The following is a 72089-nucleotide window of genomic DNA, read 5'->3' as shown; positions in this document are numbered from 1 at the left end:
GATAAACAGATAAAATGTATGTGTGTACACACACACACACACACACACACACACACACACACAGAGAAATATTATACCACCACGAAAAAGGATGAGATCGTGCCATTTGAGACATGACGGACATAGAAGGTATTAGGTGAAATCAGTCAGACTGATAAAGACAAATACCATATGATCACTCATAAGTAGAATCTAATAAAATGACTAAACAAAAAAAAAGCAGAATCAGAACTATAAATACAGAGAGCAAACTGATGGTTGCCAGAGGGGAGAGAGGCGGAGGGATGGGGTAAAGTGGATGAAGGAGAGAAAGAGATACAGGGCTCTAGTTATGGAATGAGTAAGTCACAGGAATAAAAAGCAGAGCATAAGGGGAGCGCCTGGGTGGCTTAGTCGGTTAAGCGTCCGACTTTCGCTTGGGTCATGATCTCGCGGTTCGTGGGTTCGAGCCCCGTGTTGGGCTCTGTGCTGACTGCCAGCTCAGAGCCTGGAGCCTGTTTCAGAGTCTGTGTCTCCCTCTCTCTCTGACCCTCCCCTGCTCACGCTGTCTCTCTCTCCCCTAGAAATAAATAAAAAAATATAAAAAAGAAAAAAAGCAGAGCATAAGGACCACAGTCAATATTATAATTGTGATATTATAGGATAGATGGTAGCTGTACTTGAGGTGAACATAGCACAATGTATATACACTTGTCAAATCCCTAAGTTGAACACCTTAAACTAATGTAATATTCTATGCCAACTATACTAAAAAAATTTTTTTGTAGAGTGATTTTCTGGTCTCATTCTATCTCTGTCACTTAAAGACCATCTATAGATGGGGCGCTCAATATCTTGCCCACTTCACAGGACTGCTTTAAAAGTTCCTTGAGTTAGTTAACTTAAATATAAATTAATAAGCTAAAATGGTTACATGAATCTTTGCTTAGTTGAAGTGTAATATTATTGTTATTATCACCAAAATGTATTTTCCAAGTATAAAGGATCTACAATCATCTTTGCCCTTTACCTTGGATCTCTGGGTGCAAGGAGGGAACGAAGTTTAAATGAGGATGATGGTGAAACTAATACTAATAATTCTTTCTTGAAACTGAGGCATCACTGCCTTGAGAGAAAGGTAATCATTTTGGCTTTGTGTAGAAGTTTTCTTAAGCCCCCAAGATGATAACCCCTGAATAAGGCCAGCCCTGCCTGCATACCACCATTATTCTAAGAGAGCTCTGGCAGTCAGCTAACTCTCCCCATCTCTGATCTCCATTTTCTCTTCAGGTTCAGCAGGTTGAAGATTGAACTTGCCACAGGTACACTGTGGTTGGGTAAGATACTCTATTTCGTTTCCAGGACCTGTTTTGGGAACAATAATGAACCAGGTCCATTGAGCCTATCATACGCAAGATAGCATGAGCTTTCAGGTCATTTTTACTGGGTGACCATGAGCAAGCCATGTAGCCTTGTAGCCATGTCGCCATGTAACAGAGATCATTCCCTTTTTGCCATTCCAGATCCATTCTCCATCTTTCTCTGCCCTGCTTACCTCCACCAAATACGGCAGAGCGCTACGTTTCCCTCCGGTATCTAAATGATTTAACCAATGGTAGAAACTGACAGAGGTCTAAGGGCAGGGAATTGGTCCCCACTCCAAGGCAGGGCCTGATTTTGGCAATGGGCCTCTTCCACAACTCCAGCTCCTGCTAGTTCCCTTGTTGTTCCTTTTTGCCGCCCCCCCCCCACAATTATATAAAGGAGACCAAAGGGATTCTTTATTAAACACTTTATTTAAATGCTTGAAGGAGGCCATTTTCTTTTTTCTGCCAGAACTCTACTTGATATAAACCGCTATAACCCTCACTTTTCTCATCTGTTGTCATATGGGTATAATGAACTCGTTTCATTGGGCAGGAGTGAGGATTAGTCAAGATAATATTTATAAAGGGGCGCCTGGGTGGCTTAGTCGGTTAAGCGTCCGACTTTCGCTTAGGTCATGATCTCGCGATTCGTGGGTTCGAGCCCCGCGTCGGGCTCTGTGCTGACTGCCAGCTCAGAGCCTGGAGCCTGTTTCAGTCTGTGACTCCTTCTCTCTCTGACCCTCCCCTGCTCACGCTGTCTTTCTCTCTCTCTCCTAGAAAAAAAAAAAAAAAAGATAATATTTATAAAGTGTTTAATATGCTGTAGGCACTTAATACTGTATTTAAAATTCAGTAAGTATACACTTAATATAAAGTACTTTACTGAGTACTAATACAAATGTATTGATATTACAAAGTATTAATACTGAATATTAATGCAAAGTACTTTACTGAATATTAACTCAGGAAATATTAGCTATTGTTATTATTATTATTACTGGTTTGGGCCACTGCTGACTGAGAATTAATTTCAAATGGCAATCAGCAGATTACAAAGTCCAAACTCCTGTATTTCTCAACATAAATAATCTTTACTTGCCTTGTCCTCCTCTGCTTTCTCAGCAGCCTTCCATGAACTGACTCTGTTTCTTTTGGTGTGTGTTTGACTCTCTCAATGCTTCCATTGGTTGAGACTTTTTTTTTCAGTCCCTAAAGCAGAAGAAGGCTATTCCACAATTTCTCTTTAAAGAAAATAAAAAACAACAGATAGTGACAGATTCAGGGGCTTGGGGGTAAAGTTGACAACTGCAAGGATTTGAAGTTTCAGCAGGATGAGTGAAAATTCTAAACACTGATCCTGACACTCCCTCCCAGAAGCCTTGAGTAAGTTATTTTATTCTTTCTAACACATTTCAAGGAGTGGGTAAAATGAATAGGGAATGATGGGGAAGATGGATTATGCTCAGAAGAGGAGGAATTAGTGGGATTAAGTATTAACTGTTTTTTACTCTCCCACTCAGGATATAAAAATTGTTTAAAAAAAAAAAACCAGCTCTGCAGAAATGGAGCATGCTCTTAAATACCAAACTGTCATAAAAATGATCAAATAGAGTAGAGTGGCATTGGTTCAACAGGCATTTTAAAGACACTAATAATAAGCAGACTCCAAGAGATCCCCAGGATTCCAATCAATCACCACTATGGCTGTGACTTTGTTTCCACTTAGACATATTGTAGTTTGAAACTAAATTTAAAAACTATCCATATGGCAGCGTTTTAGAAGCCTTCTCTGACTATCTCACTGAGATCAGAACTCATAACATTAATTTGGCCTCTCACAAAATAATCCTTCATGACAACGGAAGGATTGTCATATCCTTTATGACAATAACAATTCTTTGTAACAACATAATCCTTCGTTAACACCTCCATGACAACTTTTGAATTTATGTAATGTTACTGGATTTTTCAGGTAAATTTAGATTCATTTATTTATCCTAAAAATACTTTTTTGAGGAAAGGGCAATGTGCCACATGTTTCTCATTCTTTGACTCCTCTTGACAACCCCATGGAATAGGTATTATTACCCCATTTTATAAGGAATGAAATGGTGACTTACAGAGTTTAAGTAACATAGCTACAGTCATAGAGTTGTTGAGTGGGAAAGCTGGCATCTGAGATCCAGTTTTTTGGGGGAAGCAAAGTGACCCCCAAACCTATGACATTCTGCCACATCAAACATGAGCAAGACAGTTACTTTCCTCAAGAGCTTTGTCTGCCCTTCAACTCGGGAACCAAGTGAAAATACTTGTAGGTTTGTAAATATGGTCATGATGGGTCTTTCCCTGCAGCAACCCTATCACACCCACCCATACTATCTTCCAGTGCTATCTCATATACTCCACACCAAAAATATATTATCACAAGGAATCATTAGATGTTTTTCCTTTTCATGGCCTCAAACTATACTACTTTATTCTAAGAGTCTTTTTGGGTCCATTTCTATTATTACGCACAAACGTAATTTAGTCTTTCCCCCCATCAATAGAAATAACCTATATGTCTCCATATGACCTCTGTTGCCAATGGTGGCAATGTTCCTCTTGTAATGTCTACACTGGTAGCAGTCCACTTTTAGGCTAATGACTTCTGAGAAGTTCTACCTGATGGTGTTCTCTAGTTGCAGGAGTTTCCTCAGCCTATATACAGAGCAGGAAGAAAGTGCCAAAGTGTAGACCCCCGGAATAATCCCAATGAAGTGTAGGGATTGGTGGATAAATACTCTGAACCCCTTATTTCTCAATGGAAAAATTCTGAGACATGTTTAACATAGTCTCTGAAGGGGACCCTCAGGAGACTGAACCCTAGTTGTCTATAGTAGTAATGTGCTGTCAGTGCAACTTCCTTCCCTGTTTATTGCAGGTTGGGATCTCCAGGAAACTGACTCAGAAGATTAGCGTCAAAGAGATTTACTAGGAAGTGCTCTCAGGATTAATCAGTGTAAAGAGAAGGAAAGGAGGGAGGGTAGGTTGGACCAAGAGAGAAATTGAACAGTAATGTAATTATATAAAAAGCATCAACTGACCCCACAGGGGGATCTGAAGCTGGGATGGCTCATCATAGTTATCTGAGCTGGGACAAGGGGCTAGGCTGTAATATCCTTGCACTGATAAGTTATTGTCAAATTCAGTCTGTCTTTGGGAAAAGGGGGCAATTTCATGAGGTAGATCTCTTCCTACACTGAAGGCAATAATTGGAGATGGCTAAGGGCAAAGTACATCAGGGGGTGCAAGGTTCAGCAGCACTCCTAGCACCTCCTTTAGGCGTGGAAAGGGATCTGAGCAGTGCATCACAGCATTCACTATACCTACCCTAGGGACTGTCCCCTTATAAGTTAGTGGCTTGCTCTGCCCTTGCTCCACTCATAGTCACTCTAAGTTATAGAGCAGCTCTTCTAGGATGCTGATGGACCTCTCTTCCTGGGGTAAACTTATCAGAGGAAAGTTATAGGGTTGAACCACAGCCCCTATAGTGCTAGTATCAAGGCCTTGAATGATGCCCATTATCTCTCTCCTCTCCTCTCCATTGTGGTTTATCTTATTATTGAGGGCTCTTAGCCTGGTTGCCATTCAGTTCTCAAGCTATGGCTATTGCAGTTGCTCATTTATAGGCAAAATTGGGCAAGGAAATACCAAGAAATGTCTAAGTAAATTGCTTGAGTGTGAAACATATTCCTAATATGCCTCTTTGCACATGTAAAGGAACTCTGACTTCTCTGACTCCCTTCACCCCTACCTCCCCAAAATAATGACTCTTCTTGATTGCTTGTCCTTTGAAATGAGTATTTCAAAGTTTCCAGAAGTTGTCATAGCTTAAATCTAATTCCATTCCTGCTTTATTCCCAGGTAGAAACATTTTTCTTTTGGGAGACCATTGTATCTAAACACACAGGGCACAGAGATGCAAGGATGGGAAACAAAACATCCCTCAGAGGGTCACAGGGAAGTAGCACCCTGCCTACTCCTACCCTTTGGTTTCTAGAACCAGATATACTTTTCATGCTGGAGACACAGCACCATATAGTGGTGATATATTTAGATCATATACTGAATCCTTGAGTGTACCTCATTCTTAGAGTCTGTTGTCTCTGAGTGCCCTCAAAGGCCTTTTATCACTGTACTAGGCTAGCAGCATCTATGTTGCATGATATGGGATGGTACTAATAGATCCAGAGGTCATGCATTCAATGCCACATCTTCTTTTTTGTAAAGGGGGCTCCTTGTTCTGATGCAATGTTATGTGGATCAAACACTCTATAATTCCTTGTTAGTGGTGCTGGCTAAGACCTCATGACCAGTAAAGGAGAAGCCTCACAAAATAAGTGTTGATTCCAGCCAAAATGAATTTCTGCCTCTTCTAGGATAGAAAGTGTCAAATGTTGTTAACTTTGGCACCATGCGGCTTCTCAAGGGATGGTATCAGGAGTTCAAGATTGGTTTTTGTTGCTGTTGGGATAGTCATTTGGTAGCAGCGATATTTAGATCAGCATTGTTGAATGGGAGGCCATGCCATTGATACCATGGAGATTATGCCAGTTCCTTCATGTACTCACCATTCTAGCACTCAGGTGGCCAGTGACAGAAGATGGCTGATATCATCTGACTAATCATTCTATGAACTTGGTTGTTTAGTGCCTCTCCTGTAGTGGATGTGCTTTGATGGGTATTGACATGTGATGCTGAGGTCTTCACTGTCTGTGCTCACTCTCATAGATCCACATGCTCCAAACTCAGACCTTCATGTTTCCTTTCTTCTACTTTTCTCCTTCCCGCGCTCTGACCAACTGTGAAACCAGTCATCATGAGTCCATGTCATAGTTTAGGCTGCTATAATAAAATGCCATAGCTTTGGTGGCTTAAACAACAAATATCTATTTCACTCAGTTCTAGAGGCTAGGAAATCCAAGATCAAGGTGCCAGAAGATTTATTGTCTGGTGAAGGCCCTCTGCCTGGTTTACAGATGTCTGTCTTGTAATATGGCCTTTCTTGATGTGTGCATGTAGAGGGGAATGGATGGGAAGGAGGGAGAGAGAGAGAGAGACCTTGTGTCTCTTCCTCCTTTTATAAGGGCATTCATCCCATCAAGAGGTCAAGAGGGCCCCACCCTAATGACCGTTTTGTGCTGGTCTCAGCCTATTGATAACCCTATTGGTAATCAATGTTATGGCTGCTCCAGCTCTTGTGGTTCTTATTGGGATTGCAAGACATCCTTCAGTAATTTGAAAAAATAAAGGGTTATTACGGGACTTGGAAACTACACAGCACACCTATGCAGTGAGATTGCAGGGAGAGAGAGAGAGAGAGAGTTGGTGTTTGCAGGGGCTTGGTATTGAAGTTGAGGGTGGGGGACCTAGGGTTTCTTGAGCTCACTCCTTTTTGGTCAATTTTAAGCAAAGAGTAGGAATTTAAAGCCTGGAAAGAGGAAGAACAAAGCCTGGTCTTTATCTAACAGTGTATTTATTGGGGATAATCAATCTTGAAAGGAATTCCTGGCCATCTAAACTTAAATCAGGCACTTGCAGTCCAAAAAGCAAAAAAACCCACAAAACAATTGTCAAGGTTTAAATGACAATGGCCAAATCTATTGTTTAGTACTTCCCAAAGGCCCATCTCCAAATATCATCACATTGGAGACTAGGGTCTCACCGTATTAATTGGGGATGGACATAATCAGTCTATATATATTCTAACTTTGGGCTACTTTTCTTTCCACACAAAGTGAGTGATCAAGGGCACCATTCAAAACTCAGTTCATGGGGACATTAGGAAGATTTCCCCTTATTCCTGTCTTTCAAGTCTACCTATGGATGGAGCTTTAGTGCAGCCCCTCTCAATTTTCGGCATATTGAGTTGACATATGTATGAATCAACTTCAGCTTTTATCCTCCTCTATAAACCGTTTATAAGGAATCTTCCCCAACACATACATAAATACCTAGATGAGGCGACAGGTGTGAGTTAAGGGAGAGGTACTGGTGCAATAGCAGTGGATAACAAGGGGGCTGAGACACCTGATCACGTAGCTCCTTTTTTCCCTCCAAGCTGTGCTCATGCCTGGTTTTGGATCCATCTTACAATGGATTTCTTCTGGGCTCCCTTGACCTTACAACCTATGTGTCTGACAAAACCTAACTCTGGCCACATGGTTACTTGTTTTACTCCATTGATAACAGGGCTCCAATGCATTTCAGGAAATTTTTTTTTCAAAAAGTATATAATTTTCCACTTCAGATAGCATGGCCTTGCTCCTGAACTTACCTAACGGTCTACATTATGATCACCTATTAAAGTTTGCCATAAACTCCATAAGGTATCTTTTCCCACTACAGATACCTTTAATACCATAAGCTCTGCTGGGTCATATGTTTTGCAGTGGGGGCCTGTTGTTGAATGTATTCATGCTTAGCTGACATCCATTCATTCAGCTAATATATTGGCTGGAGTGGTGTTCTCAGATATGGAATATTCTCCCTCCAGAAGCCTTAGAAGCCCATTTAGAAGCATTGCACTTCCTTCTTCATGGTGGGAAGTGCATGATGCAATAATTTATCCTTTACTTGGGAGAAGAACTGTTGGCATGCCCCAGACCACTGGATCACTAAACATTTTATTGGTAAGGTTGATTCCTAAATCTCCATGTTTTGTCTTACCCTTTATGGAGCACATATGTCTTAGTAAGGTTTTTTTTTAACATACTTGCCATTTGTCACTCATCTAGTCAGATTAGTGTGATGTCATTAGTATAGTGGGCCAGGGCAAAGTTCTAGGGAAATGTTGGAGTATATTATGACAGAGGATGGAAAATTAAACCTAGTATTGAGGCTACTTTATAAATATAGTATTTATAGTATGCTATAGTCTGTTCCAAGTGAATACTGTTTTTGAATCTCCTTCTGATGGGAATGGAAAAGAAACTATTCACCAGATTAATGACTGTATACCATGTGGCTGAGGCCTTGTTAATCTGCTGTCAGAGATACCACATCTGGCCCACTGCACAATTAGTGTAAATATTTGAGTAAACTTGCAGAAGTTATTTTCAGGATCCATCTGGCTTCTGTATAGGCCAGCTCGGTGATGGAATGAAGATATGATGGGGACTATAACTCCTGCATCCTTTAGATCTTTAAGATTGGTAGTAATCTTGCTTCCAATTCTGTGTCTCCCTCTCTCTGCCCTTCCACTGCTCATGCTCTGTCCTTCAAAAAATAAGCATTAAAAAAAAGAGTGGTACTAATCTTTGACATTTTCCCCATGATGCTGTACTTTTTGATTTACTGTATTGCTGGATTGTATTAGGTGGGGGTAGTGGGGGGAATTTCCACTTGATCTTTCATGCTATAATAGCTCCTATACCACAGGCCAAGGAACCAATGTGGGGATTTTGCCAACTTCCAAGCATGTCTGTTTCAATTATATATTTAGTAATTGGGAAAATAACTACTGGTTATTTCTATCTACTGGTAGGTCTGTAGAACTCAGTGAACTCTCTGAACTGGGTCTGAGCTGTGATGGTGTTTCACATGCCTTGGTATCAGTGCTACTCCTGGTACCTAAGAGTTCCCCAAATATGTGGGTGTTGTTCTTCCTCCTCCATACAGTTTTCTTAGTAAATGGTCTGTTTGGAGTCATCTTGGGAAAATCATTTCCATATGCACATCTTGTGATATTGCTGTGTCTTGTCTCCTAGGGAACTGACCTTCTTCAGCCAGCAGTTCATAGGGCAAAAATGGGCTCAGATCCAAAACTGGACAAGAGAGTATAACTCTTTATTGTGACATCTGACCTTAGCCCCCTGTCTGTCCACCTTGATTTTTTTTTTTTTGTAATATAGGTTGAACAATACCATTGCTGGCAGCCCATCTATCGTGCCCACATAAATGGCATGTTCTAGTAACTATTTCCTTAGCTCCTATAATTCAGCCCTGAGGGTACATTGTCCTTGCTGCACAGTATAACTATGCCCTCCTTGTTTCTGGTGGTTAAGTGCTTGCTACCACTTCACTTCTATTATTTCTGAAAGCTTTCAACCCTATTTATTTATTTATTTATTTTATCAGGGAGCCTAGTTCTGTCTCAGCCTCTGTTACAGGTGCCCTGACCTATAGTGCAGAGAATCTCAGGGATGCTAGAGATTTCAGCTGCATCTTTACTTCTTCTTCTCAGCAATATCCTTTACTATTTTAGTAAACCAAATACCCTCCAGCTCTCCCACCACACATAACTATCAGGTGGGTTTTCCTGTATTATAGTATATCCAGTCTAGCATGGTCACCTTTCCAAAACATTTGATCCCTTCTTGCACTGTCTGCTACAGCTTATTTAGCAGTTCTGCTTCATTTAGGAACTAGAGAAAGTGACAGCCCACACTCAAAACCATCCAGGAATGTGTCTGCTTGGGGTCTTTGCCATGGTGTTAAATACTTTATCTCAATAAAGCGTTCCCATATAGATAAACTCTGCCTTATTCCACTTTATGTCCTGTCAGCCCCTTGATTTGGCACTCTCAGAATTTGCTTTCATATATGCTCTCAAGTCTTAATGGCACATGTTAACTAGGTCCTACAGGCCCTCCAGGGTATAGACTCTTTCTCCTTTAGCAAGCCTCACATTTGTGTTGTGATCTACTCTACCTATTGATCTGGTACGAGAAGCAGAGATGGGGCAGAGATCACGGAGGCACACATTATCTTGCAAGGCCAGGAGAATGTGCTGATTCCAACAGTGCTGTCCATCGCTACAGGTTCAAGACCTCAGTGGATTTTGCGGATTTAATGTTTCAAGCACATCAGCTCTAAAGTTCTCATCTCAATTTTTAGGATCCTGTTATTGTAGGCTCCATGTTGCTAGGTTGAGAGTTCAACTTTCTCTGGAGTTCTGCTGTTATGAGTAAGTGCTGGACTGGATCTTCAGATTTCCCTGCTGTTTGCCAGCAGGGGAGGAGAATCTCTTAATGTGCTCCAAAGAGGCCTTCTGGTGTTCTTATCTTGACTTTAATTGCTGGTAATAATTTTGTGCCTTCTGTAAACTTTTTCCAAATCATCTAATGCTTCTAGCAATACGCATCCAATTCCATTTATCTTAGAGCGAGGAATCACCCTGTATTTCTTAAGTGCCTGGTATATTGCACTTCCTAGTACATGTTCTTTAACCATTTTGCCAGCTGTTGATGACCGGAAGTATTCACAGTTCCACTCTGCAGGAACTGGTGGGCTCCCTGCATGACCAGTAATGTGATTTTCATTGACAGCTGGCTGATACATGATACAGCTCTAGAATCCCTTTTTTAGCCTCAGCTTCTAACAACTTCTGGCACCTACCTTTGCAGGTCAGGCTCCCTGGCTAAGTATACTGATAGGGAAGTTAGTAAGCAGAACATTTATTTGGGATTGTTTTGGGATTTACACCTACATGGGAAGAGAAATGAGCAGGATTAGCAGAGGGAGAAGTTGAATGGGAGGCAGTTGCAGCAAAGGTGTCAGTGACCCCATAGGAAATTCTGAAGCTGGGATGACCATTCAGATTTGTTGGGAGCTGGAGAAGTAGGGGTGGTACATAGACTCTTTTGCATCAACCAGTCCTTGGTTAGAGGCTGCTCCCAGGAAGGGAGCAAGACAATGGTTAAAGGCAATTCTCAGATGCTGCCTGCTGCATACCCAACAGCTGGAGGAATAAATGCTTCAGTCCTGAAGGTGGATCTGGTGGCCCAGCACAGCCTCCACACTGTATCACTTCCCCAGTCCTAACCACGCTGCCTGGGTCACTGCTAGAATAAAATACTTTCACCCAAATCCTTGATCATGCTTAGTTTCTGGTGAACTCTTGAACTAAAATGACCTTTCATGAGTATATTTTACAGATCATGATTCACAATCCCACTTTCTTCATCTCTAATGTGAGGGTGTTTGACTAGATGATTATTAAGATATCTCCCACCTTCCTTTCAAATTTATTTTGGTTTTTGCTTTTTCTAGAGAAAGAGAGAAAGCATGAGCAGAGGAAAAGAGCAGAGGGAGAGAGGGAATCTTTTTTTTTTTTTTTTTTTTGAGAGTGAGAATCTTAAGCAGGCTCTGTGCTCAGTGCAGATCCCAACTTAGGGCTCAATCCCACAACCCTGGGATCATGACTTGAGTTGAAGTCAAGAGTCGGCAGCTCAACCTATTGAGCCACCAAGGCATGCCTACCATCTCCTTTTCTGTTCAAGCTCATATCACAACATAAACTCCTTCCTCCCTTTGCTCCTGGGCTCTGTGCCTAATGGCAGAAAGCTAGGGTAGGAATGTCTGTAAAGTTTGGCTTTGAGGCTTCATTTCTTTCTGAGATCACTCATTCTGTTAAAGCAGAGACATGGCAAAGAACTGTCCCCCTCACCACTTCCCCCTTCTTGCAGAGTTCAAGGGGTTAAAAACAGTGCTGGAAACTTCTCATAGATGGCTTTGATGATGTTTAAGTAGGTTCCTTCTATCCCAACTTTCTCTAGAGTCTTTATTAAGAAGGGATGCTGTATTTTGTCAAATGCTTTTTCTGCATCTATTGACAGGATCATATGATTTTTATCTTTTCTTTTATTGATATGATGTATCACATTGATTGTTTTGCGAATGTTGAACCAGCCCTGTAACCCAGGAATGAATCCCACTTGATCTTGGTGGATGATTCTTTTGATATGCTGCTGGATTCGATTTGCAAGGATCTTGTTGAGGATTTTTGCATCCGTATTCATCAAGGATATTGGCCTGTAGTTCTCTTTTTTTGCTGGATCTCTGTCTGGCTTGGGAGGAACTTGACGGAGGAACAAGGGGGAGAAGAAGGGCGGAAATGGTGGGGGAAAGGGAGAGAAGCAAACCATGAGAGACTCTTGAATGCTGACAAAAACTGAGGACTGATGGATGTGGGGGGAGGGGGGGATGGGCATGGAGGAGGACACTTGTGGGGATGAGCACTGAGTGTTATGTGGAAACTAATTTGACAATAAACTATTAAAAAAAAAAACAGTGCTGGAGAGTCTTCTCTGTTCTACTGAGGTCAGTGGTTCTTGGGATAGAGGTGACATATAGGTGGGATGTTGGTGACAAATAGGCTCCCACAAATTTCTAATGATTAGTGGTAGTTAGTGGCTTGGGGCTAGAGATGAGAAGCATCTCCTAATGTGTAGCAAGTACTCACCCCAGGAATAAGAATGCTAACAATGCTCCTGTTGAGAAACAGAGGAAAATAATCTGTACGTCTTTACCTTCTACCTTCTGTAAAGGAAAAGCATCTCAGATACGTATAATCAGCTGATAGGGAGGGCGTAGAGAGAAGGTGGCAGAGATGATTCACCTTATGGATTTCTATACACCTAGACTCATGTTTGATTTATTCATATTCAGTTCAGCATGAAGACATGGCTCTGGAATTCTCCCCATAAACTTTCTCCATTCTGTAAGGTTGTGCACAGCTATGAGTTAGAATGCAGCAAGCTGGGTTTCTTCCAAAACATTTTAAGGCAAAGGAAGAGATGATTTGTAAAGGAGAAGAGTCCTTCATTCAGTTCTCACCGCTTATTTGAGTTTAAAATAATAAAACATACTAATTGGAAGGGCACTAAACATTGATGGCATGGATGGAGATCTTAGTAAAGTGAATACAGAGACCCTTCTTTATTATGCTAGAGATTTGGTGAACTTCCTTCTTCTGCCTAACTTCATTTGCATTTACAGGTTTTATCAATCCATATCAGCTATGTTTTAAAAATATCACCCAGCTAATAACAAATCACAGCCAGATAAAGAAGGGGTCAACATGCTGCTCTAGTTATGTAGAATCAGTGACAAATTTTAGTAAAGCCTGGGTCACAATTTGGAGAAAGTCAGGTTGCTAAGACATTTTCTCTGTTTCTGAAGTACATTTGGAGTAGTGCAGCATTTCAATAGTACCCTTAGAGATACTATGTGGCTTTTCTCTACACTAATCACAAAACATTACAATGGAATCAAAGTATTTAAATTGCTGTATGCTCTAGAACTTGGTTTGACTCTTCACTCATTGTATTTAATTAAGAGACAAGACACATATTAAAGTGTTCCTGACTAAATCCTGGTATCATTAGCAGCTCCATGATAAAAGGGTACTGCTTTTTACCATAGTCAGTAAAGTTAATGTCTGGAGGGGAATTTTGAGTATTGGAAGGACAATTAATGGTTGCTTAGGTTTAAAAGCAATATTGTTTTCAAATTTTTGTTTTTACCAAATTTGTCTATAAACCTTATCCTAATACTTATGAAAATAATCACTGATTTTAATGGATGTTTAATTAATGCTTAACTCAGTCCAACAAACATAACTTACCTTAAACAGCCAGGCTTATTTACAAGCTTAGTCGGAAATGGAAATACAGTCCATAGGTATTTAAAATGCTTGGCAAGACAAAATCACAACCTTAACAAGTCTTCCTGACTATTTAAGAAAATATTGTTAATCAAATATATAAAATTATAAATTTCCACATATTGAATTTTCTTACATACTCTGAAGTGCTTAAAATTGATATTGAATAAGTTTTTCAGCTTAAAGTCACAGATTTAAATTAGTTATACACTTTAAGTTGAAGTCTTGTTTCCATGAGAGGCCAGATTCTTTTACTTTATAAATACATGAGTTTGATTTATTCTGTCATCTCTAAAAATATAGTTCTAAAACTTCTTGGCATGTAAAATCACTTCCTTAAATAAGAAGAGCTCATTCACAAGGCCAAATGCTGTGGTGGAAATAAAGTGGATGGATCCCAGAGAAGTCACAGAGGTGGGGACAATCTGCTCTTGATGAATGGTTTAAAGAGGAAAGTTAGGGGGAAAGAGGGGGTCAAAGCTGACACTTAAGTTTAATTTTAGTGGATAGTAGTGCCAAAATATACTGAGATAGGAAGTATCAGAGGAGGAAAGGAAGTGGGAAGGGGTAGCAATATGAATTTTAGGACCGAAAGATGACTTAGCAGTTGTCCTAACCACTCGTCTAATTTACAGGTAAGGAAACAGACTCAGAAGTCAAGAGATTTCTTTTTCTTTTAAAAAAAATTAACTCAAGGATAGTTAACACTGTTATATTAGTTGCAGGTGTACAATGTAGTGATTTGACAATTTTATACATTATCTAAGATTCATTACATAAGTGTCCTTTTTTTATTTTGGATTATGTATTTGAAAAGACTTTAATTAAATCGAATAAAGGGTACCTAACATTATGTTTAAAGGATACAATATTATCTAATTAAGTAAAAATAAAATATTTTAAAATCCTAAAATACATCTTAGTGTTAACAATAGCTATCAGTATAGTTAGATAATAGTTGAGTTAAAAAATAATAAATTTCTGTATAAAGCTGGAAACATAAATAAATAAATGTCCCATGCAACAGAAAAAATAACAATTTTATTTTTCACTTTTCTTTTTTTTTTTTACAAATAGTTTATTGTCAAGTTGGTTTCCATATAACACCCAGTGCTCATCCCCACGAGTGCCCTCCTCCATGCCCATCTCCCCCCCCATACATCATTCCTCAGTTTGTTCTCAGCATTCAAGAGTCTCTCATGGTTTGCCTCTCTCCCTCTCCTCCACTATTTCCCCCCTTCTTCTCCCCCATGGTCCTCCATTAAGTTCTTCCTAATCCTCTTATACGTGCAAACATATATTTGTCCTTCTCTGCCTGACTTATTTCACTCAGCATAACACCCTCAAGGTCCAAATAAGTGTACTTAAAATTTTTTTTTAAATAGTTTATTGTCCAGTTGGTTTCCATATAGCACCCAGTGCTCATCCCCACAAGTGCCCTCCTCCATGCCCATCACCCCCCTTTTTCTCCCCCCCATCCCTCAGTTTGTTCTCGGCATTCAAGAGTCTCTCATGGTTTGCTTCCCTCCCTCTCCCCAGCTATTTTCCCCCTTCTTCTCCCCCATTGTCCTCTGTTAAGTTCCTCCTAATCCTCCTATACATGCAAACATATCGTATCTGCCCTTCTCTGTCTGACTTATTTCGCTCAGCACAACAGTGTACTTTTTTTTTATTAAAAATTTTTTTTAACTGTTTATTTATTTTTGAGAGACAGAGAAAGAGACAGAGCATCAGTGCAGGAGGGGCAGTGAGAGGGAGACACAGAATCTGAAGCAGACTCCAGGCTCTGAGCTGTCAGCACAGAACCCATTTCAGGGCTCAAACTTATGAACTGTGATATCATGACCTGAGCCATAGTCAGACACTTAACCAACTGAGCCACTCAGGCACCCTGACATAAGTGTACTCTTATTCCCCATCATCTATTTAACTCATCTCCTCCCCTACCAACTCTGGTAACCATATGTTTGTTCTCTATAGTTAAGAGTCTGTTTTTTGGTTTCTCTCTCTCTTTCTTTCCTTTGTTCATTTGTTTTGTTTATTAAATTCCATGTATGAGGGAAATGATAGGGTATTTTTCTTTCTCTGACTGACTTGTTTCACCTAAGATTATGCCCTCTTGCTTTATCCTTGTCGCAAATGGCAGTATTTCATTCTTTTTTCTAAGTGGCTGAGTAATATTCCAGTTTGTGGTGTGTGTGTGTGTGTGTGTGTGTGTGTGTACATGTGTGTACCACATTTTCTTTATCATTCATCTATCAAAGAACACTTGGGTTGCTTCCATAATTTGGCTGGTATGAATAATGCTCCTATAAACATCGGGGTGCGTGTAATCCCTTTGAATTAGTATTTTTGTATTCTTTGGGTACTCAGTAGTGGAATTACCGGTTCATATGGTAGTTCTATTTTTAATTTTTAAGACTCTCCATATTGCTTTCCACATTGGATGTGCCAGTTTGCATTCCCATCAATAGTGCATGAAGGTTCCTTTTTCTCCATAACCTTGCTAATACATTTGTTTCTTGTGATTTTGATTTTAGGCATTCTGACAGGCGTGAGGTGATATCTCATTGTGGTTTTGATTTCCATTTCCCTGATGATGAGTAATGTTGAGCATCTTTTCATTTACCAACTGTATATCTTCTTTGGAAAAATGTCTAATTAGGTCCTCTGCTCATTTTTAAATTGCATTATTTGTTTTTTCTGTATGTGTGGTGAGTTGTAGAAGTTCTTTATATATTTTGAATACTAAACCTTTATCAGATATGTCATTTGTAAATATCTCCTCCCATTCAGTAGATTTTCTTTTATTTTCATTGACGGTTTCCTTCCTTTGCCTACAGAGACTTTTTATTTTGATGTAGTTCCAGTAATTTATTTTTGCTTTTGTTTCCCTTGCCTCAGGAGGCATATCTCAAAAGACGTTGGTACAACTAAAGTCAGAGAAATTACTGGCTGTGCTCTTTTTATAGGATTTTATACTTTCAGGTCTCACATTTAGGCCCTTAATCCATTTTGAATTTATTTTTATGTATGTATGGTGTAAGAAAGTGGTCCAGTTTCATTCTTTTGCATGTAGCAGTCTAGTTTTCCCATCACCATTTGTTGAAGAGACTGTCCTTCTCCCACTGCATATTCTTGCTTCCTTTGTCAAAGATTAATTAATCATATAATTGCGGGCTTATTTCTGGGTTGTCTATTCTGTTCCATTGACCTATGTGTGTATTTTTGTGCCAGTACCATACTTTTCTGATTACTGCAGCTTTATAGTTTATCTTGAAGTCTGAAATTATGATATCTCCAATTTTGTTCTTCTTTTAAAAAAATTGCTTTGGCTATTCGAGGTCTGTTGTGATTTCAGCAAAGTTTAAGATTATTTGTTCTATTCTGTGAAAAAATGCTATTGGTATTTTGATAGGGCTTGCCTTAAATCTGTAGATTGCTTTGAGTAGAATGGACATTTTAACAATACTTTTTCTCCCAATCCATGAGAATGGAATATCTTTTCATTTGTTTGTGTCATTTTCAATTTCTTTCATTAATATCTTATAGTTTTCAGAGTACAGGCCTTTCACTTCCTTGGTTAAATTTATTTCTAGGTATTTTATAATTTTTGGTGCAATTATAAATGGGATTGTTTTCTTCACTTCTCTTTCTGCAACTTCATTATTAGTGTACAGAAACACAATGGATTTCTATAAATTGATTATGTATCCTGTGACCTTGCTAAATTCATTTATCAGTTTTTGTAGGTTTTTTGGTGGAGTTTTTAGGGTTTTTGACATATAATATCATGTCATCTGCAAATAGTGAAAGCTTTGCTACTTCCTTACCAGTTTGGATGCCTTTTCTTTCTTTTTGTGGTCTGATTGCTGTGGCAAGGACTTTGAGTACTGTATTGAATAAAAGTGGTGAAAGTGGACATCCTTGTCTTCTTCTTGACCTTAGGTGAAAAGTTCTCAGTTTTCACCTCTAAATATAATATTATTTCTAGGTTTGTCATAGATGGACTTTATTATGTTGAGGTATGTTTCCTCTAAATCTACTTTGTTGAGGAATTTTATCATGAATGGGTATTGTACTTTGTCAAATACTTTTTTTCTGTATCTATTGAAATGATCATATGGTTTTTATCCTTTCTCTTGGTGACATAATGTATTACTCTGGTTGACTTGTGAATACTGAGCCATGTTGCGTCTTGGGAATGACTCCTACCTAATCATGGTGAATGATTGTTTTAAATATATTGTTAAATTTGGTTTGCTATGTTTTGTTGAGGATTGTTGCATGTATGTTCATCAGAGTTATTAGCCTGTAGTTCTCTCTCTCTCTCTCTCTTTTTTTTTTTTGTTGGTAGAATCTTTATCTGGTTTTGGTATTGGGAATGCTGGCCTCATAAAATGAGTTAGAAATTTTTCTTCCTCATCTATCTTTTGGAATAATTTGAGAAGAAAAGGTATTAACTCTTAAATGTTTAGTAGAATTCACTTGTGAAGCCATCTGATCCTAGAATTTTGTTTGTTGGGAGTTTTTTGGTTACTGATTCAATTTCGTTACAGGTTATTGGTCTCTTCAAATTTCCTATTTCTTTCTGATTCAGTTTTCAGAGATTATATGGTCCTAGGAATTTATCCATTTCTTCTTTGTTGTCCAATTTGTTGGCATATACTTTTTCATAATATTCTCTTATAATCCTTTGCATTTCTGTGGTGTCAGTTGTTATTTCTCCCCCTGCATTTCTGATTTTCTTTATTTCAGTCCCTCCCTCTGTCTCTTTGATGAGTTTGGCTAAAGTTTTATCAATTTTGTTGATAATGCAAAGAAGCACCTCCTGCTTTCATTGATCTATTGTTTTTTAGTTTCTATTTCATTTATTTCTGCCTCACTGCTTTTGGATTTTTTTTGTTCTTTTCTAGCTCCTGCAGATATAAGGTTAACTTGTTTATCTGAAAATTTTCTTGCTTCTTGAGATAGACCTGTATAGCTATAAACTTTCATCTTAGAACAACTTTTGCTGCCTCCCGAAATTTTTGAACAATTGTGTTTTTATTTTCATCTGTATACTTTGATTTTCTCTTTGATTTTTTTGGTTGACCCATTCATTGTTTAGTAGCATGTCATTTAATCTCCATGCATTTATGTTGTTTCCAGATTTTTTGTGTGTTTCTGAGATTTCTAGTTTCATAGCGGTGTGCTCAGAAATGGTGCATGGTATCTTTTGTGGCCTAACATGTGATCTATCCTGAGACTGTTCCATGGGCACTTGAAAAGAATGTGTATTCTACTATTTGGGATGGAATGTTCTGAGTATATCTGTTGGATCCATCTGGTCCACTGTGTCATACAAAGCCACTGTTTTGTTGTTGATTTTCCATTTGTATGACCTATCCATTGATGTAAATGGAGTGTTAAAGTCCCCTGCTATTATTATATTACTATTGATTTGTTCCTTTATGTTTGTTAATAGGCACTATATGTATGTGAGTGCTTCAATGTTGGATGCATAATTATTTACAGTTGTTATATCTTCTTGTTGGATTGTTTCCTTTATGATTATGTAGTGTCCTTCTTTGTCTCTTTTATAGTCTGTTTTAATTTTATTTTGTCTGATATAAGGATTGGTACCCTGGCTTTCTTTTCATTTCCATTTGCATAATAAATGCTTTTCTACCTCTTTACTTTCAATCTGTGTGTATCTTTAGGACTGAAATGAGTTATTTGTAGGTAGCATAGAGATGAGTCTTGATTTTTTATACATTTCATCACTCTATGTTTTTTGATCAGAGCATATGGTCCATTTACATTCAAAGTAATTAGTGATAGGTATGTGCTTATTGTCATTTTGTTACTTGTTTTATGGTTGTTTTTGTAGTTCTTTTGTTTCTTTCTTCTATTTCTCTTTGCCCTCACTGTTTGGTGGCTTTCTTAATGATAGACTTGGATTACTTTCTCTTTATTGTTTTGCATATCTATTACTGGTTTTTGATTTGTGGTTACAATTAGGTTTATATATAGTATCTTATGCATATAACAGTCCAAGTTAATGGTCACTTAACTTATTCTTAAACTGAATTTTTATTTCTCCTCCTCCCCCCTCTGCCTCTGGTATATGGTGTCATACTTTACATTCCTTTATTGTGTAAATTTCTTGACTGTGTTTTATAGATAAACTTAATTTTAGTGCCTTTGTGCTTTCTACTTTTCTTACTCCTACTTATGGTCTTTTCTTTACATTCAGAGTCTTTAACTTTTCTTGTAGGGCTGGTTTACTGGTGAAGAATTCCTTTAACTTTTGTTTGTCTGAAAATTCTTTGCCTCTCATTCTATTCTGAATGATAGCCTCGGTGGATAGGATATTATTGGTTACAAGGTTTTTTTTTTTTTTTAATCCTTTCAGCATTTTGACTATATTATGCCACTTCCTCTGGCCTATCAAGTTTCGGTTGAAAAATCAGCTGATAGTATTGTGAGGTTTCCCTTGTATATAGCTATTTTCTTATCTCTTGCTACTTTTATTTTTTCCAAGTTTTTATTTAAATGCCAGCTAGTTAACATACAGCATAATATTAGCTTCAGGTGTTAAAATTTAGTGATTCATCACTTATATATATATATAACACCTGCTGTTCATCACAAGTGCCCTCCTTAATACTCATTACCCATTTAATCCATTGCCCCACACACCTCCCCTCCAGCAACCCTTAGTTTGTTCTCTATAGTTAAGAGTCTGTTTCTTTCTTTATTTTTATTTTTTCACATTTATTTATTTTTGAGAGACAGAGCATGAGTGGAGGAAGGGCAGAGAGAGAAGGAGACACAGAATCCAAAGCAGGCTTCAGGCTCTGAGCAAACATTTAGCACAGTGCCCGATGTGGGGCTCGAACATGCAAACCGTGAGATCATGACCTGAGCTGAAGTCAGGTGCTTAACCGACTGAGCCACCCAGGCCCCCAAGAGTCTGTTTCTTGACTTGCCTCTGTTTTACCCTCTTGTGTTGATTTGTTTTGTTTCTTAAATTCCACATATGAGTAAAATCATATGGCATTTCTCTTTCTTTTATTTTGCTTAGCATAATACTCTCTAGCACCATCCATGTCATTGCAAATGGCAAGATTTCATTCTTTTTTATGGCTGAATAATATTCCATTATATATATACCACATCTTCTCCATCCATTCATCAGTCAATGGACAATTGGGGTCTTTCCATAATTTGGCTACTGTTAATAATGCTGCTATTAACATTGGAGTGCATGTATCCCTTCACATTAGTGTTTTTTAATCCTTTGGTTTAATACCTAGTAGTGCAATTGCTGGGTTATAGGGTAGTTCTATTTTTAACTTTTTGAGGAAACACCATACTGTTTCCCCAAGTGGCTGCACCAATTTGCATTCCTATCAATAGTGTAAGAGGGTTCCCCTTTCTCTGCCTCCTTACCAACAACTATTGTTTCCTGTGTTGTTAATTATAGCCATTCTGACAGATGTGAGGTGCTATCTTATTGTGGTTTTGATTTGTATTTCCCTGATGCTGAGTGATGTTGAGCATCTTTTCATGTGTCTGTTAGTTGTCTGTGTGTCTTCTTTGGGAAAATGTCTATTCATGTCTTCGGCCCATTTTAAAAACAGATTATTTGTTTTTCAAGTGTTGGGTTTTATAAGTTCTTTATATTTTTGATACTAACTCTTTATCAGATATGTAATTTGCAAATATCTTCTCCTATTTTGTAGGTTGCTTTTTAGTTTTGTTGACTGTTTCCTTCACTGTGCAGAATATTTTTATTTTGATGAAACCCCAATAGAAAACTAGGCAGCAACATGAAAAATAATGAAACTGGACCGCTTTTTTACATCACACACAAACATAAATTCAAAATGGATTAAAGATCTAAATGTGAGACAGGAAACCATCAAATCCCAGAGAACACAGGCTGTAACCTCTTTGACATTGATCATAGCATCATCTTATTAGATATGTCTCCTGAGGCAAGGGAAACAAAAGCAAAAATAATTTCTTGCTGCTTTTAAAATTCTCTTGTTATCACTACTTTTTGCCATTTTAATTACTGTGTGTCTTGGTTTTGACCTCCTTAGGTTGATTTTGTTGGGGGCTCTCTGTTCCTTCTGGATCTGGATTTCTGTTTCCTTCCCTAGATTTGAGGGGGTTTGTGTTATTATTTTTCCAAACAAATTTTCTTCCCTCTCTTCTCTTTCTGGAATCTCTGTAATAGAATATTATTATGCTTGATGGTGTCACTGAGTTCCTTTTAATCTATTTTAATTTATTATTATTTTTTCTTTCTCCTGTTAAGCTTGGTTACTTTCCATTTCTCTGTTCTCCAGGTCACTCACCGATTCTTATGCTTCCTCTAGTCTACTATTTATTCCACATAGTATATTTTCAATTTCAGTCACTGAGTTCTTCATCTCTGATTGGACCTTTTTTAAAAATGTTTTCTATCTTTTTATAAAGGATCTCACTATGATGCTCTACTGTTTTCTCACATCCAGTGAGTATCTTTATGCCCATTACTTTAAATTCTTTATCAGACATATTACTTGTCTCCATTTCATTTAGGTCTCTTGCTGTGATTTTGTCCTGCTCTTTCATTTGGGACATATTCCTCTGTCTTATTTTGTCTAACTCTTTGTTTCTATTTCTATGTGTTAGAAAAGTCAGCTACATCTCCTTCTCTTGAGAGTAGTGGTCTTATAAAGAAGAAATCCTGTAGTGCCCTACAGTGTAGTGTCCCCTATTCACCAGAACCTGTCACTTCAAGGGTGCCTTCTATGAGTTTTGCATGAGCCCTACTGTTGTGGCTGAGCTGCTTTTGCATTTATTCCAGTCATCTGCAATGGCACTCTTTGCCTCTTGTGGGCAAGGTTTGGGCACTGTGCTGTTAGTCTGGGGCCATGTTGTGTTTCACTTGTATCAGACCAGATGTTTGCCAGAGCTTCAGGGTGCTATCCCTGTGTGGTCCCTGAGAGATTTTATTGGTGGTGGGGGGTTTGTAGTCAGATCAGATGTTTGCCACTAGCCCATTGCTGGGGATGAAATTGGACTGGTTTCTATTGTTGTCTCCCCTCTCCTTGGGGAAGGAGTCACTTTGGAGTGGTGCAGGCCCCTGTTGGGGCTGCTTGCACACTGCCAGGCTTATGACACCACTTTGTATGTACTCCTGCCCAAGCGGTGTGTTGAAGGACAGGCATGGGGTGTGTTGTGCCAGCAAGTTCTGCACATGTGTGCTTTGGGTAGGGATCTTCAGCTGCCTGGGAAAACTCATGGTGAGGACAATGGGTTGAAGGGGACAGATCCACAGAAGCACATGGGGACAGGGCATTGTTAGCAAGCTAGGTGGAAAGAGTTGGCACTCATTCCTACAGATGTCTATGTATCTAGGCTGGGGGCTGGGAAAGGGAAATGGCTTCCACCAGTGACTTTGCTCTTCAGAAAGTTTCCAAAAGATCCTTGTCCCTCTAGCACATGCTCTGAGATTAGTATATAAATCTCCTTCCCATATATCCCAGGAATTTTTCAAGCTGCTGCCTTTCCCTCAGTGCTGTTTGTTGTGCCGTCTCTTTAAAGGTAAGGACTGTTTCCTTTCACCCTCCTGATTCTTCCAGACCTGAGCCTGTTGATTTTTAAAGTTCCAGGTGATAAGCCTCACTGATTACAAGAACTCACAAAGCCAGACCCCTTTAGCTTTCAAAGCCATATATTATAGGAATTCATCTTACTAGTGGAGGTCCTCCATGACTGGGGTCCCTGGTATGGGGTCTACTCCTCTCCCTTCTCCACAACCACAGCATCCCTCCTTCCCACAGATAGTCTTGGGGGTTCATTTGGCTCCTAACTGCATTTCCACTTTTATTACCTTCCTTGCTATGGCCTCTTCTCTATATTTAACTGTGGAGAGTATGTTCTGCTAGTCTTCAAGTTGCTTTCAGGGTTATTTACACTGATGTTTGTATTATCTTGTTATATCTGTGGGATGAGGTGAGCCAGGGTCCTCCTATTCTGCCATCTTCCCTGGAAACCCGAAGTGATTTTTCAATAAGAAACCTTTTCCAAAAAAGAAAACTTTTCCAATGTACAGCTAGAGAGTGACCCACATGTTTCTCATTTTAGTATTTCTGTCTCAAAAATGAATAGAATAAAGTGAAATCCTGGAGAAATTGTTCTCTTTGTCTTGCAAGTAATGGATTATGTACAAATTATATAGTAGAAAAATTGCTTCCAAGATTTCACTCACAATTTGAGATGATACAAAAAATGACTTAAAAAAAAACTATAAGTCAAGCAGGTACAGTGTATGAACAACAAACAAGTTGTCATTTTGCCTCTGGTAAAATGCCACACTCTGCCACCAGCTCCACAGGTTGGATATGAATACAAATGCTGAATGTTAAAATCTACAGCTTGTCCCAAGATTGGCAGACACAAAGAAGCATTTGTGTTATTATATGTTGACTTTAGCATTGCCAAAAACCAACCTCAGATTTTGGCCAAGGTTTTCTGAAAGTTATGTAAATTTTTCGCTTTGAATTGGCTGGATGATCTTATTAGTCATAGACTAACACCAAGGTTCCAGTTCTGTTCTGAGGAACTCAAGAATGCAGAGTTGGACCTCATGGGCAATTGAGGAGGCCAAAAAAGAGTTAGGAGACTTCCTCAATTTTGATCTTCCTTGGAATTTTAGCTTTTGCTGGGGGAAAAAAAAGGCCTGCCTCGTTCTCATTCTTCTCATTGTGACAAGAGACCTAGAGGGAGCTTCAAGGTCCCTTCCAGTCAGTAGAGTTTAGAACTGGCCACCCTACCTCCCCACCACACAGTAGCACCACAACTGGAGGTAGACCCAACTACCTGCCTCACCCAGCCACCAGGTGGGCTCCTTCAAGGAATCAATAGGCAAGGGGACCTCGTTGGCTCATTTGGTTAAGCAGCCAACCCTAGATATCAGCTGAGGTTATGATCAAATGGTCATGGGATTGAGCCCTGCATCAGGCTCTGCTGCTCTAACAGCATGGAGTCTGCTTAGGTTTCTCTCTCTTCCTCTCCCTCTGCCCCTCTTCAGCCCATGTGCATGTGCATACATGCTCTCTCTCCAAATAAATAAATAAATTTTAGGGGCGCCTGGGTGGCTTAGTCGGTTAAGTGTCCAACTTTCGCTTAGGTCATGATCTCGCAGTTTGTGGGTTCAAGCCCCGCATCGGGCTCTGTGCTGACTGCCAGCTCAGAGCCTGGAGACTGTTTCAGAGTCTATGACTCCCTCTCTCTCTGACCCTCCCCTGCTCACGCTGTCTCTCTCTCTCTCTCTCTCTCTCTCCTAGAAATAAATAAAACATTAAAAAAATTAAAAAATAAATTTTAAAAAAGGAATCAATAGGCTATAAATTCAAGAGTCTCTCTAAGAAGTACTTAGGGGGAAAAAATCTCACTTCCATTAATCACATAAGGGTAGTTGGATAATAAAAAGGAACATGAATAAGAAGGTTTAAAATTTTTTACTTTCAACAAGTAGGAGGGGAAAAAGGAAGAAACTCCAAAGACTAGAATCCAGATTAGAGTGACTGTGGCTTAGTGATTCCTGTTATACAAACCTCAGTGTATGCCATTATTGCAATTGAGATTTTCAGATTCCCGTCAATATCAGTGAGAATTATATCTGCATACGAGGTTATCCTACATGGGACAATGTGGGGAGATGCTTTATGTATTTTTTTAAATGATGGACTGGATATTTCCAAAATGGAATTCTTTGAAGTTTCTCCTACAACTTCATGTTCATTGTGCAGAATCTACACATTACAATTAACAATAAAACTCACTATAATGTTAAAATCTAGATGTCAGGAAAATTTTTTTAAATGTTTTCTGTCTTTCTGGACACCGTGAGAATATGTCAAGGACATTGGCCATGTTAGAAATNGAGCCCCGCGTCGGGCTCTGTGCTGATGGCCGGCTCAGACCCTGGAGCCTGTTTCAGAGTCTATGACTCCCTCTCTCTCTGACCCTCCCCTGCTCACGCTGTCTCTCTCTCTCTCTCTCTCTCTCCTAGAAATAAATAAAACATTAAAAAAATTAAAAAATAAATTTTAAAAAAGGAATCAATAGGCTATAAATTCAAGAGTCTCTCTAAGAAGTACTTAGGGGGAAAAAATCTCACTTCCATTAATCACATAAGGGTAGTTGGATAATAAAAAGGAACATGAATAAGAAGGTTTAAAATTTTTTACTTTCAACAAGTAGGAGGGGAAAAAGGAAGAAACTCCAAAGACTAGAATCCAGATTAGAGTGACTGTGGCTTAGTGATTCCTGTTATACAAACCTCAGTGTATGCCATTATTGCAATTGAGATTTTCAGATTCCCGTCAATATCAGTGAGAATTATATCTGCATACGAGGTTATCCTACATGGGACAATGTGGGGAGATGCTTTATGTATTTTTTTAAATGATGGACTGGATATTTCCAAAATGGAATTCTTTGAAGTTTCTCCTACAACTTCATGTTCATTGTGCAGAATCTACACATTACAATTAACAATAAAACTCACTATAATGTTAAAATCTAGATGTCAGGAAAATTTTTTTAAATGTTTTCTGTCTTTCTGGACACCGTGAGAATATGTCAAGGACATTGGCCATGTTAGAAATGGGAAGAACATGGAAATAAAGCAATAGAGAGACACAAAACATGATTTAGGTAAGGAAACTGAGTGAACTAAACTGCCATTTGTTATAAAGTACTTTAGAAATGTTCTTCTCTTCCAAGTTTGTATTTAAATTCCAGTTAGTTAGCATACAGTGTAGTATTATTTTTAGGCATAGGATTTAGTGATTCATCACTTAAATATAACACCCAGTGTTCATTACAATACGTGCCCTCCTTAATACTCATCACCCATTTAACCCATGAGCCCTGCCAACCTCCCTTCAGCCGCCCTCAATGTGTCCTGAGTTACTGAATAATGGGTCTCAGTTGACTGAACTCTTGGCAATTATTTTACATGTAATTTGAGATGGTGCAGAATAGAAAGTGCAGCATATATTTCTTCAGCTTGGCACCTGGCAGCTGATAATGACCTGATATATATTGTCTTGCTCAGATCAGTAAGTCTGTATCTGCCACAGGTCTCTGCTGATTTTGGACTTGTAAGCACATTTCTTCCATTTCTCTCTTTAGTCTCTCTTTTGAAGTCCATATGATGAGTCTTTTGCTGGTGTTAGGCCCCATCTTCCTAAGTCAGTTCTAGGGTACACTGAATTACCATGTTTGGTGAGTTAGATAATAGCCACATTACACCATCTGCCACTGGATGCCAGTAGAGGGCTGTGGGGTAAACTCAGAGAGTTGAACATGATTATTTCTAGGAGGCCAGTGGAATAACATTCTAAATGGAGAAATAACCCCAACTTCCTGGAATTTACAAATCCAAGAAATGACTCCAAATTACATGTCGCTGATCTGAAAATGTTTTTAATCTTAGTTCCCTAACGGGTAGATATTTTTTTCATCTGAAATTTTAGAATAGTGAGACCCAGAGTTTAATTTTATTTCAATTCATCAATAGTAGAACCAATTTTGATCCAAGATCTTCTGACTTCACTTCTCTTCATTCTTCTTAGCCTGGTTTCAGGGGGGGCATTATGGTTCAGCCCTCAGATTTGATTACATATTGTCTTTCTTCAGTGAGGAAGCAGGGAGAAATGTAAATGAAAGAGCTTCTCAGCATTAGGTGCAGAGAAATCATCTAGGAAGTTTGTTAAAATGCAGTCTCTGATTCAGATTCTGCAATTCTAATATGCTCTCAAATGATGCTGATGTTGCTGGTGGAGGACTATTCTTTAAGAGACAGGACCCTGCAATCCTGAGTTTAGGTACTGAAGAAGGGAATCGTGGGATTTACCTGTCTGTGATCCCAGGGAGATACTCTTAGCAGTCTCACTCTGCATGGTGAAGGAAGCAGGAGGAATTTGTGCCCAGAGTTAATGTTGCCTCTCTTCTGACCTGTCTTCAATTTGATTATGGTATTTTGGGGGCTAACCACCAGAGAATGCTGAAGAACTTCCTTGACAGAACTGCAGAGCCCTGTGAGGTTACCAGAGTGTTCCCAGAGGGTCCCAGGCTGGCTTCTGGATTGGCGGGGAGGACATTTGTTCAGGAATGGATATGAAACAGAAAGGCCTTTAGACCAGAGAGTTTCAGAGACAGAGCTGGAGCTGCTGCAGGAAGTCTTGCCCAGATATCAACAGAAAGTGTCAGGCCAAACAGGTAGTGATAGAGAAGTGACCCTCTTCATCACTCACCTTTGAAGGAGAAGGACATTAGTTCCATTATCAACTTAATAGGAGAGACTAAATCAGGAATTTTTTTCTTGGGACTTCAAGCTCTCCTGAATTTAGAAATATAACATATTTTTTTGATTTTTGTATTTCAAATGAAGAGGCTATCTATTGTTCAGATGGGGGTGGGAAATGTTTGCAAGTCAAATTGCTTATCTACCTTAGAAATGAGCAATTCTTTTCAACAGTGGAATATATGATGAAAATATATGTGTGTAGCCTTCATTAACTTTTATTATAATGAGTTGTAATTGAGACAGTCCTTCACTGCACATGTAAAATAATTATATGAGATTATAGTATTTGGAGTCTATTTGCTAGGATTCAAATAAATACCAGAACTGATATTTAGTAGCTGTGTGACTCTGGGTAAACTTTTTAACCTCTTTGAACTTTAGTTTCCTCATCTAACCTCTGCTGGATGTGTTTGGTCAATGAGGGTGTGGGGTATGGAGAGGAGTTTGGAGGATGGGAGGAAACAGAGGTAGAAAAATTTATTTCCTCCACTCTTTATTTAAACCCAGTTCTTGTTATGACTGATCCCTCGATGCCTATAGTTCTTATCAGGTAATCTAGTTTTCCAAGCTGTAGTTCTCAAAAAAAAATCTTCCATAATACCATTTCCTTCCCTTCCTCCTTGGCTTAGAGTGGAGTAAAAATGGGGTGGTCCCTAGTCCTTGGATGCCTCAGATTCCTTATTGATTCCCTTAATCCTGTCCACACCTCTAAAATAGTTAATTAATTGTATTCTCTTCAAAGTTCCAGCTGAGCATGCTGTTTCCTAATGGGACCCTAAATGACACAGCAAGTAAGAATTTAATAAATGTTAGTCATCTTAAATTTATAGTGAGAATATATTCATTATTAATTTTGCTTTTTTCAGTAATATCCTGGAAAAATACTAGTGCCCTAATATCATGACATAATTTCATTATTTAAAATATACTAAATTAACTGGAGTTTAAATGGAAAATCTTAATATTATACAATTGTATTAAATTTCAATGACAATCATCATTGGTTTAAATATGACAGCATTTCTGGTGCACAATGGTAGTTACAAATATGGTGAGATTCTACTTTCTCCTAGTCATATGTTTTTGGTAATATGGTAAACAAATATTTCCTAAATATTGCAAGCAAATTATGTGCTATACAAGATGCCCTTCGTTTTGCACAAAAGTTGCTTACTGAATATTTGGGATGCTGTGTGGGAGACAAATGAAAATCGGACTCACTATCTCCAAGAAATTTATAATCCAATTAGAGAAATAGGATGAACATGTGAAAGGTTATTTTTTATACTATTGTAATAGTAATAAATAAGACAATTAAAGGGCATTTATTTATTCATTCATTCATTCGTTCAACAAATATTTTTTTTCAATATTTTAATAATATATATAATGTGATTTTTAATAGAAATGTAGTTTTTAATAGTTTATTGTCAAGTTGTTGTTCAAATAACATTCAGTGCTCATCCCACAAGTGCCCTCCTCCATGCGCATCACCCCTTCACCCCTCTCCCCCACTGTCATCAACCCTCAATTTGTTCTCATATTTAAGAGTCTCTTATGGTTTGCCTCACTCCCTTTCCTTAACTACTTTTCCTCCTCCCCTTCCCTCATGGTCCTTTGTTAAGTTTAAGTTTCTCCTGTTCCACATATGAGTGAAAACATATGATATCTGTCCTTCTCTGACTGACTTATTTCACTTAGCGTAACACACTCAAGTTCCATCCATGTTGCTACAAATGGCCAGATCTCATTCTTTCTCATTGCCATGTAGTATTCCATTGTATAGATAAACAATATCTTCTTGATCCATTCATCAATTGATGGACACTTAGGTTCTTTCCATGATTTGGCTATTGTGGAGAGTGCTGCTATGAACATTGGGGTACATGTGCCCCTAGGCAGCAGCACTCCTGTATCCCTTGGGTAAATTCCTAGCAGTACTATTGCTCGGTCCTAGGGGAGTTCTGTTGTTAATATTTTGAGGAACCTCCACACTGTTTTCCAGAGGGGCTGTACCAGTTTACATTCCCACCAACAGTGTAGGAGGGTGCCCATTTCTCGACATTTTTGCCGGCATCTAGAGTCTCCTGATTTGTTCATTTTAGCCACTCTGACCGGTGTGAGGTGGTATCTCAGTGTGGCTTTGATTTGCCTTTCCCTGATGATGAGGGATACTGAGCATTGTTTCATGTGTCTGTTGGCCATCTGGATGTCCTCTTTGGAGAAGTGTCTGTTCATGTCTTCTGCCCATTTCTTCACTGGATTATTTGATTTTCGGGTGTGGAGTTTGGTGAGTTCCTTATAGGTTTTGGGTATCAGCCCTTTTCCAATATGTCATTGGCAACTATCTTTTCCCATTCTGTCAGTTGCCTATTAGTTTTATTGATTGTTTCCTTTGCCATGCAGAATCTTTTAATCTTGATGAGGTCCCAATGGTTTATTTTTGCTCTTGATTCCCTTGCCTTTGGGGATGTGTCAAGTAAGAAATTGCGGTGGTTGAGATCAAGGAGGTTGTTTCCTGCTTTCTCCTCTAGGGTTCTGATGGTTTCCTGTCTCACATTCAGGTCCTTCACCCATTTTGAGTTTATTTTTGTATATGATGTGAGAAAGTGGTCTAGTTTCATTCCTTTACATGTTGCTGTCCAGTTCTCCCAGCACCATCTGTTGAAGAGGCTGTCTTTTTTCCATTGGATACTCTTTCCTGCTTCGTTAAAGATTAACTTGCCATCCATTTGTGGGTCAAATTATGAGTTCTCTATTCTATTTCATTGGTCTATGTGTCTGTTTTTGTGCCAATACCATATTGTCTTGATGATTACAGCTTTGTAGAAGAGGCTAAAGTCTGGGATGGTGATGCCTCCCATTTTGGTTTTCTTCTTCAATATTACTTTGGCTATTCGGGGTCTTTTGTGGTTCCATACAAATTTTGGGATAGTTTGTTCTAGCTTTGAGGAGAATGCCAGTGCAGTTTTGACTGGGATTGCATTGAATGTGTAGATTGCTTTGGGTAGTAATGACATTTTTTAACAATATTTATTCTTCTTATCCATGAGCATGGAATGTTTTTCCATTTCTTTGTGTCTTCTTCAATTTCCTTCATAAGTTTTCTATAGTTTTCCTCATACAGATCTTTTATATCTTTGGTTAGGCTTATTCCTAGGTATTTTATGAGTTTGTGTGTGTGTGTGTGTGTGTGTGCGCAATTGTGAATGGGATCAGTTTCTTGATTTCTCTTTCTGTTGCTTCATTATTGGTGTATAAAAATGCACCCGGTTTCCATATGTTGATTTTGTACCCTGCGACTTTGCTGAATTCATGGATCAATTCTAGGAGGCCTCTGGTGGACTCTATCAGGTTTTCCATGTAGAGGATCGTGTTATCTGCGAAAAGTGAAAGTTTGACTTCTTCTTTGCCAATTCTGATACCTTTTATTTCCTTTTGTTGTCTGATGGCTGATGCTAGGACTTCCAGCACTATGTTAAACAACAGTGGTGAGGGTGGACATCCCTGTCATGTTCCTGATCTCAGAGGAGGGAAGCTCTCAGTTTTTCCCCATTGAGGATGATGTAAGCTGAGGGCTCCTCAAAAGTGGCTTTTATNAGTTCCTTCTATCCTGACTTTCTCGAAGGTCTTTATTAAGAAGGGATGCTGTATTTTGTCAAAGCTTTTTCTGCATCTATCGATAGGATCATATGGTTTTATCTTTTATTTTGTTAATGTGATGTAGCTCATTGATTGATTTACAAAAGTTGAACCAGCCCTGTAACCCAGGAATGAATCTCATTTGATCATGGTGGTTCATTCTTCTTATATGCTGTTGAATTCGATTTGCAAGTATCTTGTTGAGGATTTTTGCATCCGTATTCATCAAGGATATTGGCCCATAGTTCTCTTTTTTTGCTGGGTCTCTGTCTAGCTTGGGAATCAAAGTGATGTTGGCTTCGTAGAATGAGTTCCGAAGTTTTCCTTCCATTTCTTTTTTTTGGAATAGCTTGAGAAGAATGGGTATTAATTCTGATTTAAATGTCTGGTATAATTCCCTAGGGAAGCCATATGGCCCAGTGCTCTTAATTGTGCAGTGCTTTTTCATAACTGATTCCATTTCTTCACTAGTTATGGGTCTGTTCAGGTTTTCTATCTCTTCCCATTTGAGTTTTGGTAGTGTGTGTGTGTTTAGGAATTTGTCCATTTCTTCTAGGTTGTCCAGTTTGTTGGCATATAATTTTTCATAGTATTCCCTGATAATTCCTTGTTTTTCTGAGGGATTGGTTGTAATAAATCCATTTTCATTCATGATTTTGTCTATTTCAGTGCTCTCTCTTCTTTTTGAGTAGCCTGGCTAGAGGTTTGTCAATTTTGTTTATTTTTTCAAAAAAACAATTCTTGGTTTCATTGATCTGTTCAACTATTTTTTTGGATTCTATATTGTTTATTTCTGCCCTGATTTTTATTATTTCTCTTCTCCTACTGGGTTTGGGATGCTCTTGTTGCTCTTCCTCTAGTTTCCTTAGGTGCACTGTTAGATTTTGTATTTGTGCTTTTTCTAATTTCTTGAAATAGACTGGAGTGCAATGTACTTTCCTCTTAGGACTGCCTTTGCCGCATCCCATAGAGTTTGGATTGTTGTATTTTCATTTTCATTTGTTTCCATATATTTTTAAATTTCTTCTCTAATTGCCTGATTGACCCATTCATTCTTTAGTAGGGTTTTCTTAACCTCCATGTTTTTGGAGGTTTTCCAGACTTTTTCCTGTGATTGATTTCAAGTTTCATAGCATTGTTATCTGAAAGTGTGCATGATATGATCTCAATTCTTTTATATTTATTGAGGGTTACTTTATGACCCAGTATGTGATATATCTTGGAGAATGTGCCATATGCACTTGAGAAGAAAGTGAATTCATGGCCTCAGGATGTAAAGTTCTAAATAGATCTGTCAAATCCGTCTGGTCCAATGTGTCATTCAAGTACGTTGTTTCTTAAGTGGTTTTCTGTCTAGTTGATCTATCCATTCCTGCAGTTGGAATATTAAAGTCCCCTTCAATTAGCACATTCTTATCCATAAGATTATTTCTGTTTGTGATTGTTTTATGTATTTGGGTGCTCNTTTTATTTTGTTAATGTGATGTAGCTCATTGATTGATTTACAAAAGTTGAACCAGCCCTGTAACCCAGGAATGAATCTCATTTGATCATGGTGGTTCATTCTTCTTATATGCTGTTGAATTCGATTTGCAAGTATCTTGTTGAGGATTTTTGCATCCGTATTCATCAAGGATATTGGCCCATAGTTCTCTTTTTTTGCTGGGTCTCTGTCTAGCTTGGGAATCAAAGTGATGTTGGCTTCGTAGAATGAGTTCCGAAGTTTTCCTTCCATTTCTTTTTTTTGGAATAGCTTGAGAAGAATGGGTATTAATTCTGATTTAAATGTCTGGTATAATTCCCTAGGGAAGCCATATGGCCCAGTGCTCTTAATTGTGCAGTGCTTTTTCNAGACATTTATAATTGTTAGCTCTTCCTGATGGATAGACCCTGTAATTATTATATAATGCCCATCTTCATCTCATGTTACTGCCTTAACTTTAACGTCCAGTTTGTCCGATATAAGCATGACTACTCTGGGTTTCTTTGACTTCCAGCAGCATGATAGATATTTCTCCATCCTCTCATTTTCAATTTGAAAGTGTCTTCAGGTCTACAATGAGTCTCTTATAGACAGCAATTAGATTGATCTTGTTTTTTTTTTATCCATTCTGACACCCTATGTATTTTGATTGGAGCATTTAGTCCATTTACACAATGTGATTATTGAAAAATATGAGTTTAGAGTCATTGTGTTCTCTGTAGGAATCATGCTTGTGGTGGTCTCTGGTACTTTGTGTTCCTTGCAACATTTCCCTCATAAAGTCCACCTTAGGATCTCTTGTAGGGCCGGTTTAGTGGTGATGAATTTCTTCAATTTTTGTTTGTTTGGGAAAACCTTTATCTCTCCTTCTATTCTGAATGACAGGTTTGCTGGATAAAGGAATCTTGGCTGCAGATTTTTTCTGTTCATCACGTTGAAGATTTCCTGTCATTCCTTTCTGGCCTGCCAAGTTTCAGTAGATAGATCTGCAACCACTCTGATAGGTCTCCCTTTGTATATTAGGGCCCTTTTATCCCTAGCTGCTTTCAGAATTCTTTGTCCTTACATTTTTCCAGTTTCACTGTGATAAGTCATGCAGAAGATCAATTCAGGTTATGTCTGGGGACTTCTCTGTGCCTCTTGGATTTCAATGTCTGCTTCCATCTCCAGATTGGGCAAGTTCTCAGCTATAATTTGTTCAGGTACTCCTTCAGCCCCTTTTTCTCTCCCTTTTTCTTATAGAATTCCTATGATACTGATATTGTTTCATTTGATTGCATCACTCAGCTCTCGAATTCTCCTTTCATGCTCCTGGATCAATTTATCCTCCTCAGAGAGTCCTCCTTAGGATTTCTTGTAGGGCTGGTTTAGTGGTGTTGAATTCCTTCAATTTTTGTATGTTTGGGAAAACCTTTATCTCTCCTTCTATTCTGAATGACAGGCTTGCTGGATAAAGGATTCTTGGCTGCATATTTATCTCTCTTTTTCTCGGCTTCCTCTTTTTCTATAATTGTGTATTCTAATTCACCTATTCCCCTCTCTGCCTCTTCAATCCATGAAGTGGATGCCTCATTTTATTATGTGCCTCATTTATAGCATTTTTTAATTCATCATAACTATTTTTAAGGTATATAATCTTTGTAGCAATAGTCTCTGGTGTCTGCTATATTGTAGAAGATTAATTTTATGATTATTTTCTAAATTCTTGTACAGTTATGTTGCTTATATCTGTTTTGACCAATTCTTTAGCTGTCACTTCTTCCTGGAATTTCTTTAGAGAAGAGTTCTTCTGTTTCATCATTTTGGCTAGTTTTCTGTCTCTTGTATGTTTTAAAAGCTTGTTATGCACTCTGCACCAGCGAGTACTACTATATTAAAGGAGGCTCATAGACTGTCCAGGGCCTGTCTGTTCAAGAAGTGTTCTTCTAATGGTGCCCCTTGGTCTCTCTTGTGACTTTCATTATTTTATTTCCCTACTTGTAATGATATTTAGGACTCTCCACCATGTGTACTGTTTTTTGAGGTAGCCCTGGAAAGGAAAACAGACAGACAAACAAACAGGGAACAAAAGCACACAAAAATACAAACAAATAAAAAAACAAGCAAACTGGAAAAAAAGACCAAAACAACAAAAGACAGAGGACAGTCTAAAAGCATAAAACCAGAAATTCCAGCTACAAATAAACAACAGGGTCGAGGCAGAGCTGATTGAAGAGCATATACAAAGAGAGAAATGACAGGGGTGGGGAGAAAGAGAAATTGAACATTGACCAGGCAGAGAGGCTAAAAAGCTTAATTCAGAGAGGGGAAAAAGGAGAATATGGCAGGAGGTGGGGAGAAAAACAAAAACAATAAAGATAATTTTACCCAGAGAAACTATATAGTCTAATTATTTCAGAGAGAGAGAAAGGAAGGTAATGATGGAGATAGAACATGCATCAAGGGAATGGATTATATATGCCTGTTTAAGCCAATCTATAACCAGAATACCTGGTCCGGAGGAGGGGAGAGATAAGAATGAGATAAGGGAGAATATATCTGAATAGCAAGAATTGATCTCAAGTTAATCACTGCAATGCATCAGTGCTGGCCTTGGGGGAGGAGCTGTTTGTTTCCGTATCATTTTATCTCTGCTCGGTAAAGAAAGCAGCTATCCAGCGAAGCTGGGCGTGGTTTGCTGTAGATAGGTCTCATCTCCACTGTGGGTCCCTCCGCCTGCTCTCTGAGGTGAGCCTTGGTGATTATGGGGAGAAAAATGACGACCCCAAGTCCCTTCTCGAACCAGGCATTGCAAATCACTCTTTTGGGTCCGATCTCACTGTGCGGCAGGTGCAGTCAAAGTGGGTCATGTTCTATGCCCCACACCCAGCCTCATTTCCAGATCTTACTCCGTGTGCATTAATGATGCCACCTGAAATATAATCCTGCAACCCGGGGCACTTCCTAGTAGGGGATTGAGTAGGGGACCCGTTCCTTCTGATGCCGACTGCATCCCTTGCCTACCGTCTAAGATACCTCCACAGTTAGAGACAGGATCTATGTCCAAAAGCCCTGTGGTTAGAGATGAGACGATAGGATCCCTCTCCATCCTGGGCTGAGGTTTTTCTCTTTTCCAAGGACAGTTCTACGATTCCTCAGCTGCTCTTTCTCTTCCCTTTTTCTCTCCACAGACAGGGCTCCCTCCTGTCTGTGACTCTGTGTCCTGGCCTGTTTTTATCTTCCCCAGTTCACAATCACACACCTATGAGTCTGTCTTCTTAGTGGACTCTGTCTCTTTTCCTCTCAGACTCTTGCGGTTCAGAGTCCTTTGGCTTCAGCCCTTCTTTGTTTGAGAGATGCAGCCCAGAAGTATGGAACTTTCTATTTCTCTGCCATCTTGCCCCCGCTCAACAAATATTTCTTGAACTCCTACCATGTTCAGGGCCATAACTGATGGTAAGGATACAAGGATGGGCAAAACCAAACACAATTCTTGATCTCGTGGAGTTTATAGCCTAATAGGGAGACATTTATTTATTACATGGTCACACTAACAAGTGTATTATTAGTGATTGAGGTAAATGCTTTTAAGGAAAAGAGACAGTTCTGTGAGAGAATGTCACAAAGAGATCTAACCTAGACTGGAGGGAAATGTAAGGCTTTCCTGAGAAAGTGACATTGAGCTTAGAAATGAAACAGGAGTGACGTCATCTGATGTGCATGTTGTAAGGATCACCTAAGTGCATTAGAGAGATCAGATGGGGTGGGGAATACACACAGCTTTAAGCTATTTAATTACTTCAAGTGAGAATTGATGGCATCCTGGCAGAGGACATTGGTAAGGATGGAGGGTGGGGACAGATTAGGGGAATATTTACAGAAATAGGTCAACAGAATTTTGTTATTGATTGGATATGGAGCTGGTAGTGATTGAAAATGAATTTTTAAATGAATTTTAGTTTTGCACCTTATAAAATTAGACAATTGTAGACCTCTCACTGAGGAAGGTAGTGCTGGAATTGGACCATGAATTTTGGTCCTTGACATTGAGTTTTTGAAGTACCTTTGCAAGATTCAAAGTAGAGAGATAGCAGAGTCATTTGGGTAGGATAGAATGAAATTCAAAGGAGACTAGTAATGAAACAGAGTCATCAACGTTTACATGGTAATAAAAACTTGGTCTTATGTATCTCTCAGGGAGAAAATATATAGTGATAAAAGAAGAGCAGTCACCTTTTTTATTATTGTCTGGCCAGAGAGAGAAAGTTAAGCCTGAAAATAAGACTGAGAGGGAGTGGCCAGAAAGAGAAGGAAATCCAGAAATGTGTTGTTCTGAGTAATGAAGGGAACGACTGTAATGCAGTAGCCCTCCTTTCCTGAAAAACTGAGTTCTGTAAGACGAGAGTGAAACATTGCTCATTATATTTGGCAACTATGGCAGATTTAATGTTTTCCCCAGTTCTTTGCCCCTCTCTGTACTCATGTTCTTTCCCACATGGTTTTGCACTTCCACGAAAGTGAAATAAACTTTCTGCCCCACGGATATTGGGCCAGGACACGACTTGCTTTGGCCAATAACATGTGAGTGGAAGAAACTGATTGATAATTCTGAGCCTTGACCGTAGAGGCATAGCATATTTTTGTTCATCTCCTTTCTGCATCTGCCATCGCCATGAGAATATGCCCTGAATATCATCTGATTCCTCCAAAATAAGAGACATATGGAGTAAACCTGAACCAAACAAATGTCCTGAATTAATTCCAAACTCACTCTTCTCAGCTGAACCTCAGCTCAACTAAAGAGACATGAACAAAAAATAAATGTTTTTGTGGTAAGCCACTGAGCTACATAGCACTTTTGCTGAAATAGCTGACTGATATGGCTACAATGGACATTGGTGACCTTACTGAGAGTTGTTTTAGGGCAGTAAGGGAGTGAAAGCATCATCTTGAGGGTGCTGCAGAGTGAGAGGGACCTGGGGAAATGGAGATGTTGAGTATAGACAACTCAAGAGGTTTGGTTGTGATGGAGGTGAAGAAAGGTGGAGACAAAAGTCAGAAAAGGATCAGGAAGAAATTTTTTGTTTTTGACAGAGACTAAAATATGTTTAAATGGTATGCAGATGGAACTGGGGGGAAATGGTTGGTTATAGAAAAGAAAAAAGAAAAAAATTATGGTTGATGACTCCTGAGATAGTGAGAGGGGGCGAGATTTAAAACAGGTAGAGAAGTTTGTCGTGGAGGAATGAGGAGGAAAGTTGCCTACTCTGATGTGGGGAAAGGGAATTGATAAGGGTGGGGGGTTGGTAGACTTGTAGATCTGATAGGAGGGAATTAGAAGGTATCCCATCGTATCACTTTAAATTATTTACTACTTTTCTGTGAAGGAGAGAGAAATATTGTTCAATTGAAGTTAGGCTAGAAGACACATCTGACCACTTCCCAAATTAAATGGATGATAAATAAGGAACACATCTGTTTATCTTGCTTCTTCATATGACTGTCCTTTACAGGTAACAGCTCATGGTTTGGCTGGGGTGGAGTATAGGATCTGAATGTGGAAAACTACAAAACATTGCTGAGAGAAATTAGGTAAGTTTTATATAAATGGAGAGATGTACTGTGTTTATGACTGGAAAGACTCAGTATTATTAAGAAGCCAATTCTCTCCAAATTCAATACAATCCAGTCAAAATTGTTTTGGGGGGAGAGGTAGAAATTGACAAGGTGATTCTAAAATTCACATTAAAAAGTGAAGGACATGGGTCCAAATTAATTCTGAAAAAGGACAACATAGGAAGAGTTGTGATCCTGAATTTTAAGATTTACTATTAAGCTACACTAATCAAGACTATAAGGTACTGGCATTCCTTCTTAAAAATTTTATCAATGTGACTCAATGGGGAGAGTCTTTCACATAAGGTAGGTTTCTAATCTAAATGTATGGATCTGAAATTACTACATTAACAATTGTTCAACATCATTAGCCATTTTAAATAATACAAGTTAAGATCACATTTGCTAAAATATCTAAAGTTTAAAAGACTAATAATACCAACTGCTGGCAAAGATGTGAACTGAAATTCTCATATATTGCTGAGGGGAATGCAAAATAGTAGAACTACTTTGGAAAACAGTCTAGCATCTTCTTAAAGTTAAATATGCATCTACCATAGGACCTAGCAATCTCACTTCTAGGTATTTACTCAAGAGCAACAAAATCATATGTTATTACAAAGACTTGTGTGTTAATGTTGAAAGCAAGTATAGTCATAATAGTCAAAAACTGAAAACAATTCAAATGCCCGTCAGCTGGTGACTGAATCACCTGTGGTATATGCATACAATGGAATAGTAGTCAGCAACAAAAATTATTAAACCATTGATATATTTAATAACATGAATCTTGAAAATTTTATGCAAAGTGAAAGTAGCCAGGCAAAAAAGATGCATACTGTATAGTTCCATTTATATGACATTCCAAAAAAGGCAAAATTATAGGAACACAACAGGGGCTGGGGTTGTAATGAACTGAATGTTTGTGTCTCCCCAAAATTCGTATGCTGAAACTCTACCCTCCAATATGATGATATTAGGAGGGAGGACCTTTGAGAGATAATTAGCATCAGATGGGGTCATAAGGGTGGAGTCTTCATGAATAGGATTGCCAAAGAGCTCACTTCCCTCTCTTTCTCTTCGTTGTGAGGATACAAGGAAAAAATTAGCAGTCTGCAACCCAGAGGAGGGCTCTCACCAGAACCCAATCATGTTGGCATTCTAATCCTGGACTTCCAATCTTCAGACTGTGAGAAGTAAATTTCTGTTATTTATAAGTCACTCAGTCTGTGGTACTTTTCAGTAGCAGTCCAAACTGACTAAGACAGAAGTAATTTGAGCTAATTCACTGAATACTTAAAGAGGGTGAATTTTATTATATATAAATTACAACAATTAGCCTGATACTTAGAAGAAAGCTCTCCAGATGACTCTAATGTGCTTTGAGGGTTAGAAGCCCTTCTCCTAGAACAATGTTTTTCAAATTTTAATCACCTGGAGGGTTTGTGAAAGTGTTTTTTCCCCTCCTCAAGTGTTTACTAACACCAGCCAATTCTCCAATTCTCTGATGCCACCTGGGTGTCCAACAATTTAATTCAATCTTGTCACTGACTATCTGTAGTTAGCATAGACCCCACAGATTTAGCGCTCAGTCCCACAAAACTCCTCCCACTTTACATAACAGCTGCAAATGGGGTTCTCAGGCTATTTACATTTCTTCCTAGCTAATTACATGTTGTGAGATTCCCACGACCCTGCCTCAGGTTTGATAATTTGCTGGAGTGACTCGTAGAATCCCAGAAAGTGACTTACTTACTGTTACTCGTTTATTATAAAAGCTACAACTCAGGAACAGCCAAGTGGAACAGATGCATAGGATGAGGTATGGGCAGGAGCAGGGTGGGGAGGCATATTGCTTCATATCCTCTCCAGATGCACCACCCTTCCAGCACCTCAATGTGTTCACCAACTCAGAAGCTCTTCAAACACTATTGTTTAGAGATTTTTATGGATGTTCCATCACATACGTGTGGTTGATGATTGAAAGTCTCCAGCCCCTCTCCCTTCCCTGGAGGTCAGAGGTGAAGCTGAAAATTCCAACTCTTTAATTACATGGTTGGTTCTTCTGGAAATCAGCCCCCATCCTGAAGCTATCTAAGGGTCCACCAATGGTCACCTCACTAGCGTAAACTTAGGTGTGGTTGAAAGGGGCTCATTCTGAACAAAAGACACTCCTATGAGTCAGGAAATTCCCAGGAATGTTGGAGCTCTGTACCAGGAAATACATTTTTTGTTATACCACAGTCTATTAAAACTCTGGGCCCAACTCCTGGATTTCTGATTCAGTAGGTCTGGAGAGGGGCTTGAGAATATGTATTTTGACAAGTGTCCAGATGCTGCCAATGGTGCTCTTCAGAGGGACTAGGCATCAAGAACCTCTGTCCTTGAGGGTCACAAAATGATGTGATTTCTCTTTCAAATATTACCCTTCTGACCCATGGGCTTCCTCTCTCAGTTCCACCAAGTTTTCCGTAAACCAACACATTCATTCTGTTTAAAGTTACCACCAAACGTTACCTCAGAGCAAAAAAACAGCCCTGGGAAATGTACCAGTCCTTACACAGAGTTGGGAGCATAAAATGACACATCTCAGTGACAGGAAAGAGTTGTAGACAGGAAAGCAATAGAAAATGGAAACCACTAAGGCAGAACTCATACAGCTGGGCAAGCCATGTCCAGGTGGGATGGGGCTAAGGCTTCTATCTTCTTCAGAAGATAGAAGTAGAATTCTGCTTCCCTTTAAGATTTAGACTCTTTTCCTCCTTGGGCTTCTATCAGTCAGATAGGTCTGAGAAAAGCAATTGAGGCTTGGCTTGCTTTGTGAGAGATTCCCTACATTCTGCTACCAAGATCTCCCTGCATACGTTGGCCTTCTACTCCTGCATTTTGTTTCCCGGAGTTGAACATCCTGCTTTGGTCAGCATTACCTTGTGTTTTCCCTTCAGTTCTATTTTACTCTGGATTTTCATTAATTTGATTATGTATGTTTGTATGTATGTAGCCATGGATTACCTGAATTCTGCCTTACCATTTCACTATATCTCCCTTTCTGAACCCAATTACACTCCGATCAGCTAATGATCACTTTTCCTCAGACACTCCATTAAATGACTCAACAAGTTATCCTGCATTTAACTGTGGGTTGAGATCCCTGTCCCAAATCAGGCTGAACACCTCGAAATCTACTGTGACTTTTAAGAAGCTGGTGGTTGAGTGATAAAGCAAGCAAGTTTGAGAACCCTCCCTGGTCCTGTTGTTACGTTTCTCACCCCACATTTACCCACTGTTTTCATGCTGCCCTCTCAACCCAAGGGGGCTTGAACTTTCTGGAACTTTGAATGGCCCTGAAAAGGATGGTGGACAAAGGGGCTGAGGTAAGAAATACATATGCTTAGGAGTCAGGAGGCCCTGGGTTTGAATTCTGGTTTGTCTTCTTACTAGTTATGTGATTTGGGGCATGTAAATGTCCATTTGCCTCAGCTTCACCTTCTGTAAATTAAAGCTGGTGATGTCTGCTCCATAGAAAGTCAGCATAGTGTGGTGATTAGAAGCATGCACTCTGCCTGAGTTTGAATTCTGGTTTATTGTTTAGTAGCTGTAAGGCCTCGAGCAAGTTTTTAACCCCTGTGTGTCTCAGCTTCTATGTCTGTAAAATGAGGGTGACATGAGTTGCTGCCTCATATGAGATGATAATACATCTTATTTGAGGATCCTGAATATTCGTCTAGCTGCATTCTCAAAGACCTAAACAAAATTAAAGAGTAATGGGATTCCCAGCCTCTAAAAGTAGAAATCTGGAAAGTTCTAGAATGCATGATTTTGATGGTATTTTATGATCCATTTTATGATTCCTATAGTAGACAACAGAAAAAGTAGTATTAATAGGTTCTTTTTACTCCCATCCAAGAAATCTATTTAATAAAAATAAATCAAAAAATTAAAAAGAGAGAATTGAAAGTGGGAGTCAGATATAGCTTCAAACCTGGGCATGATTAGAATGGGCTCTCCCAAGCAGCAAGAGGAATGAGGGGCACTAGGGCGGTGGAGCCCAGTCCACTGGGCAAGCCCAGCCCTGATGGGAGAGCCAGGATGCATCCAGGAAAGGAGGGGATGGGGGTTTAAGGATCTACTCTTTCTGTTTGTCAAACCCAGTGCACAACTTTGTCACAGGAAACATTGGAGATTTTAAGAACCAATACAATGAGACAGTGAAAATAGGTTTTGGTAAGAATTTGGAAATCTCTGGTGGACATGATGATGAGTATATTGAGGAAAAGCAGCTCTGATGGTCAAGCATTTTTTTCCCTGTGTTAATACCAGGAATAACTTCACTTACCCATTGCCACATAATTTAAAACAACTGTAAAAGGCAAGCATCATGCAAACAAAAATTAACATGATGAAATCCTACTTTTCATTGTGATGAGTCAGAGAATGTCTAAATTTGAGCAAATGCTCTGTTAAGAACGAGTTCCTCATAATTAAGTAAAATGTTTACTCGAGTTTATTGAATAGCAGTAGATTAATAGGAAGCATTAAAGAATCGGGTACCAGAGACAAAGGGGAAAAAAAATCTGTGCAAAAGATATGAGTAAGAAAAGTTTGTCAAAGCAAATGTGTAAAAGGAGACATCTGAATATCAGCTTTAAATGCTTTTCCTGAATATTCTACAAATATAAGTCTGGAGATTGTTGAGTGTTATTAGTTTTTGTCCATGACGGTAAATCAAATAAAAGAACTCTTTCGAACTCACCATTTTTCTCAATAGTGAGCTTTAAATGGAAGATATCTACGATGAGAGCCCTCTGTCTCTTGTAAAACTCCCTGGGTTTCCCAGGCAGATTTCAGTCTGTTATGGAAGCCTGCTTTTCTTACAGTGTGAAATGATTGAAATGAATTCCATCATTTCCTTCTTAATTCAAGCCACATGTTCAGATTTGAGGTTTAAATTCTTATTCCCCTATTTTCTAGGAAAATTTAGCATAAACAATAGGTGTGCTATTCAAAGAAACCGATGTTATTAATTACTAAGTATCCTCAAGGAAACTTTCCTCCTGATTAATAAGAATGCAAAGTCCAAGTATATAGGGTACTATGATTTTTAAAAAGCTCANTATGAGGAAGATTTTTTTTTTTTTTTTTTTTTTTTGGAAAGAAAGAGTCAGTAAAATACAAACTAAAACCCAGAGCAGAAGGAAGGGGTTTGCAGGTGTCCTTAGTATGGATATTGGCATCAGTTGATCCTTTTCTTAAGCACTGGAACTTGTGGAGTTTAAACAGCACTTTTTCTGTGAAAGAAAAACAAGAACAAGAGAATCGTGTTCACAGAGAGACTCTCTAAAAACTGGCTTTCCATTCAGTTTATTGAGCTACTGAAATGAGTCGTCCGTACTCATTTGAAAAGTAATAATAGTGAAGAATGGATACTTGTCTTAGGAATTTCTTACAAATTTAAAATGGTCCCCATTTGGGGGCTCCTGGGTGGCTCAGTCAGTTACGCATCTGACTTCAGCTCAGGTCATGATCTCATGATTCATGGGCTCAAGCCCTGCACCGGGCTGTCTGCTGTCAATACAGAGCCCATTCAGATCCTCTGTCGTCCCCTTTCTCTGCCCCTGCCCCAGTTACGTGCTCTCACTCGCTCTCTCTCTCTCAAAAATAAATAAATATTAAAAAAATAAATAATTAAAATCGTCCCCATTTTGACTACCCATGAAAGGGAAGCCCTTCAGTACAGAATGGAATCTGAAAACCCTTGGTATATCTGACTTACCTCCGTAACATTTTTATTAATTTTAGTACCCATTTAGCCTGAGGGTTTAAGCATACAACGGACTTATTCTTCTTCCAAATGCTGGGGGGAAAGAAACAAAATAAAAATAAAATAGTGTTACATTTTAGTCAATCCTGCACTTAAGGAGAGTGGAGTAGAAAAATGTAAATTAAGTGAAATTGGAGGTGGGCCGTTTGGGATCTGAAGTAGGTGACTTGTAGCGTGAGGTCTGAGGAATGAGGAAAACACCATTCGTGGAATGGTTGTGTGTGAGCCAGTGGAGCTGAAGATGAGATTCACAGAATCTACAGGTCAGGGGTTAATGCTTTGCTGATAATCTTTACATGAATTGAAGGTGGACCAAATAGCTAAGATTGGCTCACTTCTAAATCTATATCACATTATCTTTAAAATGTGGTTGTCTGTTGAGCTTGGGAGAACAGAATAAACTGTTAAAAACACTCTCTTGAGGAAATTTTATTTGAAAAACAAACTCAATGAAATGTAAAGGGGAGGTTACAGAGCTGATCACTCTGAGTGACACTGGCATTTTGTTGACCCTCTAGTTAGTGAGGCTTTCACTGCTCTGAGAGATTCAACAACAACAAAAGCAGCAACAATAATTAATAGCTAATATTGATCAAGCACTTACAATGTGCCAGTCACTATACTCAGCAAGTAACATGGATTATGTCAATCTCACACAAATCTTCTGGTCAAGAACTGTTATTTCCTTACATTTAGATGAAGAACTTGAGGTTTATAGAGTTTAAATAACTTGTCCAAGAGTGTGCAAAAGCTGCAAAGGCAGGGCAGCATTCAAATGAAGGTTATCTGCCTCCAAAACGCACACTTTTAGCCATCACTCTACGTGGGCAGGGTCTGAATGGTTATCAGTAAGTGCTGGACACAGTTCTGAATGTTTTACCTGCAGTGAAAGATGTGAGGTCTCCCAGGTGATAGCGAACTGGGACACTCAACCCTCTACTGGGGTGACCTTTGACCTACACCTTTACCTTAGCTATGAAACAACAGATAGCAAGGATCCGTCCATCTAGCTTTGAAACTCCACCCTTGTAAATAAATCTGAGAGAGGTCAGAGGTCATAACATTTTTGGTTTTTGAGTTCATGATGGAAAATAGATTTCTGACCATCTGGACTCAGAGCATTTTTACCCTGATTGCTATGTGTTTCTCATAATTTCCAGCTTTTGTTTCTATGTCTGGTTAAAATTCAGAAACACAGAATTTGGTGGGAAGATATAAAATCAAACTTCTGTCACTTCAAAATGCTTGGTGTTAATGAAGAGAAAGTTAGGGTGCATTATCTCCTCAGGTTGAGAGGTTAGAGACTTGACTCAGGAGAGAGGAAATGTAATAAAAAGAAAAAGAGAGAGAGAGAGTCTCAGGTTTCTATGCAGCCAGAGGAATTGCCCCCAAGGTCATAGCTAGACATAGCATCTCTGAATTTGAGGGCAACAATTGTGGTTTAGCTAAAACCTTCATTGGTACAGACATCAGGAAAAGTATAATGGCTTTTTAAAATTTTTGCTCATGCTTTTGATATCCCATATTTGTTTTTTACAAGTTGAACACAACTAGTGCAACACCCAAAGCACATATCAAAATGGGACAAAAAGGGGCTGCTTACAAACAGATTGAATGTCTAAAGAAGTACAGGGGCAGAGCTGCTAGAGAAAGTGAAGTTAGGAAATGTGGAGAAAGATGCTGTGTCTAATACTTCCAGGTACTGTGAGTGCTCGGTTCATAAAGATAGATCTAGGAAGGAGAAATCAAAGTTCCAAGTAGTGATACACAGAAGATCTATAGGTTTGTTTTAAAATATTCAGTGTAACAATCTAACATTGTTGTATCTCTGCTCTGTGCCAGGTAAAGGATAAAGCATTGGGAGTAGAGAAACAAATAAATCTGATCCCTGTCTATAAAGAACTTATTTCTGGTGAGAGAATGGGAGCGAGAGAGAAAGAGAGCCTCAAACATGATTGTTTCAATGCAGTGATGCTATAATAATCACAGCTAACATTTACTGAACATTTATTACATTTATTACTGTGCCAGGCACTATACTAGGGGCTTTACATGCAATGTGTAAATTCTCATTTGATGTGCCAGGGAAAATGTTATGATAGAAGTATCTACAGATTTCTCTGAAAGTATTGAAAAAGAAGCATCAGAGAAACAAAGGGTCAATGCCATTTCAGTTAAAGAAAATACCTACTAAATTTCTTGCAGCCACGACTGACTCCTTAGCCTAACTCTTCAATCAGAGTAATGGTATCAAAGTTGGTACATCTTAAAGCTAAGGGACCATCCCATAAAATAGATGTTCAGACCAAGGACTGTAGTGGGTACTTATTTTCTTGCTCTTTAACTTCTGGGGAACAAAATGTCTGCTTCTGTTAGTGATTTGAATTTGATGGAAGAGAGAAGAGGCTTGGAAGGGGATCACCTGGGTGGAGTCCTGGTTTTGTTCCTTTCTAAGGGTGTGCCTCAGGGCAGTTAGTTAACCTCCCTAAGCCTCAGTGTCTGCACTGTAGAGGAGTGATAACAATAGACATAACTTAATAGGGCTGTTCAAGGAATATGATGAATAAATGTGCATAAAGCACTTAGCTCAGGGCTGCTGCAAAGTAGGTACTTAACAAATATTATTGAGTCCCATTATTAGCTTGAAAATTATTAGCAACTCTCAAAATCAATCCCTTTGAAATTCTTGAATAAGAGTACTATGCTGTACATATGAAATTAATGCAACATTATATGTCAACAATACTAAAAAAAAATACTATATGGCAACGTTTGATCTGATTTTCATTGGGAGAAAAGAATCACATACATTTTCTCCTGCAACTTACATGACTTCTTTGTTTGGGCATCCATTCCCAGGAAGCAAGACCTGAACCCTTTCAATGAGTTGGAAGGGGATAAAGACTGAGGTCTCTTGAACGCATTTACACTTTAAGTTTGTGTTATAGGCCTCCAGAACACCTGTAAACACAATCAGTTATTTTAATCCCTTTGGCATATAATTCAAAACTTGAATTTAATTACTAATCTTTCTTTTTTTTTAATGTTTATTTTTGAGAGAGAGAGAGAGAGAGAGAGAGAGAGAGAGAGAGCACAAGCGGGGGAGGGGCAGAGAGAGAGGGAGACACAGAATCCAAAGTAGGCCCCAGGCTTCCGAGCTGTCAGCACAGAGCCCAACGTAGCACTCGAACTCATGAACCATGAGATCATGACCTGAACTGAAGTTGGACGCTTAACTGACTGAGCCACCCAGACGCCCCTAATTACTAATCTTTCATACAGTGCATCTGAAGATTTAAAAATTTCAAGTCAGCGTTTTCACCCAGATGCCTTTAGTTTGTGTATTTCTGCTTGTCTTAGCTTATTTTCAAACATTTTCTACCAAAACCTTCAAAATAAAATTAGCTTTCTAAAAACACAACACCTGTTAAATTTGTGATAGCATTATATTGGTGCTCAGGTGATTGTATAATAAAATTTGAGAACCACTGCTCCGGGGACTTAAAACTCACTTATAATTAATACAATGTAAAATCAACTGACTTGATCTTCCCTCCAAACATATAAAAACCAAAGACATAAATTCCTTACAGTGTCCCAGAGCTGTAAAAAGCTGCGCTTGTCATGCTCACCGTCCCCCTCCTTGTTTCTCCAAGGAAATACCACAGATGATATTTTTTGTTTTTGTTTAATATGCCTGTCCATCTCAGTTGCAAATTATTACCAACGAAAGGCTTATAATAAAAATTCAAGACTTTTTATTCAACAACAGAAGTCATTAGTACTAGATACTTTTATAAATTAATCTATCTTATGTATTTTAATGAATTCTTCCCTCTTAAACCCAGTGCCTAATATCATGCTTACACATATTTGCAAATAAAAGGGCCCTGGCTCTCAGGCATTTACAATTTGGTGGAGGAAACAAATGAACAAAAACTAAAATGTCACAGAATGTTGTATTTCACACCCAAGATCCAAACTGCATGATGGGAACAGAGAACTTTGCCAGGGCAATGGGAAAGGTTTATGGAGGAGGAGAAAGATGAAGTTTTTGAAGAATAAAAATAAAATGTGAAGCAAAATAATGGAAAAACAATACCTTACACTTTAAGATAAAAAATTTGTCTTTTATACCTGAGCGAAGTATATCACTTTTTTTTTTAATGTTTTATTTATTTCTGAGAGAGAGAGAGAGAGAGCCTTAGCAGGGGAGGGTCAGAGAGAGAGGGAGACACAGAGTCTGAAGCAGGCTCCAGGCTCTGAGCTGTCAGCACATAGCCTGACATGGGGCTCGAACCCACGAACTGTGAGATCATGACCTGAGCCGAAGTTGCACGCTTAACAACAGAGCCACCCAGGCGCCCCTGAGCAGAGTATATCATTCTGTACATGCCTTGGATTTCCTCAGCTGTATAAAAACTTATAAACCCAACTAGATGTTTATCTATTTACACAAACATGGTCGCCCCATTTAGACTTGGAAGTCTACGTCTTTGCAGAAAGCATGTACTTAAGTGCTCATGTTGTGCTCACAGTGACTCATGTGAGAGCTAGCCAAATAGAATGGCACCAAGTGTTCTCTGCCGGAGACCAACCTGTTGAGGTCAATTATCTTTAAACCCTATAAAGGGTTTAGTCAGAAGGAGTAGCATTGAAAGGCAGAGCCAAGAAGAGATACATAGAAAGAATGTTATAGCAGAACTGAATCTGAAAAAGACCAGGAATAGACAAACCAACAATAAGTCACATGAACACTGGACTTCAGTATCTCTATCTATGGATGACAATCTTAACAACATAAGTGTCTCTAACTTCTAAGAGTTAAATCTCTAAGCACATTACTTTTAGAAATTTGGGAGGACTTGACCAGTCTCCCCTTGCCCATTTCAGTCATATTGCTCCCCATTTTCTAATTAAAAATAAAAGAAATGGCTGAAGACTATTTCTGCTCAAAGCACAATGATAAGGTAAGTGAAAGCTCTCACCATGGACTGGAGAGATGCTGCAGACCAGCAGTATGAAAAGCAGAGATCCCAGGGAGAACCTCATTCTGCCTCGAGGTGGAGTGCAGACTTCAGCTCTGAGTCTAAACTGTGGGTTCTGAGCACAGAGATTCCTATTTATTTACACCAGTGAGGGCCCTCCCACTGCCTGTGTCTCCAATAGGTCAGCTGTGTCATCAGTTTTAAAAGTCCCCAAATATTGCTGAGCTTGCTTTTTTTTTTTTTTGAACTCCCCTTGCAAATTTATGAATTGGCTTCAGAGCACTTTACATATAATGAAATATTTCTTGAAAATATAGAGTATGAATGACAGGGACGCTGCAGAAATTTGGGGATGGGGAGAGGATAAAGACATCAGACTGGAGGTTCTACAGGTCACTGTGAGTGTGGCTTTGATTGCTTCTCTCAGTGAAGGGTCGGCAGGCTTTCTCAATGACATTTGGCTTTTTAATTTTTATTCTTTTAAATGTGTATTTATTTTTGAAAGAGAGAGAGAGGAAGGGGCAGGGAAAGAGGGAGACACAGAATCCGAAGCAGGCTTAGGCTTTGAGCTATCAACACAGAGCCCAACATGGGGCTCAAATCCATAAAATGCAAGATCATGACCTGAACTGAAGTTGGACACTTAACCGACTGAGCCCCCCAGGTGCCCATCTCAATGACATTTGAAAGCATGCTCCAGGAGATCAGGGAACTCTGTCAAGCACATCCTTGTGCCCTCCGTCCTTGTAAGAAAGTCTAACCTTTGGCAGGTGCTCAGTAAATATTTGCACACCTAATAAATGTCTCCTCATATACAGATTCGTATGCTGACTAGATTACTGTTTTCCTGCCAGACTTTCCCGCCTTTTATTTCACCATCTGAAATATATAATTACTTATGTAATTTGTCCACTGTGGAAATGCTGGAAGGGGGCAAGTTATGTGTCTCCTCCTTGGTGTCAAATGTCTTAGTGAAGGGAGAGAGGCAACAGCTTTGAGGTAGAGAATCTTTCAGTCTCAGGTATGCAGGTTCTTGAGCTTGAGAACCAGGTGTCAGGGGAGGGTGTCATTAAAGTTTTATCAGATGCTGAACTCACTACTACAGTATGTTTCACAAAGCATATGCGTGGTTTGTTTTTGATCCTGCCAAATAAGCCCGTGCAGACAATGAGCCTATAGCCTTAACTCACCTGCTAGGAGTTCTTTGATTAAATAAAATAAATAAAAGTATGTGGACAATGGGTGGGCTACCTTGGGAGTGTACAAGTATGGATGTATGAAACCAGACCCATCGAGCCACTGAAAAATCAAAGGTATGGTCTTCCTGGTGTGGTTTCCCCAAAAATTTGATTTTTTGCTACTCACTTAGCATTGTGGATGTTTAGCATCTTAGACGCTCCATGGTGTATGGGGTAGGGATTGTGGTAATGTCACACACACAACCTTACAAGTGGTTTTCCTCTTGGCCTGAATGACTGAAGTGACTGAAAACTCATCACTGTTGAGGCAGCCTATCCCCTTGTTTGTGCAGTTTTAGTTGTTAAAAGGTTCTTTCCTATGCATATGTGAAAGCTGCTTCCTTGCTAGTTCAGTCAGTTTCTCCTAATCCAACACCTCATCACCGTATGAAAACAATTCTAAGTGCCCTTTCATATGACAGCACTCCAAGTATTTGAAGACGCGGTATGTGCCAGTTGGGTCCCTCAGGAAGCAGTGAGATGGAGTGAAAGAAGTTTCTTTTGATGTTGTTTTCAGGATTACTCCTGTAGTAGATAAAAGGGCAGGGAGCAGGAGTGGGCAGAGAGAGCATCAGACTACAGTGCTGATCTGACAAAGTCTATGACAACTTAATGGGAATATTCTCAGAAAACACTATATATTAGAGGAGCCCACAATGGGCAGAAATATCCAGGTCCTGTGACCCTTGCCATGCTCAGTCACTGGGGCTTCTCAGAAACAGCATGGTCTCTGGTAGAAGACACAACCAGATCCTGGAGATGCTAACAGCTGGAGGCTGTCAGCTGACTGTACTTCTCACAGCCGGCCAGCAAATTATTTCTTTAAGGGACATCTAAGCAGTGAACCTCCATGGCTGTCACATAGGGTTATTAACTAGAGGTTAAGAGCATGAACTATGGAGTCACCCAGTCAATGACTTTGGACAGGTCACTTAATTTATCTAGCCTTATATTTACTAGTTTTCACATGGGGAATTATTACTAATTTTAAACAATTCTTTGAAGAATGAAATCATCCAGTACACGTATAGTTCTTGTTAGAGTGCCTGACACGTATAGTATATGCAATAGATATATATAATAGTATATGCAATAGATATATACAGCCTGTCTGTTCATCCGTCTACTCATTCATCTGTCCATCCACCCATTAACAGGTCTGAAGTAACCTTCCCTCTAAAACCCACATAGACACACTTCAAAGGCAAATATCCCTAGGTCCTTTAACTTATAACACAGTGTGAGATCCTCTCAACTTCTTTTCATTACTTATCTTCAAAAAGAGAAACCAGATGGTGGTTATCTTTCTGAAATCTGTTGGGTCTTTTTCACTGTTTCTCCTAAATCAATCATGACTGCTCTTCCTTTTGCCTTCCCATACTTTCACTGAGTCACACACATGCACACACACACACACACACACACATGTGTACACACACATCTGAACACCATGGTACCCCCAAGTATGGGTTTGCCAATGCAAACTAGAGGAAGCCATTACCTCCTTTGTGCTAGGCACTATTCTTTTATTAATGCCTTCCTAGACTGAATAACATTATTCTGGTTACTTATTCTGTGTAGACAGGCAATGATTTTTTTTTTCTTTTGAAAATGGCCAATTTCTATGTCTCACTTATTTCACTCTTGTACAATTTGATCTTGGGAACCAAGTGTAGCAGTTTTACACTTGCTTCTGCTATATGTACTATATATATCCTTGTTAGAGCAAAAATGAGTGATGCTGACAGTAACAGGAAGGATATAGGGACAAAAGTACCCTGAAAGAGGACTCTGAATAAATGTAGGAAATTCCACAATTGGCTCTTGTTAAAATAGGGCCACTGGGTCAAGGAACTAATTCCAGAGCCATTCTAAAGTTTGATTTTGGTCTTTTTTAATGCCCAGAGTTCTAGGTTTAGCTTATACTGACTAAAGGAGCCTTATCTCTGCTTGCCCCAAGATGGGATTGGAGGTTGGGCAGCTCTCTGGTAGCCAGATGGTTCTAGAAGTTTCCAGAATGACTCTCCATGATCTCATTTATGGCAGGGGTTTAAATTGCAAAGACTTTGAATCCAAGAAGAGTAATTTGAACCAATGGATTTAGGGGCCAAATTTTTAAATTTTTATTTTTAAAATTGCTTTTATGGATACCTTTGTTTAAAAACATAAAAACACGTAACTTGATTTATAACCTGATTTTTATGATTGGATATATAAAAACAGGAAAAATGAGAAAATTATGGGGAAGGTTTTCCCCCCTGACTTCAGAAATAAGCTAGATTTTCTCCCCATACCCAAGAAAAATTGAGTAGTTTTGAGCACATTAGTACTCATGGTCCATGGACTAGCACCATCAGTTTCATGTGAGAGGTTCTTAAAAATGTAGAATCTCAGGTCCTGCATTTTAACAAGATTCCTAGATGATTTTTTTGTTTTTATTTATTATTGAGACAGAGAGAAACAGAGCATGAGTCGGGGGTGGGGGACATAGAGAGAGGGAGACACAGAATCTGAAGCAGGCTCCAGGCTCTGAGAGTCAGCACAGAGCCTGATGCAGGGCTCGAACCCATGAACTGGGAGATCTTGACCTGAACCGAGGCTGGATGCTCAACCGACTGAGCCACCCAGGTGCCCCATTCCTAGATGATTTGAATGCACCTTAAAGTCTGAGAAGCACTGGTAGCAGAGCATGATTGTCATATGCACATTCAAATTGTCTTCAGAGACATGTTTACCCAAGTCATCTCCTCAGGGTATGATGTACAGATCCCTTAGTGAGAGCATCCAGGACAAAAGTGGCCACTGACAGCTAAATGCGGAGCAGTGCCATCAACAAGAAAGACATTCTTTCCTAAGATATGAAAAAAATGAAATGTCACTAAAATAGAGAGGTGGCAAAACTAGCCAAAGTATCTACCAATCTGGTAGGCCAGTAGGCCTTGAACAGAGGGCCTATTGTAGAGTTAAAAATTCTCATAATGTTTAGTCGTTTGCAATAAAATAGGAGATAAGACAAAGGTCACTCTGACCAAACTGAGAAAATTTTCTTTTATGCCATTTAAAAAGCAACTCAAATAGAAAATAGAAACTTACTCCATTCTGTTAACAAATGTTTTAACCTGCTAAAAATCTGGTGTCTATTTGTTTCTGATAGATTGCTGGTAGGTAAGAGCTCAGGTTCTAAAATCAGACTCTCTGGGTTTGTGTCCCTCTCCAACACTCACTTGCCTTGTCACCATCCCCAAAGCTCAGGTCCTCCTGTATTAATAGGATTAATACCTTCTTAGAGAGTTGTGTAGGGAACATAGAACCAAGAAAGGGCTTTGCTTGGTGTTTGGGGAAATAGCAAACATTTAATAAATCTTAGATTCTTTTTTTTACCATTGTGAAAACACAAAAATTTATGAATTTTTAACTTATTGCATTTTATTTTGGTAAGAATACAACATGAGATCTATCCTCCTAAAAGTTTTTAGGTGTACCATAAATATTGTTGACTATAAATACAATGATGTACAACAGATCTCCAGATCTTATTCATTTTTTTAAAAAAAGCATCTTTGGCTTAGTTTGTAAGTCAAGCTCCTGACATGAATTAAAATGCCACTTAGTTTTCTGTTGGACATTTATGATTCCTTCAGTTTGAAGGTCCTCTGGTCCAAAAGCTATTCCTTTTGAGACTGATCATGTACACTTTATTTTTACCCACTTTCAGCAAAAATATTGGTCTATTTTCCCTAAGGAGATACCCATGGAGATTTATATTAGTTATAAATGTACTGAAGTCTTACCTAGAAGGTGTTTTACCTTTTACCATCAATTTTATTTCAACTGAATTGCTTACAACAGTCTGTTGTTTTCCAGATAATGATTTCAAGACCAGTGTCTGTGGAAAAGGTATTTTTCAAAGGTAGTTAAATTTATATTTCAAGTTTTGCTCAAGTTCATCTCAAATAAGGTGAATCTGAGACAACGCTAAAATGTGCCTTCAGTTCAAAACAGAGATTTGCCAGAAGACTGCTAGGTGGCAGCATTACTTACGAAAACAGCTTGCTGGAAGGGAAAAAGGCCTATCCTCAGGTAAAGACTCAGCAGTGCTGAGGGCTGTGCTGCATATTATTTCAGTGTTCAAATCATTTATGTGATTTGGTTTGTTTCTTTTTAAAAGTATATTGTGAGGTTTGAGATTTTTTGATTAGGTTGAAATGTTAATCAAAGAGGGGAGAAAAACCCCTAAAAATCTGAAGTAATCCAACAAATTCTGGGCCGTATCCAACTTCCTGGCCCCGAGGTTACAAAATCAGATGCCTCAGTGCTCCAGCATTCAATCACATTGGGCCTCAGCAGAGCGAGGTGTGAACCTTCTACCATTAGAAAGTTTTCAGAGAACAGTGAGGCTACTACATACCAATGTCAAAGTGTAGTCAAGTTTTCCAGCCCTTTAAAGCACACCACAACAAACATTAACGAAATAGTCACCTTGTTTCTTTCATTGATTCCCTAATCTACATATTATTTCCTCATCTCTCCTTTTCACTGAGTGTATCTTTATGTTATAACCATGTATGGAGTCCTGCATATTATAAATAAAAATCAATGGTTTAGCTTTCCAGCAAGAGTATCCCTATTTACTTTTGAAAGTTTTTGGCACCACTCTGTTCTTTTAGCAGCTGCTGATCCTCAGACCCCAGGTGCCCCCAGGCAATCCTCTTGGCCTCATATTCCTTTTCCAGTGTGTCCCCTTTGTCTAGCCAGACATTAAGCTCCTTTTCTCACTGGACACCCTTTCCCTAGGCAAGTATGTCTTTCTCCTCGTTCAAATTTAGATTATAAGTCTACTCACATTGGTATCTATCCGACAGCCTACTGGTCATTACTTCATAGAGACCTCTTGGGTCTCTCCAACCCATCATATTCAAAACTGAACTTAGTTTCTCCAAAATCTGTTCTACCTCCAATATTTCCAGTCCAGATGCTGAATAGCATCATCATCCACCTAGTTTCTCAGAAGCCAGTAAGTCATCTTTCCTTCATTTCCCTTAGTCTTGGTCTCCAATAGTTGTCATTTGTATCTGTTAAAGTGTCTTGGCTTTGTCTACTTCTGTCACCTTGCACTGCCACTTCCTCTTCCAAGTCACCATTGTTTATTGTTGGAACGACTACTGCAACAGCCTCTCTTCCCATCCCTACTCCAATCTATTTTCACCCTGCTGCCAGTCATCTTTTCAAAACACAAACCTGATCATCTCACTGCTCTGCTTCAAAAGCTTCTCACTGTCCTTAGGTGGCTAACTCCTTACATGGATCCTGACCTTTTCTCCAATTTCACCTCCCCTTACTCTCTTGCTTTCTGCCCAACTTTTCAGGTGGACTTGAGAACCCTGTGTAATCACTCTGCCTTCCACTAGGGGTCTGAAGTTCACAGGTTGAGCATCTTCTTCAAGGACTCCGATGTCGTATTTTTTCTTTCTTTCTTTTTTTTTTTATAATATAAATGTTAGCAGTTTTTATTGTAAACATATATATCTAAATTTTTTTTAACAAATAGTTTATTGTCAAGTTGGTTTCCATATAACACCCAGTGCTCATCCCCACAAGTGCCCTCCTCCATGCCCATCTCCCCCCTCCCCCCCCACCCATCAGTCCTCAGTTTGTTCTCAGCATTCAAGAGTCTCTTATGGTTTGCCTCCCTCCCTCTCCCCCACTATTTCCCCCCTTCGTCTCCCCCATGGTCCTCCGTTAAGTTCCTCCTAATCCTCCTATACGTGCAAACATATGGTATTTGTCCTTCTCTGCCTGACTTATTTCGCTCAGCATAACTCCGATGTTGTATTCTAAATGAATACTTCCTCATTGGCAGTACAAAGATATTTTAAATGTTTTCTTCTAGCTCTACTGCTATGGCTTTATTTATATTTATCAAAGCAGGGTGTTGTAGATGGGTGAGAAATGGAACATGGATATTTTTGAAGCTTAGAATTAGGTAATACCCTACCTTCCTCCTGAGTAGAACATGTTTACTTTGGACTCTCAACTTGTTGGTGTATAATGAAGAATGTTTCCTCCAATAACCGTGACTCTACTATATTGACACCTGCTTTCCTGCTATGTAAGGCACCTTTTGCTTAGCTTAATATCTTCTAGGTCCATCCATGTTGTTGCAAATGGCAAGACCTCATTCTGTTTTTTATGACTGAGTAATACTCCATTGTGTGTGTGTGTGTGTGTGTGTGTGTATCTAGATATACCTATATCTATCTCTATATCACATCTTTACCCATCTATGGACACTTAGGTTACTTCCATACATTGGCTATTATAACTAATACTGCAATAAACATAGAGGCACACATATCTTTCTGGATTTGTGTTTTCATTTTCTTTGGGTAAATATTCAGTAGTCGAATTTCTGGGTCATATATTATTTCTATTTTTAAGTTTCTGAGAAACCTCCATACTGTTTTCCACAGTGGGGGCACCAGTTTGCATCCCCACTAACAGAGCTCAGCTTTCCCTTGTCTCCACATCCTTGACAACACGTCTTATTTCTTGTCTTTTGAATACTAGCCACTCTGATGAGTGTGAGGTGATACCTCACTGTAGTTTTGATTTGTATTTCCCTAATGATTAATGCTGTTGAGCATCTTTTCAAGTGTCTGTTGCCCATCTGTGTGTCTTCTTTGGAAAAAGAAGGTCCTTTTTTCAGATCCTCTACCCATTTCTAATTAGATTATTTGTTTTTTGCCATTGAGTTTTTATAAGTTCTTTACATATTTTGGATATTAATCCCTTAACTGATATATCATTTACCAGTATGTTCTCCCATTTGGTCGGTTGCCTTTTCCTTTTGTTGCTGGCTTTCTTTATTGTGCAAAAGCTTTTTATTTTGGTGTGGTCCCAATAGTTTATTTTTGCTTTTGTTTCCCGTGCCTCAAGAGACCATTCTAGAAGAATGCTGCTAAGGCCAATGTCAAAGAGATTACTGTTTAAGTTTTCTCTTAGGATTTTTATGGTTTTAGGTCTCACTTTTGGATCCTTAATGCATTTTGAAATTATTTTTGCATATGTTGTGAGAAACTGGTCCAGTTTCATTCATCCAGAAATCTTCTGGTTTTCCCAGAATGATTTATTGAAGAGGCTGTCTTTTCCCCATTGTATATTCTTGTTCCCTTTGTTGTAGATTAGTTGACCATATAAGTATGGGTTTATTTCTGTCCCTTGACCTATGTGTGTATTTTTATGCCAGTACTAAAGCTTGGTAGTATATCTTGAAGTCTGGGGTTGTGATACTTCCAGGTTGATTTTTTTGTTTGTTTGTTTGCTTCTTTTCCTCTCAAGATTGCTTTGGCTATTCAGGGTCTTTTGTGGTTCCAAACAAATTTTAGGATTATTTGTTCTAGTGCTGTGAAGGCAACATTTTTTTTAGTATTGCAAGGTCCACAAAGAAGTATTGTGGGGTAGTCAATTCTCCATCCCCACCCAAACTGAAAGACTGTTTGGGACCATTGATAGATGGTTGGAATGCCAAGTTGAAGACACTCTGTGTGATAACATCTCTGGAAAGAAGCATGCTTGTTTGAAGTCCAGAACATATTGTCTTCGGAAGTGAGACGGAACTGCGTAGAGATCCTTTCCCCTAACTGTGCTATAGATAGCAGTTAATCTCCGAGGCTATGAAGGCTCAGGGTGATAGAGCAGCATCCTCAGAAGGCCTCGGTAGGGCAGCTGTGATGCATCCTGGCAAGGAAGCTAGAGCAAAAATCACTGACGGTCTTGTTACACATTTTCCAGAAATCAGTAGGGTGCTTTTTGCAGGTGGTGAGACTGAAGTCCTATAGACAAGTAGGTCAAAGTTCTAGAAGTGCAATATCAATACATACATGGCTACATATATAGTCAAAGGTGGTGACTTTCACACTTTTTTGCTGCATTCTTCTGTGAGTCATGAACAAAGAAAGGCTTATTAAATCTCCTTCTATGGTTCAGTTTTATTTAGGGTCCATGCATAAACTAAATCATTATCATTGCTCTGTTCTTGTTTTCAAGTGAACAGATAACTGAGTGTCTACTATATGTCAGGCATTATGCAATATGCATTTAAAAAAAAAAGGTGTGGCCCATGCCATGTGAAAGTCAGCCAACAATTTAGTACCTTTACAGCATGCACTTGGGTTTCTAAGTGTAATACGTGCTGGCCCAGAGTTTAAAAGCACAAATTAGCATTATTTTTACTCAGGGTGATTGAAATGTTCTTGTACAACAAATTTTTTCTTTTTTTAAATGTTTATTTATTTTTGAGAGAGAGAGAGAGGCAGAGAGAGGGAGACACAGAATCTAAAGCAGGCTCCAAGCTGTCAGCACAGAGCCTGATGTGGGGCTTGAACTCACAAGCCATGAGATCATGACCTGAGCTGAAGTTGGATGTCTAACAAACTGAGCTACCCAGGTGCCCCAGCAATTTTTTTTCTTAATTATGAAACATAAGAGGTCTTAGTAAAGAACACAAAAGCAGCAGCTGCCCAAACTACGTGAACAGAAATTTGAGTCATGTCCATAGACCTCCTATCTACTTCAGTGATATACAACAAGCCTTTGTTTCATTGGTTTAAAAAAAAAGTGCTGGTAAATGTTTTATTATTTTTAAATATTTATTTATTTTTGAGAGAGTACAAGCAGGGGAGGGATAGAGAGATGGAACTGAGGATCCGAAGCAGGCTTTGTGCTGACAGCAGCCCAATGTGGGGCTTGAATTCACCAACCATGAGATCATGACCTGAGCTGAAGTGGGATGCTCAACAGACTGAGCCATCCAGGCATCCCTGTGCTGGTAAATGTTTTAAAACCAGCTTTCTGAAAATAGTTCTGACTTGTGGCATTTGCTACCCATGGGAGCTCACTGAATGCGGAGTTGGGGATTGATGAGAAATCAGAGCTCACCAGCACTGGCACACCACAGGACCTGCCTGTGAATACAACTAGAGCAGTGTCCCTGAGCTCCATGACATGAAAGTGTTTATTCTGTGACTTGACACTCATTTTAGCAGAGGCCGGTGCGGGCTATAGTGTTCTCTAGAGGTGAATGTCCATAAGAAAGTTTTTGAGTTATGTTGTTGCCCACAGCTTTAAGGACAAAGCTGACAAAATGGATGACTTTGATTCAAGTATCAGTAAAATCCATGACCAGGCCCCCGTGTCAGTGTTTCAACTGTTATCCCCATTTGTGGAGGAGACAAACTGGCTCTAACAACCTTGTCCTCCACAGAAGTAGTGCTGCAAGGGCCTTTACCCTGGCCTCAAGGTATTGTAAGTAGCTCTGAGCACCAGGGTTTCCAGGCAGAGAAGAAGCTGGGCCTCTGTGGGCCTAAAGCCAGTTGTCTAAGAGCTCACCCCTCTTCCCTTCTTTGACTTGCTCTAGTAGGCTCCTGAGATACTCAATGGAAATACATAAACACAGTAATGAAGAGATAGGAAAATACCTTGAATTTCAAAATTCTTTCATATTTTATGAAGCACTATCTCATACATCACACATCTCATTTCCTGACATCAACTTCTTGAAAGCCACATGAATTTATCAGCTTGGCTTTGGAAGGCTAGGTCTCAAGGGAATGTCCACTCAGTCATCATGTCAGTACCAGTGACGCATCTCCAACTCTGGTGTGACTCCCAACAGGGGGCACATATGGGAGATGATGCAAAGCAATGGTTATTGCTCCTTCTTACTGTAAATTGGAGATGATTCTCTCTACTCCTTGAAGTCTAGTTGGCTTTTAAAATGTTTAATTGGTGCTTTGACAGTTTTGTTTTAACAGCAAGTGATTCATAATAGCACACAATCAGGAAATGGAACAAACTTTCAGTTTCTACTAATCTCCTCTGGTCAAAAATTAATCTTGTTGGTTTGAAGAAGAGTGCCCAAGATCACCCAAACCCAAGGGAATGATGGAAGAGTAGAGCCTGAAGAGAGAGGTCTAAAGAGAGAAGAAAGAAATATTTGAATTACAATTACAACTTTGCCCACTTGTTTTAAGTTATTAACCTCTCTGGATTTCTTAAAGTGAAGCTGATCATAACATAATGTACATTTAGTTGCCCAGCATTCCAAATTTCTTCTTTTGGAGAAATATCCTATTGTATGTCTTGGGGGACAGTGAGTTCCATTTCCACTGTGGAATTTGAATAGACTCCTAGCAGTCAGGGCACAAGAGCCAGGATGGCAGTCTTAATGATCTCATCCACAGCTTTGAATCTTGAATGATTCAACACTTGTGTTTTCACCTGACTGCCCATGGCATGACCTCGTCATGGTTCCTGCTGCCCAGTTCCCCATGGCCTCCACTGATTTTGCAGCCTCCCTCTGGATTCCATGGCTTGCCCAATGTCCTTCCAATTATTTCTTTAGGTAGCCAAAATTGTTTTTGTTGCTGCTGTTTGTCACTGACAACCCTAAACTCTATATAGAAGTACATGATTCTCTTTTGGTAGAGATGAAAATTTAGAGCTCAGAGTCTAAGTGATCAGTTAAAGATGAATGAGCTGGGGCGCCTGGGTGGCTTAGTCGGTTAAGCGTCCGACTTTCGCTTAGGTCATGATCTCTTGGTTCGTGGGTTCGAGCCCTGCGTCGGGCTCTGTGCTGACTGCCAGCTTGGAGCCTGGAGCCTGTTTCAGTCTGTGACTCCCTCTCTCTCTGACCCTCCCCTGCTCACGCTGTCTCTCTCTCTCTCTCCTAGAAATAAATAAAACATTAAAAAAAAAAAAAAGATGAATGAGCTTTCTGATCTAGGTGCCTTGATTTTAAGTCCATCATTCAGCAGTATTTGTTGCACACTGACCATGTGCCAGGCTCTTTGCTGGCATGAAGAACATGGTGGTGAATGACATGGATAGAGCAAGCCAGGGTTGTGTGAAATATGACCTTGGTTCTTTAGGTATCAGGACAATGTGGGCACACTTATACACAGGTAGATTCCACAGTCCAACTTATGGAATCCAGATTTACAAGGGTCAGACTAGAAAAGCTGCACAGTTAATAAACTCCCCAAGTTCTGAGGATCTACTAATGCATAACATAGGGAGTGTAGTTAACAGTACGGTATTATATCCTTGAAAACTGCTAAGAGACTATATCTTTAATGTTCTCATCACAAGAAAAGAAGTGATAATTATATGATATGTTGGAGGTGTTATCGAATGCTATGGTGGTGGTGATCATTTTGTAATATATAAATGTATCAAATCAACACATTGCACATGTGTTGTGTTAAACTCGTACAATGTTACAGAGCACCTGTATTGGTAAAGTTTCTGACTCTTGATTTCCACTCAGGTCACCATCTCACCATTGGTGGGATCGAGCCTGTGTTGGGCTCTGAGCTGACAGCATGGGGCGTGCTTGGGATTCTCTGTCTCTTCTTCTGCTGCTTTTTCCCCTGCACTCTATCTCTCTTTCTCAAAATAAATAAATAAACATTAAAAAAATAAATTTATACAATGTTTTATGTCAATTATATCTTGATTGAAGAAAAGAAAAATCTCCCCAGGGGATTCTGATTCTCAGTAAAGTTCAAGAACCATTCCTAATATGGTGATACCAGCCATAAATAGTATGAGTGCATATACCCAGTTAATAGTCTGAAATAGGTAGGATTTTATATAGCTGAACTTTACTAGGCATGAAAAGCTTTTAACAAGCTCTTTCTAGTCACAGAATAAAAGAACCAGCCTTGTACTGGGGTTTGGAGAACAGAAGCACATTTATTCTAAGCCCCCTGAATTTATAATGCTCTTAATCCTGCCCCATAGAGTTAATACGTGGTATCCCTATAGAAGAGGGGATAATTCATGAGTTACTGTCATGCCAACAGACCTTATCTTAGCTGTTTGGTTTTAAACCAAGAGGTAGAAAAAGGAAGTAATTACAATGTGATTTGTGTCCATGGAAAGTGCATTCTTTAGGCCTTTTGGAGGTAAGCTTATGATCAACATTTTGATACTGTGTTTAGCTTTATTAAATTACTATGCGAAGTACACTTTTATTTAAAACCATTTATTTTTTTAAAAAGGGAATAATACTTGTATTGGCTGAAATTAGTGAAGAGTTCAAACTTCCCGTAAATTGCCTCTGTGATTCCCCCACAGCCATCAGCTTCTTTGAAGTGGGATGGTAACTTGAATAAGCACTTTTGTCCTTGGCCCACACATTGCTCTGCTGGAAGGAGAGACTTTGCTTTTACCTCTGACTGTTTCTTTCTCCTGTGGAAACTGGTTTCTAAAGACAAAGAGACACTTCCCTAAATGGACATTTCAGACATGTGTGGTAAGTGGTTAGCAAGTTATATATAAATTTGGAGGGTTGTTCTCTTCTGAATTAAAAATACATCTTGCCATCTTCTGAAGCCATTCAATGTAAAGGTCTCTGACTTGGAAGTTTCCTGCAAACTCCAAGGAGCTGTGACCACACTTTAATAAAAACCATCTTCTATGCAGTTCAATCATACAGCAAATTTACATGGGCCATGAACTTTTGCTATGCAGGAGAATGAGTGTGGGGAACGTATATGTAGGTGTTGAGGGGGATGAAAGAGTGAAGAGCAGTATCATTCTTCTGATGCAGGCACAGCTAGTGTGTCTGTGTGTTGTCTACTGAATTGAATGAACCTTCTACAAACTTCCTACACTGAATTAATAGAAAAGGAAGATTCAATAGATTAAGTCTTTTCAAAAGTTTTCAGATGAAAACACCAACATCTTTCAAAGTCAAGCAAACAAACTTTCTCATATATTTGCCAATGCCAACTCCACACCAAGCCATTGGTGTTTGGCCCTGAGGTTAGGAAGTAGAACTTTGATACAACTTTCAACAATTTCCTCTACCCCTCCTATCATTGAAGTAAGATCCTTGCAAGCACTTCTATAAATTACAAAATACATATGGTCCATAATAATCTGTAGCCTTTCCAGCCACAGGAGTCTGAAATAGAAACTTAGACAGACTGAAAATAGAAATGGCTCAGAAGAAATTTCTTCAGCCGTGAGGGGCAATTTTCATTTCTGGTAACTGTAAAAGGGAACCTTCCAACTTCACCTCCCTGGGTTTGATTTACCTACATCACTTCATTTAGTGGTTTTAAGAGTAGTGAGCAGTGATTGCTATGGGAGTGTTCAGTTTGGGTTTTTTTTCTTTTATAGTTTATTGTCAAGTTGGTTTCCATATAACACCCAGTCCTCATCCCCACAAGTGCCCTCCTCCATGCCCATCACTGGTTTTTGAGATGGGTGGTTTGGGGATGAGCAGAGCCTGTGAAGTTAACCCAGGAAAAAGCCTGGGGAAAGAGGATCCATGAGGGCAGATGAAGACAATGGAAGTGAGAACCGAGTCCTCCCTATTGGTCTGGAGTGAACTCATAGTTTAAAGGACAGAAACCTTAATGACATATACACATGCCAAGGACAAATAAGAAAAGATTACAAGTTTTTTTTTTAAAACTATATTTTAAAGTAGGCTCCACACCCAGTCTGGGACTTGAACTCATTACCCTGAGATCAAGAGTTGCACATTCTACCAACTGAGCCAGCCAGGCTCCCCAAAAGATGATAGGTTTTAAATAATTTTTCTGGTGTGCTCTCTCAGCTGGCATCAGCACTGTCAGTAATGAGTAAAGCTAAACATCTCTAAGGCTGAACTAAGCTGACTGGATTATGAAGATACTAATACTTAACTGCTGGAAGAGTGACTCTCAGAGGTGGGTAGCAGGTTTGGTACCAGAATCCCTAAGGGTCAGGACCCGCACCAGTTGCATTGGGGCAATTGCATTGGGGCAATTGCAATTCTGTGCCCGCCCCAATTGCAATGATCCAGTTTTCCGAATTACAGTTTGTCTTATACCCCAGGCATGGGGATGAGGGTGTTAAGAATCAGTAGAATAAAGTATGTACCCAAATTCACAGTAACATATGATTGTTCACTGGAACTTTCTCTGTGAAGACCACAGTGGTGGAGATGGAGGAACAACCCTCTTATAAAATTAATGTGGGAGTCACAACATTTAAACGAAGAGATTTTTTTCTCTTTCCTGAATCTACCCAGGGTAAAAAGAGGAAATAAAGATCATACAAAGGAAGCAAGACAGAATTCCCCTTGTCCACTGATGCTAGTGCCCTACATTGTTCCAAAGCCCTTCACGGAATGGTTATCAGGCTGAGAAGGTGGGTACAGCATTCCTTGAAAGCGACAGAAATGGATGGGGAGGTGAAGAATGCTGTTAAGAGTTCATGCCAGTCCTAAGAACCGGCTCCTCTATCCTGTTCCCTCTGCAGTCAGAAGAGAAAGTTGGCCTTGGCTTCAACTTGTCCACACTGCCACCATCCCTTACATGATCCTACTTCCCTGGCCAAACGGACCAGGCGGTTCCATGCTCACTGTCCTTGCAATCAATTGCTGGGTGATCAATGTCAGAGAACTGAAAAGACGGACCAGGACTTGAATCCTGTCTCTGCCTCCTATTAGTTTCATAGCCGTGGGTGTGTTACTTGCTTTCTTTGGAGACTTAGTTTTCTGATCTTTAAAGTGATGGGCCTTGGACAATTAACTGAACTGAAAGAGGTAATGTATTTGACACAGTGCCTGGCACAGATATCAGCCTTTGTGAAGATTCCAATTAAGTAGATTCCTTGTTTCCCTTCTTTGAGCCACTATTTTACCAAGTACCCACCCACATTATTGCATTCACCCCTAAGGAAGGCAACCATTTGTTTTTATGTAACATTTTTATACATTATCCTTAGCTGCACTGTGAGTTCCTGCAGGAAGAGGTCGAACCTTACATTTTTGTATTCCTCACACTGTAACTAGAACATGCTCAATGAAAGTTCATGGAATCCCTTGGTTCCTCTGTTGACTGAATGCATAAGTGAATGAATGGGGTGGGGGATGGTGGTGGGGAGAAATGAAACTGGAGGTTTTCATTAATAGAGGGGAATGTTCCAACATAGCATTCTTTTCTTGTTTTGACGGGTTCAGCAAAGAAGGCAGCAGATTTACCGGATTTTATTCTGAGCACTGTTGACTAGTTTGCGAATAAAGGAAGTATAGGCTGTATTTACTTTTAAAGAGCCAGGCAGGGAAGCCTCCTCAGACTTTCAGTACTATAGTGCTGAGGTATTTGTGACTAAGAAGAAGAAACCTCAAGCTGCCAGGACACAGTGTGGTTTCTCGTTATCTGTCACCTGCTGGAGAGGGCAGCGTCCTCCGCCTCTCACATTTCAGCAGCGCCTTACTGCAGTGGGTCTGCAGTCTCTGTGTGAGAGCTGTGCTTGCTAACCATCCTTCACCCTCGCCCAATTTTCCATTGATGTCTAGATCTTTTACTTCCCTAGACTTTCTCCTCTGCCACAAAATGATCCCTCAAAGTATTCCGGCCAATACTAAGTTCACACAAAGCTAATGGCTCTGTCCTCTATTTACAGTTGAAAAAATGAATTATTTCCCTGATACCAGAAAAATATGGCTGCTAAGGAATGAGTGAAAAAGCTATTCTTTCTCCACTGTCAGAGACCCTGTCCTGAATATGCACGCCTGGTGAGCCACTTTGTGTCGGTAGTTGCCCACGTCTCTTGCCCAGAGCACTTGGTCTTGCTTTCCCTGTGGACAGAGGGGAATTTTAGATCAGTCATACATGTTGTCTGTTAAATTTTCTTAAGCTCATATTCAGCTGCCTTGGCATGAGATACACAGTAAGCCAGGCATAAAAACTAGACCATGATATTCCATATTATTGCATAGCCAGAGATATTGCAAACCTTATCAAAGATGAAAAAAAATCCTGCCAACATCTTGGTTTAAAGACTAGCCCTCTCTTACTAACCTTAATAATCTTGTTTCTTTAAAAAATTTAAAAATATGATTTAATTGTGTCCATTTGAAGAAGGAAGAGCAAAGTCGAGCTTAGGATGGCCACCAGTATAGGCCCAGGCCTAGTGTCAGGATATGCATCAAATTTAGACTTTAACCTTCATTTCAAATGAGGTTTTATATACTGCCACAGAGACCCAAGATGGGAGCGAAAGAAGAGTTTTCTTTCATTCAACTATACAATTGTCTCATATTACTATACAGCCTGAAGTAACTTTGTAAGTTACTTTGTAACAGCACAATTGTATTAAGCTTATATATTTTATAAGTGTTAATTTATTAAAAGCAAACACTTAAAATACACTCTATTTTTATAATCTTGTTTTGACAGGTCCTTGTTGAATATACTGGGGCTCAACCTCTGGGAAGTTCTGCATGTGAGTGGCGTCTGAGGCCTCGGGAAAATCGCCAGGTATGGATTTCATCTGTCATGATAATACTTGCTGCATGCCCCTGTGGAGGTGGAAAGGCTCTCAGCCAACTGCAGGCTTATTAGAACTTCTCAAATGTTTCATGGCATTCAAAGTATAAGTGACCAGTTATTTTACCATAGAAGTCTAGTTCTAAAAAAATATTCTTTAAGCAAGTATGGTTACCTAATTAAAAAAAATTTTTTTAACATTTATTCATTTTTGAGAGACAGAGAGACAGGGCACGAGTAGGGGAGGGGCAGAGAGAGAGAGGGCGATACAGAATCTGAAGCAGGCTCCAGGCTCTGAGCTGTCAGCACAGAGCCTAACATGGGGCTTGAACCCACGAACTGTGAGATCATGACCTGAGCTGAAGTTGGATGCCTACCCAACTGAGCCACCCAGACACCCTAATGGTTACCTAATAATTAGGAATCATTAGTCATGGACTAGGTGTAAAATGCCACAGATTTGGTGTTCACTGGATGGAGGAACATCTCTTTCCCTGACCTCGTGTATTTGAATGGAAAGGAGATGGAGTGTCAAAGTCTACTCACCAGACTGCCTAATTATCTTTTGTGTGTGTATTATGGGAACAGCTCATATAATGTGGCTGAGAAGTTTAGGAATCAGTACTGCAGCTTCCTGGACAGTAAATAGCGGTCAATGGCATCAGCCCAAAAGTGCTCTGCTGACCTTGAGATTTAACATAATGTAAATAAACATTTTTTGAAACTTAATTTGTCCTTGAGTTAAATGTTCCTGACTCCACATCACCAGAGTCCACTTGCCCCTGAGCATCCACACATGGAGAGAAATTTTATTTTATTATTTTATTTATTTCTTACCATTGACATATAGGTGATGTACAATGTTATATTAGTTTCAGTTGTACAACATACTAATTTGACAATTCTATACATTATTCAGTGTGGTCAGATAGGTGTTGACCACAGTAATTGTAGTTGGCACCTATCAATATACAATTATTATAATATTCTTTAAAAGAATTTTTTATAAACGTTTATTTTTTTTGAGAGAGAGAGACAGAGTGCATTCAGGGGAGGGGCAGAGAGAGGGAGACACAGAATCCAAAGGAGGCTCCGGGCTTTGAGCTGTCAGCACAGACCCCAACACAGGATTTGAACCCACAAACTGTGAGATCATGACCTGAGCCAAAGTCAGACATTTAACTGACTGAGCCACCCAGGTGCCCCTATAATATTTTTGACTAGATTCCCTATACTGTATGTTTCATCTCCATGATTTATTTATTTTATAGCTGGAAGTTTGTAACTTTTAGTCCCCTTCACCAATTTCTCCTAATTCCCCACCCCACTCCCCTCTGGCAACCACTAGTTTATTCTGTTTTTAAGAGTCTGTTTTGTTTGTTTGTTCATTTGTTTTTGTTTTTTAGATACTGCATATAAGCAAGCTAGGTTTTAAATAACCAAGTACTAAGAATGAGACTTGTATTAAATAAAGAAACCACCAGCTTTGGTAAAGCCTCTACTTTCACTGACCTGACAAGGATTCTCAGATACAATGATGCTGCAGGATGGTGGCCCAATACGTGTGATTCAGGACACTCCTTTAGGAAAGTTTACAAGGAGTTCTAGGACATATTACAACATAGTGTGCTTAGCCAGCTGTGTGTCTTTTCATTTCGAAGTCTTTGGAGAAGGAAGAATCTTTAGAGCATATAATAGGTTCTGCAAAGGTGTAAGTTATAGCTGTCATTAAGGAAGCTTTAGGATTGAGGATAATTGAATTTTAAATGCTCAGATTCTGATGTCTCCTTTATCTCTTGACTTTTGCCATTAAGCAAAATCTAGAGTAAAGGAAGCAGATCAGAGTACCTCACTTGTCTCCTACCTCTTGCCTAAGGCGTAGAAGTCCTTGACTGGATTTTCCATCTCCTTTCAGGCAATTATTTTCTTCCCACAGCTCTCCCAGATAGTCAATGAGCTAGATATTCTGGGCCAGTAATAAACTCCTTCTCTCTCAGCTAATTCCTTGGCATTCCTGTGCCCCAGAAAGTCCAATTCAGTCAGGGCTACTCTTCAGTGAATTTCTCCACACTGTTAAAAATCTATCTTCTAAAGATCATTCAGATTTTTAGAAGGCTTTGGAATGATCTGGAATGACTTTTTTTTTTTTTGGTGAAATTCCAAGATTTTGAATTTTGAATTCAGGTGGAAACTAAGGAAATATTTTCTCTATTCTCTACATATTGGAACAATGTCAACATAAACTGATAAAAGGCTTGGAATGGCCTTCTTTCTTGTTCTGAGCACATACTGGTGTTATCAACCATCTAATGAAGACAGGGCATGTTGGGGGATGGCAAGGAGACCAAGGTGATTTCAACAGAATTGGGTGGTGAGAAGAGCTTCATAGGTAAGTGTTAACTAGTGGTTGGGTTACAAACCCTGGGTATCTGTCTATTGTGGCCACACCAGTTTTTGAGGAATAATATTTAAAGACTATTGTAGGCCTTGGAATGATGTCATTCATCTATGTGTTGGCCCTAACCTCAAATGTAGTGTCCCAAATCAGTGACATGGGCTGGACCTACAACAGGAAGCCCCCCTTACCCCTCCACTTTAGGACCTCAACTAGAACAATTTCAGTGGTACCCTTGGCCCATTTCCCCTGGGTCCTACCTTGGCTGTCATTTATTTAGTTTTAAAGAGGGAAAGTGGGTATGGAGGGAGAGGGTGTACCATCTGGTTTTTTAGGTGGGCTCATTGAAATCTAAAACAACAGTGACAAAACCCCAAAACTGGATAGACAATAACAACAAATACTAAATAAACCTGCCTAGTCTATCTGAAGAATACATTTCAGATAGACAGTTATCCTCAATGCCTTCATGACTTCTATGGGGTACTTTCCCATATGGCCTAAAAAGGGCCTTAATGGGGATGAGCAGATAGTGCCTTTTCTGTGAGTCAGAGGGCACAGTCAGTACATCATAATTTATATGCTGTTTAATCTGGTGAAGTAACAACAAGGCCTACTATAGCTTTTTATATCCTTACTGCAAGTACACCTGGGATCCAGGGAAAGGACAACTCAGTACCACCAGGTACAGTAGAAGTGCTATACAAAGAGGCTCTAATTAAAATTCAAAAGGAAGTGACAGGAAAGGAGTACATTATGAAAAGGCTGAGGGAAATTACTTCTCCATCTTTTACTCCTCTATTTTCTCTTCACTATCTGAAGCAATGGCTTCAACAGTGGTCACACTTGAATACTATTTGTCAAACCAAAAGGGTGGCAGGAACTAGGGAGAAAGGAGAACATTCTGTCAGAAGATAAAGACTGGGAAGATATCTCTGAGGGATTTTACATTTGCATTGAACTCTTTTCAATTCTCAAAGGGCTGAGATTTGGGACTAAACCTAACCAGATGGTCCAGATGGACCAAAAGTAAACCGCAAGAGCAACTTTGGTTCTTCTAACTCAAGGCTTCAGGTAGCTTTACTAACAGCCTCCTCTACCTAAGCTCTAGTTCTTTCATGTTCTTCTGACCTGAGGGAGGGGTGAGGGGGGAACCTGTCTCAGTCAGATTGCTCTGTTTAACTGAAAGAAAGTGTTTTAAGCTTTTGTTTCGTAACATAAGAAACTCCGACCCTGAAAATACATGGCCAACAGTATCCTCAGCCATCACCTTGATATGAATACTTTCTTCTTGAGTTTGGAGGAAGGGGAAGAAAGCCTTGAGATTTTCTGATGATTGGATGGTATCCCAAAAGTCCACGTGCCTTTTGTTGATTTAAGTTTCTGTGGCATCTGTCAGCCAATGTCTCACCTATCCTACATTAAGAGCCAACTCACTCTTCTCTGGTTCTTGTGCTAATTCTCTGTAAAATACAGCAGAATCATTTTTTTAAAAAAAATTGATGTAATGGTGTCATTTCCCTTGCCTATAACTTTCAATGCCTTCCTGTTGCTTTTAGGATAAAGAACAAAACTCTTGCCATGATTTACAAGACCCTATCGAATCTCTCTGGCCTTACCTTTTATTCTCTTTCTCCTTCCTGCATGCTGCTTGTTGTTTGTTGTTTTTCCTGGAATGCCTTCTCTCTCTCTTATTCTCTCTCTTCCTCTCTCTCTCCTACACCCCCCTCATTTGCTATGAGAGGAGAAGCACAGGATAAAGTAGAAGTTAACTGGACAAACATGACTTGTCCCTGAACATCTTCCCTAATCCCACTACCCATCTCATCTAGGTCCCCTTCCTCATCACTGTGTGGTTTCTAAGAACCATGCTCTTTCTTTTAGAGTTCTGCCTAATTGAAAAGTGTACATTCATGTTATTCTCCACCAGACTATAAACTCTGTGAGGACAGGATCTTGTTTGTACCCAGGGCCTATGTTGTATATTGGTTTGTTATGATTTAAAATCCATTTGTTTGTGACTTAAGTGAAGTTGCTTTTATCTAAAGGTGAACATGTTTACATTGAGGAAGCTGTTTCAGGATGTTGTTGTCATCTGTTGGTGATAAGCACTCAGTAGCTCAACTGTTGTCAGGTGCCTCTAGGGACTTATAAGTAGAACATATGGAAGAGCAGGTATGATGCAATACTCATTTAAAGTTCAAATACCAAGAATTTGTGGGGACTTACCAAGAGTGTCAGGTCTGAGTCAGGCTACCCCTTGCTGATCTAAATGGCTCTCTAAGGACCAGTAGCTCCTGCTGTGGCAAAGAGATTCTTTGCCCTCAGTGGTAAAAGTCATGCAGCAGCGTGGCGAAGGAGATCAGCTTGCCTGCCAACACCAGAGCCTTCATTCCCTTAGGACTGTGCTCTAGCAATAAGGGACTTTTGCTTTGTGCTGGCAGCTGGATGTTATCTC

General features: G+C 39.3%; 1 protein-coding gene across 1 annotated transcript; it reads right to left on the bottom strand.

The window, feature by feature from the left end:
* Positions 1–44130: 44130 nt before the first annotated feature.
* On the bottom strand, positions 44131–49731 carry CXCL13 (C-X-C motif chemokine ligand 13). The gene is made up of 4 exons (XM_077770540.1): positions 49668–49731; positions 47508–47640; positions 44632–44712; positions 44131–44146 (listed from the first exon to the last, which is right to left on the bottom strand). The coding sequence occupies exons 1-4, from the start codon at positions 49729–49731 to the stop codon at positions 44131–44133; spliced, it is 294 nt and encodes a 97-aa protein (XP_077626666.1).
* Between the last annotated feature and the right edge of the window lie 22358 nt (positions 49732–72089).

This window comes from Crocuta crocuta, unplaced genomic scaffold (assembly GCF_008692635.1).
Source record: "Crocuta crocuta isolate KB4526 unplaced genomic scaffold, BGI_CrCroc_1.0 scaffold236, whole genome shotgun sequence".
Lineage (NCBI taxonomy): Eukaryota > Metazoa > Chordata > Mammalia > Carnivora > Hyaenidae > Crocuta > Crocuta crocuta.
This window is presented reverse-complemented; position numbering and strand designations above follow the sequence as displayed.

Excerpts from the sequence above, each read along its gene's own strand:
- CXCL13 (XM_077770540.1), bottom strand. The coding sequence starts at position 49,731 with ATGAGGTTCTCCCTGGGATCTCTGCTTTTCATACTGCTGGTCTGCAGC. Across the intron at positions 47,641-49,667 it reads CAGCATCTCTCCAGTCCATG|GTGTTCTGGAGGCCTATAAC; the intron begins GTGAGAGCTTTC and ends TTGTGTTTACAG. Across the intron at positions 44,713-47,507 it reads TGCCCAAACAAAGAAGTCAT|CATTTGGAAGAAGAATAAGT; the intron begins GTAAGTTGCAGG and ends CTTTCCCCCCAG.